The sequence below is a fragment of the Aptenodytes patagonicus genome, chromosome 4, assembly GCF_965638725.1.
Source record: "Aptenodytes patagonicus chromosome 4, bAptPat1.pri.cur, whole genome shotgun sequence".
In the NCBI taxonomy this organism is placed as follows: Eukaryota; Metazoa; Chordata; class Aves; order Sphenisciformes; family Spheniscidae; genus Aptenodytes; species Aptenodytes patagonicus.
In genome coordinates, this window is record NC_134952.1 from 66,911,114 (window position 1) to 66,973,291 (window position 62,178).

The 62,178-nt window shown below is 39.7% G+C and overlaps 4 protein-coding genes across 10 annotated transcripts; 2 read left to right on the plus strand and 2 right to left on the minus strand.

Moving 5' to 3' along the window:
- Nucleotides 1-4,134: 4,134 nt before the first annotated feature.
- Nucleotides 4,135-26,224, minus strand: HELQ (helicase, POLQ like). 3 transcript variants are annotated; one of them, XM_076337058.1, is made up of 18 exons: nucleotides 21,998-22,483; nucleotides 20,863-21,601; nucleotides 20,341-20,519; nucleotides 19,587-19,787; nucleotides 18,459-18,531; nucleotides 17,290-17,387; nucleotides 16,606-16,704; nucleotides 15,767-15,912; nucleotides 14,634-14,873; nucleotides 13,599-13,740; nucleotides 13,160-13,264; nucleotides 12,409-12,568; nucleotides 11,454-11,611; nucleotides 10,455-10,553; nucleotides 10,005-10,178; nucleotides 9,237-9,350; nucleotides 6,927-7,061; nucleotides 4,135-4,333 (listed from the first exon to the last, which is right to left on the minus strand). In XM_076337058.1, the coding sequence occupies exons 1-18, from the start codon at nucleotides 22,148-22,150 to the stop codon at nucleotides 4,247-4,249; spliced, it is 3,102 nt and encodes a 1,033-aa protein (XP_076193173.1). In that variant the 5' UTR covers nucleotides 22,151-22,483; the 3' UTR covers nucleotides 4,135-4,246. The 3 variants fall into 3 exon arrangements, with proteins under 3 accessions (XP_076193173.1, XP_076193172.1, XP_076193174.1); XM_076337057.1 differs by having other exon boundaries at nucleotides 12,409-12,628; XM_076337059.1 differs by lacking the exons at nucleotides 20,863-21,601; nucleotides 21,998-22,483 and adding an exon at nucleotides 26,200-26,224 and having other exon boundaries at nucleotides 12,409-12,628.
- MRPS18C (mitochondrial ribosomal protein S18C) lies at nucleotides 22,510-24,921 on the plus strand. Its single transcript, XM_076337065.1, has 6 exons — nucleotides 22,510-22,602; nucleotides 22,724-22,785; nucleotides 23,751-23,834; nucleotides 24,272-24,329; nucleotides 24,659-24,718; nucleotides 24,802-24,921. Exons 1-6 carry the CDS (start codon nucleotides 22,542-22,544, stop codon nucleotides 24,876-24,878), a joined length of 402 nt encoding a protein of 133 aa, XP_076193180.1. The 5' UTR covers nucleotides 22,510-22,541; the 3' UTR covers nucleotides 24,879-24,921.
- Nucleotides 25,014-32,173, minus strand: ABRAXAS1 (abraxas 1, BRCA1 A complex subunit). Of its 4 annotated transcripts, none has more exons than XM_076337060.1 (9): nucleotides 31,999-32,173; nucleotides 31,242-31,328; nucleotides 29,824-29,860; nucleotides 28,864-28,930; nucleotides 27,993-28,186; nucleotides 27,216-27,335; nucleotides 26,812-26,896; nucleotides 26,200-26,308; nucleotides 25,014-26,048 (listed from the first exon to the last, which is right to left on the minus strand). In XM_076337060.1, the coding sequence occupies exons 1-9, from the start codon at nucleotides 32,171-32,173 to the stop codon at nucleotides 25,621-25,623; spliced, it is 1,302 nt and encodes a 433-aa protein (XP_076193175.1). In that variant the 3' UTR covers nucleotides 25,014-25,620. The 4 variants fall into 4 exon arrangements, with proteins under 4 accessions (XP_076193175.1, XP_076193176.1, XP_076193178.1 ...); XM_076337061.1 differs by having other exon boundaries at nucleotides 31,242-31,332; nucleotides 31,999-32,106; XM_076337063.1 differs by lacking the exons at nucleotides 28,864-28,930; nucleotides 31,999-32,173 and having other exon boundaries at nucleotides 31,242-31,327.
- A 408-nt stretch (nucleotides 32,174-32,581) lies between these two features.
- LOC143159750 (glycerol-3-phosphate acyltransferase 3-like) lies at nucleotides 32,582-58,254 on the plus strand. Of its 2 annotated transcripts, none has more exons than XM_076337066.1 (12): nucleotides 32,582-32,646; nucleotides 33,142-33,321; nucleotides 49,198-49,468; nucleotides 50,623-50,697; nucleotides 51,379-51,468; nucleotides 52,396-52,489; nucleotides 52,778-52,893; nucleotides 54,302-54,357; nucleotides 54,707-54,792; nucleotides 55,584-55,712; nucleotides 56,833-56,912; nucleotides 57,371-58,254. In XM_076337066.1, exons 3-12 carry the CDS (start codon nucleotides 49,224-49,226, stop codon nucleotides 57,483-57,485), a joined length of 1,086 nt encoding a protein of 361 aa, XP_076193181.1. In that variant the 5' UTR covers nucleotides 32,582-32,646; nucleotides 33,142-33,321; nucleotides 49,198-49,223; the 3' UTR covers nucleotides 57,486-58,254. The 2 variants fall into 2 exon arrangements, with proteins under 2 accessions (XP_076193181.1, XP_076193182.1); XM_076337067.1 differs by lacking the exons at nucleotides 32,582-32,646; nucleotides 33,142-33,321 and adding exons at nucleotides 40,076-40,351; nucleotides 47,508-47,580 and having other exon boundaries at nucleotides 49,180-49,468.
- Nucleotides 58,255-62,178: the final 3,924 nt, after the last annotated feature.

A 62,178-nucleotide genomic window follows, 5' to 3' on the forward strand; every position in this document is an offset into this window, starting at 1 on the left:
GTATTCAAATGCTTTGGTCAGTTAGCTCCTATCAGGCAGTTCTGCTTCCCCCACGCCAACGATGCCTTTAGCAGACACAGTGTGCTGACTAGGTTTTTACAACTAGGAGGAGTTAAAAATAAAACTTTCCAGGAATTTCAACTGTCCAAAAGCAGCAGCACCATGCTATTGCTAGCAGTGACCCTACTGCTGTTCCTAGGCAAGAACCAAGAACTGATATCTCTCTCTCTCTCTCTCAGTGCTTTAACTGTGCATATTAAGGGAATTCAGAAGGGAAGAGCTGTCCATACAAAAGGCAAACAATTCTTGTGACATAGCTGACCCATGTCAGAGTAGCACTTAATCTATGTTTCTATATAAGAAGCCTCAGGAAGATGAAGCCAGGACTAAGTTGATGCCAAGAAAGCCTGGAAACTGTAAAAACACAGGGAGATACCTATCAAGGTGTTTTTGTAAGCTACTCCCTGTCCCCAAACCCCCGGCCAGACCTTGTCCTGACACAGCACACAGTTCTCAGCACTCCCAGCTGGTTTTATTTCTGAACCCAGCTGGTTATGAGACTCTCAGATGGCACACACTCTGTTTATTCAGAGATGGAAATGACACTTTGGATCTAGTTTTTAGCAGTTCTCTTTGAAATGCGCACACGGCTTTACAGATATTGCCAGAAGACTTTGTTTCCACTGAGAGTGCAGCTGACAAATTCAGGTACCACAGGAGGTGCTGAGCTCCAGCACACCAGACAGCACTGTGAAATCACTCAGCCTCCCTTCTAATCAAAACAAAGCTTTTAAGTGATAGTATTTGGCTTTCATTACAATCGATACTCAGTGCTGGACCACCATGCTGAAAGAGATGAAATGAAGCTTTAAAAGGAAGGACAAAGCGAGAGCTGCCTAGGCAGGACTAGTTCACATGGAAGCAGCTTTCCAGAACACAGGAACACAATAGGTCTCGTTCACACAATGAAAATTAACAGCTAAACGTTAACCTAAGCCCGAACCTCTTACCAGTCCTTCCAGAGAGACAGTTTTCATTAAGTTGTGTAGGCGGATTCCCGAAAGTACAGAATTATGGACTCAGGGGAAGGAAGGAAAGGGAATCGCACAAACACAAGAACTGGTCTATGCGGGCAAGTTGGAAAGTGGAGTGAATAGGCACAAAGACTAAGAAATAATGCTCCGAGGTTTTTAGTCAGAACACTTACTCTGCATTAGTTGCAACCTGAAGACACTTACACACACCCTAGCGCTGATCCAATTTACTGTGGGTTATGAAGAAATTGGCAGGAACATCCTATAGAGCATATTTTTACGACCTACCTTAGCTTTGAAGCGGCTATCATTATTTCACATAGATAAGCTAACCATTGTTGCTTCTTTCCTTTTAACACAGGCTTTAGGGTATAAACATCCCATTGAAGCAAGTGACAAATCTTTGCCTTCCAAAACATCCTGAACGCATTCTTAGCACAAGCTTTCCCATTGCACAACCACCTGTAACATTCACCAAACCAATGTATACTCATTCTGACACCTGCACATTATACTGCGTTTTATGGGCCCAGTACTGTACTTGAAACTGAAGCACCTCAGCATCATCCAGCAACGCAAAAATACTGTGACCAGCATCTGTTGTATACTTTTTTCCCCTCTCCCATCTCCACCCAGGGGAAAAGCCCAGGTAAGAAAGCTTTCTGTGAAAAGCATTTAATCATACATTAATACATACTGTAGAAAGAAAAAGCAATGTGAAAGATGTGTACTGCCTTGCTTGATAAGTTTGATTTCTGAAAAATAAGACAAGCTACACATAGCAAAGTTTTAGTGCAAATCACTGTAGTTTCATTAATTTCACTTCTGCTATCAAAGGTCACAGAGAAAGCCTTGGGGGAGTTGCACTCATCCATCTGGCAAAGCACAGCCTGCATAAACAGGGCAGCAGAGACAACAAATATCAACCTCATTTTCTTTCCAGACCAGCTTAACGCAGACCTGAAACCACCCGCTTGTTTCAAACCAGCTTTTGCTACCATTTTCAAAGGGGCTCCAGCGTTTGTAGGGAATACTTGACTTCACTCCTAAACATGCATCTCATCAAAACCAGATCTTGCAACAGTGCTGCTTGTTAGTGATGTACAAGTGTGAGGATGGGCAGTTAGCGACCCAACAACTGATAGCTGCCAGAAATATTTTTTCCTGCAGTTCCCCTCCACAATATAAAAATAAAAATATACACTTTCTAAAATTAGCATACAAGTACAAATATAATGGAAAGTATTGTGACAGAGGTTAATGGCTCATTAACAACTCCTCTAGTTAATGTAGCAATTAATGGATTATTTCCACAACATCAGTTATTGCAAAAACTCAGTACTCAGAGTGAATAATTTTACAGTAATCTGCTCTGGTTTTTTCCCCCCAAATCCATGCAAGACTGTTTCAGACTTTGGAGGAACACCGTCAAGCACCAATAAACCTTTAGAGCAACCAGTTAGGCCTTACAGGCATTGCTAAAATTTTCCTACATGCATGCTACGTCAACTGCTTAGATACGTACTGACATTTATATGCTGGAGTGAGCATCATCTGTCTTTTGAAGATAATGCAAATAAACCAATAGAGAATTTCATATTATCATTTGGTCAAATATATCTCAATTAAAAGGGCAAGGCATTAAAAGAAAGACTTAGATAACCTCAGGTCATGACAAATATTGCTTCTGCACTTGAGGGCCAATTATACCTTATTGTTAGAGCCAGCTTAGCATGTTCTCATGTTTTCAAAGCCATTTGTGCCTCAGGCACTTAAGTATCAGTAACAGGACTCCCCTGCAGGGACTGAATCTAGCAGTGGAAATGAATCACGCTGCCTCTGGAAAGTGCCGTTTTTAAATTCTTGACCTGGTTTAATACTGAATGCACTCAAATATTTCACTTAACCAAATTTTGTAAGCCACCATGAAGTATCATAATAATAGTCTTAGAGGTACGTTTCTGCTAAATGAAGGCTTATAATTTACTCAGTTGCTACCTATGATTTCTCTAATGCAACAACAAAATGAGCAGTGAACTACTAGCCTTTTCATCAGTTTTTCACTATAACCCCTTTCAGTCAAGTGTTAAACCTCTAATGACCCCACTGGATTTAAAAACATTCCTGTTTATCTCTAGAATCCCAACACAATTAATCTAAGTTGAATAAAAAAGACAGTTTAACTAAGGTTTATCTTACTTTTCCTTTACTGAGAAGGGACACCTGCTTTTACATATAAATGCCGTATTTAAGTGTATCAGTATACTGGCTACCATGATTTAACCTGGCAGTCTGTCACAGCTTTCAAGTCTTTCTTAATGTGCAGTGCTCTGACATTGTCATGTACTACATACCAGCTTTGAAAAGGAGTTTACTGTATCACAACTGAAGAAGTTTCAGACATCTTCAAAACGACTTTCATGAAGCCTAACTTTTTGCTGGAGCAAATCTGGTTCAGATATCTTTAAAAATCATAACTAGTGTGACTGACACATGCCCATGGAGTCTCAGAACTTGATATGGCTTCTCAAAAATCAGTTCTTCAGGCCTTCATCTTTATTAGTCTTCACATTTAAGCAAGAAATTTAAAACCATGAAAAAAAAGTAAACTTTGTTTGGAAGACTACTACACAAACATCCTGAAAGAATTCTCTTGGGGAATTGCCAGAGGCTGAATATGGATATTCACATCTTATAACAAGGCATCATTTACAATTTCTTACGCAACTCTGGGACAACTTCTTTGTTATGAATTGCAACCCTTTCTCTCCTTCCATTAGCTACACCTAGAGTACAGAGATTCCTGCAAGTAGGAATTTTGGAGTAGCTCAACTCAAGCACATGTGTCCTAAAGGGAATATCCAATGTAAAGGCATTATTTAAGTCAGCTATAAACCTAAGCTCTAGGCAGAAGTACACACACCAGGCAGTTAGTCCAGTCCCCAAAGCACTGCCAGGGCTATGTCTAAAACCAGGAATGAATTAAGATCACATCTTTTGATTCGAGCCTATTGCTCAAGAGGTTCATAATCAAAACCTTCAAATGAAGTCAGCTTTCCAAGAAACATTCTGAACTCAGAACTCACACAAAATTGAGGTATACAAAAGACATTTAATATTTATCATAGTTACAGCAGCTTTACACAGGAAAGTTAAAAAATTTAAAAAATATCCCAATTTTCAGATTCATGATTTTTCTTCATGACAATTGGTCAGTAGGTCCCTGGGATATCTGTAGGCACCTTTAAGAGTTCTTCAACTTCTTCTTGTAAAGCCTCAGCTTTTTCACTCAGCAGCATCTATAATGGAAAAAAAAAAATCAGAAAACAAACACAAGCATTACCTATAACTGTTAGGTTAAAACACCAATGCTTCTTTCCAAACTTGCATTTGGTCTGTAAAAAACTTCTGCTGCTGCTGCTCACAGGACTGCAGTATCTTTGCCTCAAAGGACTAACATTTTTCACAAGTACTACTACCAACATTTTTTTATTGTTTAGTGTATACCCATATGAAGAACACTTACACAAATTCATACAGTACACAGCTAGTTTTCTCAGTTCTGCCATCACGTAATACACAAAATTTAACAGAACATAAACAGTTTTGTCTAGAACTGTTAACGAGCATTTTTAACCTTAAACATTTATTCTCCATGTTGGAATAAACATTTATTTCGCAGATGACACCAAGTTGGGCGGGAGTGTTGATCTGCTCGAGGGTAGGAAGGCTCTGCAGAGGGACCTGGACAGGCTGGATCGATGGGCCCAGGCCAACTGTATGAGGTTCAACAAGGCCAAGTGCCAGGTCCTGCACTTCGGCCACAACAACCCCATGCAGCACTACAGGCTTGGGGAAGAGTGGCTGGAAAGCTGCCTGGCGGAAAAGGACCTGGGGGTGTTGGTTGACAGCCGGCTGAACAGGAGCCAGCAGTGTGCCCAGGTGGCCAAGAGGGCCAATGGCATCCTGGCCTGTATCAGAAATAGTGTGGCCAGCAGGAGTAGGGAAGTGATCGTGCCCCTGTACTTGGCACTGGTGAGGCCGCACCTCGAATACTGTGTTCAGTTTTGGGCCCCTCACTACAAGAAGGACGTTGAGGTGTTAGAGCGTGTCCAGAGAAGAGCAACGAGGCTGGTGAGGGGTCTGGAGAACAAGTCTTATGAGGAGCAGCTGAGGGAACTGGGACTGTTTAGCCTGGAGAAAAGGAGGCTGAGGGGAGACCTCATCGCTCTCTACAACTACCTGAAAGGAGGTTGTAGCGAGGTGGGTGTCGGTCTCTTCTCCCAAGTAACAAGCGATAGGACAAGAGGAAATGGCCTCAAGTTGCACCAGGGGAGGTTTAGATGGGACGTGAGGAGAAATTTCTTTACTGAAAGAGTGGTTAAACATTGGAACAGGCTGCCCAGGCAAGTGGTTGAGTCACCATCCCTGGAGGTATTTAAAAGACGTGTAGATGAGGTGCTTAGGGACATGGTTTAGTGGGCATGGTGGTGTTGGGTTGACGGTTGGACTCGATGATCTTAGAGGTCTTTTCCAACCTTAATGATTCTATGATTTGTAAGTTGTGCCTGCCAAGTTGCCAATTTCTTGCTTTATAAAAAAATTTCTTACTTCAGCATTTTACATCAGACATATAGGACCCCCGATATTAGCAACTGTTTAATCTACTGCCCTGAACTGTTTGTTGCTGGCAGTTGGAGTCTAACAGTCCCCCAGTAGCGTGTGTAGCGTAACACGTGCAAGCACTCTTCTAACTTCGCAGTTAGAGAAAACTCCAACAGTTTAATATCTGAGCATGAGAGTAAGCTAGATTGCTGGATTTGGCACTGATGTAGATGAGGAATCTGCATATATCCCTTTCTTTTGGCTCACACAGCAGCAAAAAAAGCAGTAAGGAGCCTAAAACAACATTAAATGGCCATGACCTTTTTTTAAGTGCATAAACCCCAAAGTTAGTACTTTTACTCTGTGAGAATATAGAAACCAAGACTTTGTTATTGACTGCATCATTTTCACACCAACTACCCATTCATTTATTCTAGGCATTCCCTTACTTTACTGAAAGCTTGCTATTTTAGCAGAATCAAACATGAAGCCGATGCCATTACAACAGCAGATGATTAATGGAGATTGAGGAGAGAAAATACTACCACTTGATAAATAAAATACTTCCTGTATTTTTTGTTTAGGTACAACTCAATGTTTGTTACAGATCTTTTCCCTTGGATTATTTATGTGTGCCTAACGCACTAAGTGTGCCTTAGAGGTAGATATTAAGTGAAGCCCCTTCTCATGATGCATATTCAGAATGGAAAACAATTAGAAAGGAAAGAATAACAGGGCATGACAAAAGCAACCTAAATAGGTGAGGTTAACCCTATACCTTGTTGGTTTCCATTTCTACAGTCCTGAAAATCCTCTTCTTTTATCACAACCACCACTAGAATTTCTGTAAGTCCTGAAGTATTGGCAGAATTGAGCATTTTCAGTTATGATGACTCAGCACAGAGACTGAGGTAGTAATTTAATTCCCACATTTCATCAGACAAGCTGTCAAACATTTTTGTCCTTTGCTTCCCCTCTGAAAAAGAGCACAACTTTCCACTATCCTGTATATAACAAATTGTTTTAAGAAAAGTTTAAGTTTGCCCATCATTCAGGAGCATGAAGGTCAGCAATTGCTCAATTCATTACGCTTAACCATCTTAGATAAATGATATTGTCAAGAAAATATTTCAATATATTCTTAATACAGATCAGTATTTGGGTCACAAATATCCACTAATGCCTTTACTAGTAAACTGAATCCTTCACTTTTAATGTCATTCAAACATCCACTTTTGACATACTGAAGTTCTGAAGGAGGTTTTTATAACTTTGTTTCTAACTTACCTTTGCAGATGAAACAATTTGTTTGGCTTGACGTCGTGACAAGTGCTCAATCATCTTGACCAGAGTTTCTGGATTTGCATTAGCCAAGTGTGCTAAAGTTTTGTATCCTGCATTATAAAGTTGTTTTGCTCGTGCCTGCAAGTCCAAAATTGTGTTAGATTATTAGAACAGGCAACAAGAATTACCATTAAGTGCCAATCGCTGCACCAACCTCAAACATTTCATCTTCGCATATCAATCCAATTCTCTTTCATTTATCTTTCTAAGAACATGAATACTCACTGAGAATCTTTACTCCCCCAAAATACAGCTTTACTGCTAAGATTTACCTCCCCATACAATCTCACCCAGTTCTTAGGAACCCATTCATCATTATTTTCTCTGAGCCTAGATGGTGCTGACTTTGCCATCCTCTTTTGTTATTGTGTTTTCTGCATTCACTGTCACTGACAGGAATGACTGTCTCACATTCTTTGGAGGTGTCTAAGTGATAGGAGGGCTGATTTTATCTGAATTTTTTTTTTTAACAGAATTTTCACAGAACAGAGCTTTCACAGAATTCCAGAAAAGACTACACTTCCCTGTTTCAAGCTTATAGATAATTTTTCCTTTAGTATCACAGTATCTTTCTTATTTCTCTAGTTTTGTGCAAAGTCATGGCTGTGAGCTCACATATACAGGAGAGATTCTCTGGAATCTGATTATCACCAGTGTAAGGGGGTGTGCATTACCTGCTTCTCAGCTTGGTTTGATCCTGTTGCTATGTAAGGTAGGTCAAGCAGTATTTGCTTAACAGAGGGTCTCCGGGCAAACATTTCTTTTGCAAAACAAATGCTGCTAGAACTTTACAAAATTTAAATTAAAATGCATTTCTACACTAGTAATGCAGTAATTTAGTATACCCAAGGCTTTAGTATCCCAAGGTATGAAATAATACCCATTTGATGAAGAAGTGTTACACCTCCAAACATTTGGTCAATTACCTTTTGTTTTTTTCCCCTTGCCTCTTTTAAAGACAACAAGGAATAGAAAGACATTTATTTCATGGCATATGTGGGGGTTTTTTAGCATCCAACAGGTAACAACTTAGAATATATTATCTTCTTCCATGATAACTATGCATGTTCGTTGATGTGAAGTAGGTATCATTAATTTCACCAAAAATAACCACTAATTGCCAGCAAATATTTTCTGTGCTCTGTTTGGCTGTTATATGCACAGTATGACTGATGACGCAGAATCTTTCCCCACTAATGACTTAAATCTCATGAAAAGGTTTTAGATTGCTCTTTGAAAACTGTGCAAGTAAATGTGCAGAAAATAATTTTCTCTTTCACTACAGTAACCTTAAGATTGATTTTATTATTTCCTCCACAGATATCTAAACAAATCATGTCTGTTCAAGATGACAGTCTACCTGCTACAAATATCAGCTGTCGGTAGAGTTTTAACTCCAGTGCAGAAGTACCTTGGTTATAGCAATAATTTTGAAGAGTCATCTTTAAAATACAACTTCAGCAGAATCATGCTGTCTAGGCTGCTTTTGCCCTTACAAAGAAATGCTCCCATATGGAGTGAGCCATGAAAAAAAAAAAGACTACTTACCTTTTGCATCCAATTCAGAAAATTTGACATATAAAAAAACCCATTAGGCTCTAAGTCTTCCATCATTGTTTAGCTTCTCAGAATAAAACCTTACTGCCACTAAATTCAATGGTTTGCTGACGAACTGATTCTACAATAGGCTGAACAGGCAAGTTAGATCATTTTGCAAAGAGGTCCAGTGATTACTTAGAACCTTGCACTGAAGCCCAAAAAGATTTTCTACTTTAATAGGAGTCTTTGATTCAGAGACCGGTTAAGTTTCTTATTTAAAATACAGGCAGCACTGCAAGTGATTGTAAAAGCCTAAGTTCCCAATAGGACTTCACATATTTCTGTGAGGATCTTCTAACTTAACTAAATATGTAAATTCTTATTGCTGTTTACTCCCATGAACTGAAGAATCTTTACCACAAAAGAAACCTGGACTCTGTTTTCCAACTGAGTATACAGCTAAATTATTGTCCAAATACAGCATTTTCACTGTTGCTGTGGTAGCAGCCAGAAGAAAAACATTATTGGCTCCAGCTCACATTTCCTCAACAGACCACTTTTCCCCCAACCTCCGGGACTGTTGTGGGATATCTGCGCTATGCCAAATTCTCAATGAAAAACTAGCTTGATCTTCCAGATACACTTGAAAGGCACAGTAACACTTAGCATACAAGTTTACATTGAAAAAAATCTCACAAAGCCAGGTTTACTAACCTCTAGAACCCCTGCTACCTCCATCAGAGGAATGAGTTCTGTCTTAACACAGTATGTCAACTGCTTGGTAAGTTCTGTCAGCAAGGCTTTATAAACCCAGAATTCTTCCAATTCCTGCAGAGACAAAGATCACTAAAAATCAGATCTTAAGTTCTGTATTTGGGGGGTATGACTCATAAGAGCTCTGCTATGGCAACAAGCATGTATTTGGCTTTTAGACAGGGGAAGCACCATTATTTCTAGTTATTCTTTCAGCTAGTTGCAGAGTTGTATTCAGCACTCTTGAGCTGAACATCTCAAAGTTGGGGCAGTTCTGAAGGATAAGCAATGCATTATTTCAGTAGCGGAAAAAAACAAGATAACAAACCGAGTCAGCTGTTTTCCTGAGATGACATTCCACAACCAGATGGCCTTACTTCCAAGAGAAAGGTAAAACTGTCAATTATTTCACCAACAGTGCTAACACTGATCAATGCCCTGTACAGTTTGTATATTTTCACATTCTCAGTGCATAAAGCTTGCTTTTAATATAAGACATATCACTGTACGAGCATGCTTTTCTGAACAGGTGTCGTAGTTTAATTAACTCTATCCCAGCCAAAGCCAGGATAACAGGAAAAATAATTTTGAACAGGAAAGGTGAAAAAAACAGTTTTGCAGAGGAAAGGTGAAATACAACACCTATGTTCAGTTCTAACGTAAAAGAACAAAACTCCAGATTTTGCAAAACCAACCCCAAAGAATTTATTGGAATTCATTTAACACTACCTCACAGAAATGTAGAACACAGGAGGCAAATGAGGCAGCAGAATTAAGGAGATTTTGCACATATCCTCGGGACATATTAAATTTCTCTGAAACGCTCCATATATTGGTCTCTTTCAGTAGGGTATAAAGGACAAATGACAGGTACAGCCTGTTCACCACAACACTGTCCACATTCTAGGAAGAAAGCAAGTTAGAATTCAGAGCCAATAGCACATTCAAGATATTCTGTTAGTGCTACAAGGAAATTCTTTTCATCCCTAACATCTAAAACATGTCTATTATACCCAAAGACATTAAACAACATTAAGAAAAACCAACCAATGAAGTTAAAAGAACCTTAATAAGTAGAACAGTAATAAAGAACACTAGCAGAAAAATAATCTAGAATTTGTAAAGAATCAAATGAAATGACTAAATTGTCATCTTAGGTATGAAAAATCTCCAGCCTACCTTTCTGATGGCTTGACCAGAAGCCTTTTTTGTAATAAAGCTTTCAGGTACTCCCACAGCATCTGCTACTTTTTGCTCTGCTGCACTTAGCTGGTTGAACTAAAATAAGATTTTATGAAGAATTTTCAGATATTTAGTTCTCTTAATATTATAGAAAACACAAGTCTATTACTCAAAGTGAAACAATGTTTTTCAATATCTCTATATAGTACTTAGTCACTAGACTAGTACTATAGTCACTAGACAGTCAGATCTGCAGCTTCTTTGCCTACTTGTTTGAATTATCTGTACCTGTCCATCTCTGAATGCCACATTTTAACAAAATGAAATAGATTTTAGTGCTACCCCTAGTATACAGCACTTTACAGAAAAGGGAGTAGCTGAATTATGGGTGGATCTTACAGAGTGTGCAAGACTAGGATAAGGGCTGTGCTGCTAAGGCTGACATAAGCATAGTAGCCTGTAGGAAGGTATTGGTCACAGTGTAATAGTGGCAATCATCGCTGGAGTTAAGCATTAGACTCAGACAAAGACTAAGACTTAACATTCTCTAGTGGATTTTGCTCCCTAAACTACAGATTAAATCAGAAGGTAAATATGGCTCTTGATTAATTTAATAGTGGTTTTCTTGCAAGACTACAATGATGTGGTTACATATAACTAGTTTATAGGAAAGTCTTGTTTAAGATTAACCAGACTCTGGTGATGGCAAGGCTAGCACCAACATTAGAGTCAGGACTTGGAATACTGGCAACTCAAGAGATGTGTTTCATGCCACCGTTTCCCCCAAACAGGGTCAAATATTATAGATGCAAAAGAGAACTTAGGTTTTTATGCAATACAGGAAAGCACTTCTGCCATGTGACTGAAAATAAAATAGCATATCAACTTTTCATCAAATTGCTACCCCACTTTCTACATTTCCTACGTGTATAAACTTAAAATTTAATAAGCAGGATTATTATATGCCCCAATGCATGTTTGCTAGTAAATTCTCACCAGTCTCAAGTATATCATCCAATCTGGGCTACAGTTAGAAGTCATATCATATGGAGTTGCCAGATATAGAAGATGAAGATTGCTTTCAAGAATCAGCCCTTCCAAACCTTTCTTCAATTCTCTGTAAAGAAGACTGCAGTATGCCAAGTCTATAGACCCTATAATAAGCACACACAATGTATTGCAATTTTAAACAGGCATACAGAGTTAAGTGTAATTGATTTTAACATAGTCAGTATTTCCTTCATCTTCCACAAAAGCTTGTTACATCATCTGAATTGAAGAGAAATAACAGTAACCTGAATAACTGCTCTAACCTAACATGAGCAGTGAAACAGAACCGAGGAAAGGCAGTCACCTATTTCCATGTATGTCCGTTCTGTGTGTGGTTTTGGGAGTGTTTGTGAATTGCCTTGGCTTTAGTGAAATCCTGGAACAATCTTGTAGACTGAAGGAATCTTTCAGAGATTCATCCTATTCCAATTGCGTTCCATACCCTGTATCTTTATGCTATGACAGGAAAACAGAACTTCCTGATATACTCTCTGCTTTATTACAATTGGTCTACACGTCACATGCTTCCTTTCCCTCCTTAAGCTTCCCTCTATGTCAAGAAATCCCCCTGTTCACCATACCTGTTCATAACAATGAATTATAAAATCAGGTCGTGAGCCATTTTGATTACAATCACTAAATCAAATCTTTAAATCATTTTTTGGGGATACAGTTCTGGTTTTACTCCCATCGTGACCAATGTTATTACACGTCATTCCCATCATGTTCAGTCATGCACTACTTGTTCATTCCCATTTTCAGTCCAGCACATCATATAGTAATCAAAACTGACTCTCAACTTATTTTTCATTGCAGATGGGAAAACATATCAAATTGAGATAAGGCTCAGATGAAAGGGTTTGTTGAAATAAAGGTTATAATAAAAATAAAAAAGTCTTACCTTTATATGTAGCTTTACCCAACAGCGTGATTGTTAGTGTACATTTGGAATTGTGGTCCTTCTCAGATATTCTTCCTTTTAGGAGTCCTTTTTCTATTAGATTTTCTAGCCCATCTTTAATTATCTCTGAGAGGCTCTTCTCTTTAGACAGCAGCTGCTGCTGAACACCCAGCAAAGTACTGCACATAAAATTGTCGACTTCCTCATGGGTAACTGCTATCTGCATCAGTTTTGCAAGTGATTAGCATGCTTAAAGGTGTCATAACACATTTCATAAGCTATATGAAAAAATTTACTGACTAGAGAAGCAATTTGATATCCTGTTAATGTGTTTCTACAGAAATACATGACAACAGATAGAATGATAGACAGTCTATGATGGAACTGACAGGACTGCTCGCCATCTGTTCTATTATTCTAGCTACTGCATCATGTTAATTTGTTTCCACTGTTTCTATTTTTATTTTGAATCAAGTATCAAAATTGAAATATTATTAATACTGTAATGTATCATAAGGTGGATATAATTGACTTTTACAGATAAGGAAATTGTCATGTTACATGATTACTTGATAACTGAGTTAAATAAAAAGACTAATCAAATCTTTGTCCTTCTTATCTGATTAGAAGCTGTTCTGAACTTGTGAGCCAATCTGTTTAAAAAGTCTGTTTTTTCTATAGAATCAACGGATAAGGTTTTCTTTGCATTCCCAAGCACTTAAGTTACTCACAGAGAAGAGTTAACTGATACCTTAAGTCCGACCAAAGATAACAACAGGCTCTGCATTCCCTTGGTCAACTCTAGCAGAAGATTGCTGTAACAATTCTCCAAAGGACTGTTAATTAAATCCTGAACCTAAAAAGAGTGAGAAATGTGTTAGTTCAGCGAAAATATTTATACATTAGTTTTACACTTTTAAAAATACTGATACACATGATTCAGCTTATAAAGAAAATAAGTGTAGACATTTGAAGTTTACAGTTCACGTCTGAAAACAAACCACAAAGGTTTTAGGTATTATAATTATAGGTATTTTATATATATATATAATTATAGGTATTACTACGTAAGTCAAATACTTGCAATGTTAAGTAGTGAACAAAAATTAAGCTAGGCAGCTCAGCTCCTCCTGTTTACCCCACCAACTTAATCCAACAATTTAAATTACCAACAGCTTTGTAAAAATTACCAAGTGTTTGTCTTTTTCTTGCACTATGAGAATACTTTCTCCAGCACTGTCAATACCAGCTCGACCAGCTCTGCCAATCATTTGTTTATACTGGTTCTTCTTCAGGAATTCATTAGCAACATAAGGAGCTCTGAGAATAACCCTGTAAAGAAGTCTTTAGTAAGTTATGCTTTATATTAAAATTACTAAAGCAGCAATAAAATTTTACAAATGCACTCTTTATATATGCCCCGGCTTAGTAACTAATAAAAATCAAATGCTGATTGAACAGATGTGTAAATCAACCAGGAAAACATTTAACAATTTAAGGTTTATTGAATGATAAGCCATGTTTATTATGTTTGCAGAACCTTTGGAACTAGTCTTTACATTTACCCAAAGGCCTGAGTTTAAGAGTGAAAAGTCACTGAGATATAAAACAAACCCTACTAAAAAACATAAGCAACACTGACCATACATCAGTTATGCTAGAAAGACAACAATTGTCTGTATGAATTTTTTTTTCTCCCCTCAGATGCGGTATTCCAACATATATGCACACAAAACTGGATTCTTAGCAAACAGGTTTTGGTCATACAGAGTACAGCAGCCATATCATCAGCACTTGTATAAGAAGAGAACACATTTTTGTGTTAAAACATATTCAAACTGTATGTCCTTAGAAAAGATTTATTTTACAATTTAAACACTGTTCTTAGGACAATATCTAAGGAAACCACCATGAATTCCTTATTCTTCTGGATAACATTACTAAAATATTGAAGCATTTCCTCAATTTATTAAAATTTCTTTAATCCATTTAGGTAAGTGCTCTTCAGCTATGCATTCTGAGGGACTTGCTACTGATTCACATTTCCTACATAAAAACTTTGCAGTCTTGTGTCCTGAGTTGAACACAAAATCCCTTACGCTTCCAATTTGCTAGTAAAAGCAGAAACATACTTTAAATAGCACCGATACTTCCAACTTATTAAAGCAATTTTTTTTTACAAAGCAAAAATCAATGCAACAATAAAATATGTTTCAGTTACTAACCTTCTAGCTGGCAGGTTGACTCCAGCAGCTAAAGTAGCTGTGCAAGCAAGTAGACACAGGACACCTGCAGAATATGCTTCCTCTATACTTTTTCTTTCATCATTTGTAAGGCCGCTATGGTGATAGGCAATACCAAAAGGGATTGTTTGCTTCAGAACAGGACAGACACTTCCATTTCCAATATTCTTTAGATTCTTGATGAGATCTTGTTTCTCTTTCTCTCTGTGAGCTCTAAATTCTCTTGGAGGAGGAAAAGCATTTCTTTAGACTTTGATCAATCATTAACTACTTAAAAAAATCAAGAGACATGCTTACTGTCTATTTCTGTTTATTATCCATTCCTCTAACATCTAGGTTGAAGAAATAGTTATTTCCAGTAACTTTAAAATAGCAATACACAGGAGACTGATTAAGTTGCAATAGAGCTCTTTTCTTGTTTCTAAGCACAGGTACAGAAGGGACCAAACACTGACTGGGTGTGAGTATCGAGTGCACTGAAGAAAGGAAATAGGGACAGTATTAGCTCGTAGTGAAGATTATAGGTACATCAAAAATGGTTTCAATTTTGATAGCAAGGGAGAGGTTTTGTTTTTTTAATATAATTTCTTCCTACATAAAATTTAACTTTGCTAGACCATTATGAGTTGATCAAATCACATTTAAATGAAACCAAACATAAGTCTTTCTTTTCTATATTAACAAAGCCTGTTTAGATTTTACAACTTACATTCACAAAGTAGGTACAGAACACAGATACTCAATCAACTAGTAACATACATGACCAAATACCGGGCTATAGAGAGAATGTTTGTTTTCTAAGCTTGCAGAGACCAGTGCCAAAGGGACACAGCATTATATTAATTTAGTATGCTTTTCCTTTTTTATTATTTGTCCTCTAATAACCATTTTTTCAAATAGTTTGTTTAAAAAATAAGATTTTTTTTTTTTGGTAAAACATTTGTTTCATGAGCCTTGAACAGTTTGCTATCATTTATGCAGTTAACTTTACATGATTCTGTATTCAAAATATTTACTTCTGATCACCAGGAAAAGTCACTTGCAAACTAGAAGATAAATCCTAAATTCTGACCAATTATTCCATATATAATTAAAAAATCACGACAGAAACTTACTTCTTGAGGTACTTGCACACCATTGAAGCCACATTTTCACAGTTCCTTTTAGTAGGACAAAAGATTAGGCAGGAATATTTAGGAATAACTTCAGTAACCAGTGCAATGATGTGGTCAGGATCTGCTTTCTCCAGATTACTAGAATACTATCATAAACACAGATTGACAAACATTTAAACTTAGAAATTAAGTCATAAACTAAGTATTCAATGCTTGTTCTCAATCTTCGCTAGAATACTCCCATTTGCTTTAACATGACAAAATTGAAAAAAATTGTAGGATAAGCTTTTCTCGCAATCCTCACTTGAAAAAGTTTATTAACACATCTAGCTTGAACTGAGGGATACATGGATGTAAGAATCAATTTCTTTCAGTGACACCATAGTGATGTTACTTGTGCTACTGGCAGTCTACCATAACACACATTTTTCTTTTTAAAGATTGAAATGAATCCCTACAAGGCAGTAATAAGCCGACAAAAACTAAAAAAAAAAGTCTTCTTTCAGTATCATCTAAGAATGATCAACTGTTGAGAAAATCTACCCAAACACGTAAAGCACTGGGCATCTGGAAAACTCAAACCCATTGCTCTTCACATGTCAAAATACTGAAGAAACCTCTACCTTAAAGAGCAGTAAAGAAGTGAAAATCAAGTTAAACGTTCAGTATTTTAAAGGCCCTTTTCCTCCCCAAAGCCTACCATTTTCTTTCTTATAGGTATTACAAATGAACTATAATGTTTAAGTAATTTATTTGGTAAAAGCTCTGTAAGCAAATCAGTGTAAAATAATAAATTTCATAACTGTAGTTCAAAGAAACTATAAACACTTTGGTTTTACCTTGAAATTAAGACAACGTGAAAAAGTAAAGCCATTTTCTGTTTTGCTGTCAACTGCGTAAATGGTGTCTCGTATCTTTATGTATTCCTTTAATTCTACCTAGGGAGATATAAGCCATAAACAGAAACTTTAGTTAAACTACCAAGTCTTCTCTGAAGATTAAGCTATTATTGATGTACAGCTAATGTTTTTTCTAAGCATCATATACATACATACTTGCATGCACACAAGCACACACTCCACACCGTGAAGGATTTTTTCATAAGTTAATTGTTTTTATTATCTGCCTTGAGAAAGTGTCTAATAACGAAGAGTATGACAAATGTTGTATCCCCTGAACTATTCATAAACCATTGTCATGACAGCATGCAAGCACCAGTAGTACAGATTCTAGTTATATCAAATGAACTGTACTGATTTATCACAGTAAGTGTAACTTAGAAATTGGTTTAGTTAAAAAGACATAAATGGCTTAACACAACAATATAAAGGTACTTGCATTTGTGCATTTACAAGTGCATAGTGCTATTTATTGTATTGGTACAACCACAAGCAGTAGCAGGCATTATATTACATTACACCGTGAAATTAAGCACAAAAGCTGTGATACGATCCTAAACAGATTTGCTATAATTTTAAAACCAAATATCTTCTTTAATAGTTTATGGTATCTTGTATACAGACCGGTCTAAAATTATTAGTATAGTACTCCGCTTGCAGGAACTTCTGCAGGTCTGCAACATTATTTAAAGTTGCACTCATGCCAATGATTTGCGTGTTTTCTGTAAAACAGAAGTTGAGATTAATTTATTGCCAAGTTCACAATTTTTAACACTTCTGCTCAGTATTTAATTCATAAGCCTGCTTCTTCATCATTAGTCTTTTCAAATGCTAAAGTAGCAGGTTTGAAGGGTGTGCTGGTTTTGGCTGGGGTAGAGTTAATTTTCTTCACAGTAGCTAGTATGGGGCTATATTTTGGATTCGTGCTGGAAACTGTTGATAATACAGGGATGTTTCAGTTATTGCTGAGCAGTGCTTAGACAAAGTCAGGGCCTTTTCTGCCTCTCACCCCACCAGCGAGTAGGCAGGGGGTACACAAGAAGTTGGGAGGGGACACAGCCAGGACAGCTGGCCCCAACTGACCAAAGGGATATTCCACACCATATGACGTCATGCTCAGCAATAAAAGCTGGGGGAAGAAGGAAAAGGGGGACTTTCGGAGTGATGGCATTTGTCTTTCCAAGTAGCCATTACACGTGATGGAGCCCTGCTTTCCTGGAGATGGCTGAACACCTGCCTGCTGATGGGAAGGAGTGAATGAATTCCTTGTTTTGCTTTGCTTGTGTGTGCGGACTTTGCTTTCCCTATTAAACTGCCTTTATCTCAACCCACGAGTTTTCTCACTTTTACTCTTCCAATTCTCTCCCCCATCCCACTGTGAGGGGAGTGAGTAAGCAGCTGTGTGGTGCTTAGTTGCCAGCTGTGGTTAAACCACAACAAAGGGGAATATAGCTAAGAAATATTACCTGAGACGTAAACATAAAAAAGGAATCCTTCTCTATAGAAGCAGTTAATTGGAATGGCTAAGGGGCTCCTATGAAGAAATGGAAGACATTTGACAATACTCAGGATTTCTCAGAGAAATATCAAAAAAGCTTCAAAACCACCGAGCCCATCATTACAGGGTCAACTGACTAACACTTAAATGAGTAAAATCTGTTACTGCATGGAGTCATGTCATGTTTTTCAAAAGTGGCCAGAACACCACAAATCCAGAAAGCAAAAGTATGACTTTTCTCTAGAGATGCCATCGCTACAATATTTTAACACCATTAACTGCAGCCATGACTTACTACTAGTGTAAAGAATTTTCGCAAGAGTAATTTCCAGTGTTGCTCCACGACTTCCCTCACCAAGCATATGCAACTGTGCACAGAAGGGGAAAAAAAAAAAGCAAGAATATTACTGAGTTAAGAGTATTTCTACAAAAAAACAAGTTATGTAGTCCTAAACAAATATTACAGGAATGTCTTTGTTGGACTTCCTCATGATATCCCTCTGGTAAATTTTGATTGCTAAGCTCCTTCCAGAAGTATAGCTTCACTGAAACATTTAAGAATCACGGAAAAACAGACCCAAGAGCAAAAGTAGATAACAAGATCTACCTTCCATTTAACTAGACCATAACCAACACAGTTAACTCCTGACAGTAAACAGTCAGTGTGGCGATCTTTATATTCACCAGCCTAAAGCAATTGTAAACAAATCATATTTTAAGCAACACTTACAGTGGAAGTTAATATAAAAAAAAATTTCTAGCGGCCAGCTACTTCCAGAAAAAGTAGAAGTTAATTCTTAAGCTGCCTTCTGTTTAGAAGCTACTGTGTTAAAGTAAGGTCAGTCAGCCTGAAGCGTTCCATGAATTAAACATCCCTGCTAGATGTTATACATGTGATTCAACCCCACAATAACCCTTAGTAGCACAACCCAGCCACACCATTAAAAAGCAGAATGAGGGGCAATTGTCACAGTCAAATGTTACTTGGTATTTTTCTTTTTTTAATGTTTCATTTAGTCATTAACACCAAAGTCTCATGGTTTCACATTTAGGAGTTCAGTTCCAGGATTCATAAAATACATTCAATATGATTAAAATTATTTATGTTTTTTCTAATCCATTAGAGATGTCTAATTGACAAGTAGTTATTAAGTAATTCACCATCAACCACTAAACACAGTAGATCTCTCAATATAGAATCTATTGTCCTGATACGGCAACAAATGCTTCAGTTAAAGAAAAATAACTTTCAATATTACAGAATTATGTACCAATGCAGAAAAAACTTAGTTAAGTAGTAATAATTTCATGATAAACACTCAAAGCAAAACCAAGTAATCAAAAACCTGCTCTTTGCTAATAATTGTGTATTATAAATATAAAAAATTGCATATTATAAATCTGAGTAAATCTTGTAGCATACCTCATCTACTACAATCAGACCGAGGTCATCAATTCTTTCTGTTTCAATTAAGGAATTCACTAGAGCATGTCCTTTTTCTATAGTAGCAATATAAAGGGACTTTTTTATTCTCCTCTTGATTGGTGGAAATCTTCCTTTACTTCCTGCGTATTCTTCAACCAGGAAACCCAATTCTATCCCAAAACTCGATAAACCCCTAACCTGTAAAAATGATCAATTAGAGAACAAACTCATGCTTATTTTGGATTTCAGAGCTGCCTCAAGAAGTCAGCATGCACATAACCAACCCACACCACAATCAACTGTTTGAATTAGTGAAAACATATTAGCTATGACTACCTTTTCCAATTGCAAAGCTGAAGTGTTTACAAATATTTTCAAGCTTGGGTTACATCTGTTCTCTAAAATTAACTTTTCCTTTATATAAAAAAAGTTAGTTTTTATTTCAAGACCATTCCTTTAGCAAATTGGACAGTACAGCTCTAAGACTGCAGAACTATACATAACATTGCAAAAAGCTATTATTTCAAAATTCAGCACACTTCACTTTGTAACTCAGCATCTTCATCTCATAATTTAAGTCTGTTTTATTACGAAATTACTGACCATCAGAGCAGCATTTAGGAGAGAAGTCACTCACCTCCCACTGTATATTTATGAAAAGCATGGAGTTTGCTAACATTAGTGTTAAAACCAGCCAAGTAACAAGGCATATCAGAAAAGATAAGCAGTATCAGAAACACTGTATCCAGACCTTTTCTTGGACAATGGCAACATATGGCAGGATCATCAGAACATCTTTCTGCCTGCAGAGTAATTCTCGGAGAATTATTATTTCAGCTACTAGTGTTTTTCCACCACTGGTTGGCAATGAGTATATTAAATTCTTTCTTTGCTGTAGAGATTCTAACATTAAGCAATCATGCTGCCATTCTGTGAAATGAAAAAAGAATTATTAGCAACTCACAGGGGCATGTTAATCAATATCAAAATGCCTATGTGTCATATAGAACACTTTAGGCCTGGTGTTTGAGAGTTTTTCTTCAATAAACCACTAAAAGCTTTCAGTGATCGAGCCTTCCTAAGTATTCTATAAGCTATATCAACTTTTCCTACCCATCTAAAAAACAAAATAACCACTTAATAAAACAAAACAACCACTTTCCAACATGGTTTACATTAAATATTACCTTAAATATTTTCGCAGTGTAATGGGTACAACAGGCAACAGTTCACTAGCATTTTTTTTTTTTCAACAAACCATTAGTTACATTACCATAAAGCGTTTCAATCCCTCGAAATTGTCTGAAGAGATCTTTAACTTTGCTAGGTAATCCATAAAAAGGGCCTATATCAACAGAAGAAGATTCAATAGTTTTCCTAGCAACACAAATCTCTTCAGATAAAACGGCTTCTTTAAGCTGCTTGGTCTTAGAGACCTGCAGAGTCTGGACTTTGGCATTTCCAGTCATAGCACTTTTCAGATGATCTTTAAGACTCTCAGTTTTAAATAAATCACACTTAGAGTCTGAGGAGAAGTCAGTAGGTCTGTTCCCATGTTCATCATCTTCACAAAAAGATGATGGACTCCTGATTTTGTCCGAGGAAGAATTCACACATTTATTCGTCCTTTCTGAGACTGGAGATATTCTAGAACCAGCAGAAAGTTCATCCATTTTCTCAAAATACAAAAGTTGTGATGATGGCAAGTCATCTAAAATAGAGTCAGTTGGTTCTTGATTGCTATCCACCGGGTCATTTTCATTCATTTGGAAAGCATCCTCTTTGTCAGCTTTAAGGACAAGCATATTTTCTGAAGTAGAAAAATTATCTTGTTTTTTCTGGTGAATTCCTGACTGAAGATTCCCAAGTATGATTTCTCCAGCTGCTTTAATGTCGATATTTTTATCCTGCAGGTATTTGTGCTCTATATCATCAATTTGAGCTAGCAAAGAATCATTTCCATAAAAGCTGTCATAGTCGCCAAACATATCTTCTTCACTATCATTACTGCACTGTAAAAACATGAGTATTAATACTCCAAAGTAACACCAAAGAAGGCAGCATAACTTGTACAGCACACACATCAGACGCAAGTCATTTAAGTCTTCCCTAACTTAACAAGTAAGTTAAGTGTTGTTCTGATGTTGCTGGTGAGGAAAGCCTAGCTTGACTTCTAAAGGAATGCATGCTTTAACCTACAAGTAGACACGATGTCTGCGTAGCTACTTGGTAGCGATGGATTTTTTTTTTTAACTTAAAGCCAAAACGCGTCCCCTCTCATACAAAGCAAGGACCTCCCCGACCAACGTCACGACGGCTGGGTCTGGGCCAAGCCACCCTCCCAGACGGAGTCCCCCCGCCTCGACACCTAGCCCTAGGAGCCCGCCCGCATCCCGCCATCCCCGTACCGGGGTCTCCGCCGGGGGCCCCTCGCCACCGGAGCTCGGTCTCTTGCGAGCCACCGGCGAGCAGACGGCGCTAGGCTGCACCGGGGCCCGGCTCCGCTTGCGGGCAGAGCCGGGGCGGCTCTTCCTCCGCACCGCGAGACTGGGCTCGGCCATCACCGCCGCCCGTGGAGCCCGGGGGTGGTATCAGCCTCCACTGTGAGACCGGGGCTGCGAGGAAGCGATGCGGAGACCGTCACGGTCGCGGCCGGGCACGGCCGAACCGCCGGAGAAAGACGGGACCGCCACACGGAGAGCGGAGACGCGCCGGCGGCTTCCCCCGACCCAACCGCCACGAACATCGCTTCCGTCAACAGGCTATTGAAATAAAGGGACCGCGACTAGGCAGCGGCTAATCGCCTGCCTCAAGTAGAGCAGGCCGCGACCCCATTGGCCAGCGGATCGCATTTGTGCAGGCGGCAGGGTCAGGCAGCCAGCTATGGTCGGAAGGCAATAGCGCACAGACGGAAATGGCGTTGCTTGTGGGCGGTGCGCTGTAGAGGGCGGTATGGCGGCAGCGATGGCGGCAGCGGCGGCTGTGAGGCGGGCCTGGTGGAGGCTGGTGCCCGGTGCGTTGCTTCTGCCTTGTCTTTTTCCCCCCTCTCGACCGGCGTGGCCGTGTCCGGGCTGTTCGCGTGGCCGGTCTCTCCCGCCGTGCCGCCGCTAATCCTGTCGCTTTTTCCCTTGCAGTGGTGCCGTGGGAGCGGCCGCGCCGCCTGCAGCACGAGCGGCAGCCCGGCCGGTCCGACCAGGTGAGGCTGCCCCCGAGCGCAGCCCGTGGCGGGCTCCGCGTTTCCGGCCTGCTCTCGGGCCACTGTCACCCTCACCGGGAGGGGCTCCGCTCCGGCAGCAGAGGTGTCTGAAAACGCTTTGCTTCGGTCTCCGTGTAGCTCGGGTTCTAAGAAAAACCGACGTCAGTTACTCGGTGTGTTACAGAGCAGGAACCCAGCGCTGAGGGAGGTTACCAGGTGTTGAAGTTCAGGTGCCGCTGACTTGTAGTCCAGTATCTTAACTGTGGTCACTTAAACCAGCTGTCTCAGTCACTCGAAAGTGGAGCAAAACCTTTGGCAGCACTAACTGATTTCCTGTATATAGCTGAGGAAGACTTATGAGAATGCACTAGGTGTGGTTGTTATGTCATAAAAATGTGTTGTCTGGTACCAGCAAAAACTTCTGAAAATACTCTTTCCCTGCCCAAATTCTACCTATGTCTGCAAACATGAAATTTCTCCTTTCACTCGTACCTTGTAAGGATTTGGTGCTGGGTGTGTTCTGAAGCCTAAGGAGCCTTTCAGGGCTTGGGAGATAGTTGGGAATCTCTCTTGTTAAAGTGTGTGAGCAGACAGGAGCTCCCTCAGGCCATTTGCTTTGACATTATTTTCAAAAAAGTCTCTTGAGCTTTACCGGACAGAACTACCTTACTACTGGCTTCTGTAGATACTGCCTTTGCCCAAGTAGAGGGTGTAAGCAGCATCTTACTGATTGCTTTAATTGACTTGTTACATTGTCATTGTTACTAAAAGGCAGCGTAGCTGTGAGAAGTCTTTAGATTGTTAGGTACCAATCAGTGTGTTAGAGAAAGAGAGAAGTTATTGAAAAATTTCAATGATGCACTAAACCTCTTTTGGTTTCAAGGCATGTTTTGCCCAAAGGATAAAAATAACAAACATTCCATATTTTCTTGTGAAGCTTACAGATGTTAGTTCTCTAATTTCAGCCCATACAAATGGAGAACCCCTATAAAGAGCCTCCTAAAAAATGTGTCTTATGTGGAATAAATGTGGACTACAAGAATGTGCAGGTGAGTTTGAAATGTCCTTAGATGAAGGTAACCGGTTTACTATTTTTAAATGTGTGTGTGTAGGAAGTCCACAAGGATAAAAAATGAGATTCATTCGTATGTGTAGGGGTTTAAAACTTAAGAGTCAGAATGTGTGCAGATAAGGGTCAAATAATGTAGTTGTGATAAGCTGTTCAATCTACTAGTCCTATGTGCAGGTGTTACAACTTGGTTGTTTACCAAATGGAGTCCTCAATTCTAATTCTGCTGTCATATAGCTTAAATATTATGGCATATAAAATACTGTCTAACTCCAAGCTATACTTTTTCTTGTCTCCAGGTAGAACTGAGTTTTGTAGAAACAGATAAAAAAATGAAAAACAGAATGCAAGTAGTAAAAGAAACTAAAGCTCTGTAAAAATTCTTAAACTGACTTTGGATTTCTTAATTTTAAATAGCTTCTTTCCCAGTTTGTTTCTCCGCATACTGGCTGCATTTATGGCAGGCATATAACAGGTATGTGAAATATTAAATTAAATCATTTACTGGTTAATGTTAATCTTCTTGTGAGTCCAAGTAATGGTGTATCAGCTATCTTTCCAAATGTAACTGCTGCCAACTCCATACATTTTGTAATAGTATTCCTCTGACTTAGTAGCCTTCATCAAGGAATGAAAATATCTCTTAATTATATGCTTTTTTGTATTTAACAGTATAAGCACACATGCATTTTTCTAGGAAGACTTAGACAAAGCTAAAGGGAATTGTCAGTAATATCACTTTCACCCTTTAAACTAATGATTTGGTTATTGTTGATTTGAGACTGAAAATGATTCTCTCTTTAGGCTTGTGCAACAAGAAGCAGAAGGAAATTACAAAAGCCATTAAAAGAGCTCATGTATTTGGTAAGTATGATTATGCTTTTGAGTTTTGTAAGTCAAGCCTACTTTCCTATTAAAAAAACCCCCTCCATCTTATCTTTTTACAGGATTTATGCCAGTTATGTTTAAGAACCCATCATTTCTCACAGACCCCAAGATATGTAATGTCAAGTATCCAGAGTAATATACTATAAAGAAATAAACAATAAAACTACTTTTCATGTTTATATATTTGTTTACTGGAAGTGCGGTTGGCTAGCATAATGCATCACTGACTGAAGGGTGGATGTCAGTTGCTTTTCTTATGAAGTGTCAAGACTCTAAAATTGTCTGAAGGAAGTATGAAAGATGAAAGCAGTAATAGAAATCGGCAACTATATGGACCACTTCCTCTGCTCACAGGCCTTGGTAGAGTTCAGGTGGCTGTTCTTCCCTTGCTGGATTGGAAGGGGGTGTGTGTGAAAAAAAACAAGTAGTGGATGGCTAAGGATAAATGAAAGTATTAAAATTGTGGCAATTTATGTAGACTGCTAATTCTTTTAAGCATGTTACATGCGTTCATTTGATGTTCCCTGCCTCAGCTTCTGCTGAGGGAAGGGTAGTACTGCTTCAACAGCAGCTTGAAGTTGTATTACTCTGAAGCAGTATGACATGGTTATATGACCACTAACATCCTGCTAGCATAGTCTTTAAACCCTGAGAGAGTGAATACAGATTTAACTCCGGAAGGCAAAATGAGGGAATATCATCCGGACTTGTCTATGCTGAACAGGATTCATGCATTGGGGGGGGGGGGGAACCAAACCTGTATGTCGTGCAAAAATGCACTTGTTTTTTTTGTCCCTGCAGTGCTATAAATTGGTATATCACTTGAATATGCTGGCAGCAGCTTTTGGTGCAAAGTCATCTGGAAAATCATTGACAGATCAGAAAGTAGGAGAGTGTGGGTATTCATTTGTGTCTCTAACTTTTTCCAACATGTCCTCATCTGTTTCAGTGCTACTCAGCATAAGCTTCCTTTCCTGGTCGCTGTCCTCTTGGTCTTGAAGTAATTTTTGGTGAAGCTGCAGTGATCTGGATTTCTTGAATGACTTTGACCCTGTTGTGGTCCCTCTAACTTTTCGCTTGGTTAAGTGTCTTGTTTCAGCTTCAGTGAAGTCTCTTTCCTCTACCATGAGAGTCAGTTTGTCCATGACATTAATATTATGGTCAATGTTACAGCAGTTCTTGGGTATCTGCCGGCCTTTAAAGGAAACAACACATGTCTGAAGTCCAGAATTGGGGAAAAATGTTTGCAGTGCCTGACAAAGGAGAACATTCTCCTTTGGCTCTCCTGGGTAGTGTCTGTCTTCTCCTGGAAAAAAAAAGCTAGAGTTGCAGTCCCTCTTGCACACTTCTACCACTACTGTTTTGGCTGCCTCAAGTTCAGAAGTGTTTTGTGCTTCTGCCAATTGAATCAACTTTGGAAGTGTTACTAAGACTGGCATTGCATTTATTTAACTTACCAGAACAACTTTGTTGCTTTTTCCTCTTTATTTCTTCTTTTAATTGGCTCACCTCTGCTAAGAGTTTCTCTACAGATCGTTCACTGGCTTCTACTGTAGAGCATATTTTCTGCAAGGAAAAGAGTATTTGATGGAATTAACAGTATTCACAGAAGCTGACTTTAACCTTGTTGCAAAATCCTTAAAGGTACTAATGATTTTAAAAGTTGGACACAAAGTATTAAAAAGCTTAAGTAATGAGCTTGAGGTCGATTTTAGAGATGATAACTTAAACCTTGTGTTGAATGAGGTGCAAGATGTTTTACTTGTTCCCATCTAAGCAAAGGAGTTCTGACAAGCTAAAGATAGTGCTCCTTCAAAACAATCCTCTTGTGAGAATTTACCAGTCAACTTGAGGATTTATCAGTGTACTTTTGATCAAATGGAAACTTAAGTCTTCAACTTTGAGAACTTAGTCTACAGCTACTAACTGTAGAAACTCCCTGATCTTTCAATATGTGCTTCCAAGATGCAGGTTTGTTTCTCATTTAGTGCAAAATGGTGTACCCTTTGCTTGACTTAGTTTTGTAGTACTGCCGAAAGTAACAGCATCAGCAGGTATGCCTGACTTACCTTCAGTTCCTCCTGCAAGGTGGCATACATCTCATTTATCTTATGAACCTCTTGTAAGGATCCATCTTCGTAAAAGAATTCTGACCTGTGGACCAAGAATAAATTGTATAATTGCAAATTAATGATCCCAGTGCTTACTTAGTAGGAGCTATAATGAATAAAGAAGCATTTTGAGCTTCAACACTAGGTGCTTATGTTGAGACAGCCAGCTGCTCTCATGGCAAAGTATGGGACCTAACTTATTTCTAAGTACCTTGGAAGGGTAAATTGCAGGAAACAGGTCAACAAGTTAGCAGGGTACAGCTGGAGCATTTGCAAAAAGCACTTAAAATAATACTTTTATAGAAAGATAATTATACTTAACTGAAAGCTACAGCTGTTGGTAAATATGGCATATATTGTACCTGTGTTGTATTACTGATCTCACAAAACCAGAAGATACACAGGAACCAGACACTGTTCTGTAACCTTGCTGTTCTGCCATACCCAAGTTGGTAACCACCAAAGGAACTTTCTGGAAAAGACTTAAAAAGCAGAAGTATGAGAACATGATTTATTAACATCCAAAGGCCTCTCTCTGATAGTTAAAGGTTCTTGACCATTAAGCATCCCAGATGGAGGTTTACAGTATAGTTAGTTCTTGCTAAATGTATCCCATCACACATAGATGGCTACTTATGGCTAAAGGCAAACTGCAAGAGCAACAAGACTCTGAGCAATGCACTAGTTTTTTTCCCCCATTTCTGGGTACAAGTCACACAATGCAATACTTGCATGTTAAGCCTAGCCTATGGGCAGTGTGTCTCTGAAGATAACAGAAAATTACTACCAATTTAAATATTTCAATGATACATGGAGATGAACACCATGCATAGTTGAAGTCCTATACACAAAAACAAATTGCTCAAGAACAGCTTATGTGCATAAATGAATGGACAGTGTCTGCCTGTTGACACTGGCACTACAGATAGTTATAAAGGCAAATCCCTGAACAGAATTGCAGGGTAAGATTTCAACTGGGCTCTATCTAGCAATGTAAGGAATAATCTTATTTAATGTGTAAGTTTCAAGGGTAAAACAGTGTTAACAATCCAGTTGCAACAAAGGAAAAAACCAAACTATTCCAAGTTATAGCACATGCTGTGCTACTGCTTTATTAAACTAGAGAACAAACCAGTTACCCTTCTTGTGGCCGATGTAAGGCATGTTCCAGTCTGTAAGTAGAACAAGTTTCTGTCATCACGCTAGAGGTTAATAAAAGGAATACAAGGCCCTGATTTGATAGGTGTGACTGTAAATTCTTATGAAGAAGTCTTTCCCGGAATGTCATGGTCTGGTCTGTGTTACGTCTGAATTTGTACCATCCTATTACACTCTGCAGGCAGAAGGAAATTCATTATTACTGTTGAATCATGCTGTCCCTGTGTGTCATACTGAAGCAAGTTAGAGGATTCAGTACAAAGTCATGAATCTGAATTATTTGGTGATGTGTACATATTCAAGCAGTTAGTTAGCTTGAAACCCTTAAACATCTAGGCCTAATTCCAGTATGACAACTTCTCTCTTTCCTTCAAAACCATGTGTTGAACTGGCCTGTTTCTGAGCTTGTGCTCAAGCTGAAACTCTGCAAACTTGATTCTGCTATTTTGCTGTTTGTCTCTTTCCAGCTTCTACTTTCTCTTTGTGAAACTTCCTTCTGTGAAGAAGACTCTAAATTTTTTTGGTCAAATGACACTTAACCACTTGAGTGAGCTTACATCAACTGATCTTAAGCTAGAAATCGGTAGCATTCCTTTGGGATATTTGAACTGTTTGCTTAAGAAATGAGTAAGAAAAAAACAAAGTTGACATATGTAGGCAAACTCTAGTCAAAAATAACCTAAACTCATCTTTCGGGGGAAAAGATGATGCAGCTGCCTTGATCAGCAGTGTGAGGGCCTAGATACAAGATTTAAAAAAAAAAAAAAAAGGGGGGGGGGAAGCTTGATACAAGAACAGCCCCCAAAATCTGAGCGAGCTCCTTGGTATGGTTTAGGTTTAAAAATAAAATACCTTCTTACAGCCTGATAGTATTTTCTTCAGGGCAAGTTCATTCAGTTCTCCTGCAGAATTATAAAAGCTAGAAGAAAATTAGGACAATTAGAGGGGGGAGGGGGGGGGGTGCGGAAAGCTACTGTAGAAATAATTATTCCCTGGCAGTCCGGCAGTCATCTCACTTTAATAGGGGTTCCCCCCCTGGCCCCCGGTAAGCATAAAGATAGGCTGACACAGCTTCTCTGCTAGGACAGTGCAGTTAATTTCATTACTCAAATAGCTATGTAGGTGATTTTGTACAGCCCAGATGCTGTTCTGGTATCAGTGTTACTGGGACACAAGTTAAAGGTAGCATCTATGTTCTCTCAACTATGAAATAGTAAGATGCCTTCAATTTGATATGAAATGCCTTTCTAATAACATCTGAGTTTATTAATTTTCAGAAAGATTTGAGAAGGAAATTGTGTTGTGATTCTCCCCTTATAGGGGTGCAAACCTGCACAGCTGTGTTCCCATCTATGATGGAACTCTCAATACTAGTCCTTGAAACTCTCCTGCCATGGGGCTAAGAAATGTTTCTTTTTCTGACCCACTTAGAAGCCTATGGCTGATGCTACCTTTTTCTTTTTTCTGAGGGTGAGGGGTTGGGATGCATGCTTTTAGAAAAGCAATGGGGTTGGGTTTTTTTTTCAGTATGTTGACATTATTCTGTAGTAAATATGGTATCATAGCTCACCAGAAGGTGCAGTATGCCATCTCTCTATTTCTATACGCATAGACAAACACCAAAAAAGGCTATGAAGAACTAAAATAGGAATAACGCAAGGCATTTTGCATCTGTAATTCCAAGGGGTTGATATGGCTACTGTAGTTACAGCTGGGTGATTTTCTCAGTAATGTAATATAAGTTTAACTCTTGAAGAGTTCAAGTTAGGGTTAATTTTAACTTTTTCATATCTGTTTAGTTAAGATTCTTACCTGAACAACTGGTAGCATGGAATATGCTTCTGTATATCTGGAAAGAGAAGGTAATATTACTCTGGGTTCATCAGTTCAAGATGTATATTCTTCTGTATGCTATGATCAGAATTAAACTGGTAGAACCAAGAAAGAATTCTATATAATTTCTTAAAATCAAATGCATTAACATCTAATTAAATAAGGTTAAGAAAGGAAATATTTTTAAAAAAGATTCTAATTTTTCAAATGTAAAGGGAACCACTTATATAAACTGTATTTCTTATATATTTTTCTGTTTTGTCAAGTGAAAAATCAAATTGGGCACTTTATTTTTTTTTTTCCCTCCCTTGTACTGAGTACAGGAGTAGTATGTAATATGAAAGATTTCACTTGAGTTACTCTGCAGCAAGGCATGGATGCTGTTAGTAAGAAAGATGAGGCTGGAGAACAGAAACCCATAGGGTAGATGATGCGAACTGGAAGACTGACTACCAGGAAAAAAAAGTAGGTTATCTAATGGCATTCTAAATCCTTTTCTTTTCCTAAATTCTCACAAGTTAACTAAAAAAAAACCAAAACCCCCAAACTTTGGAGCAACTAACTCTGCCTATGAGAATGTGATGATGAGATTCTGGGTAACTTGATCAATGCCACCACAAAAAATTCCCCACACTTTTGGTTCAGCTGTGAGACTCAGTGGAGGAAAGTGTTACACCTTAATTGTATCCTAGAGTAAACCTAGAAAATGAGATGCAATTTCTCCCTACCATGTTTTCAGGAAGACTGGAAAGGCTATATATAAAATACTATATTACCTTGTTCTCTTTCTTTTTGTGTAACTGCATTTTAAAGGAACAGACTTATGTGTGTGCATGTGCATGTATACATATGTTTTTGTTAGGGGTGAATATAAAATGCACATCCACTCTAATCCCATGAAGACTATAAAGAAAAATACATCTAGCATCTGCTCAATGAAATACATAAATAGTTTGCAGCCTTCACACACAGTATTTTATAAGCTCCAAATTAGGTAACAGATGCTAACACATTACAGTTCACATCTCTGAAATAGGCCAAGTTTTTTCCAGGGCAACTGTAGTCCAGGAGAGTTTGTGATGTGGCCAAGACAAAGGAGGAGTCTAAGCCCTAAATTACCTTTAATGTGACAAGATATTTGGCAAGAAGGAGCTATTCAAAGAGCTAAGAACTAGTATTTCTGTTAAATTATATTTTCTACAGTAAAATTGTAAATTTTTTTTTAGCAATTAATGTTACAAAATAACCCTTCCATGTGTGGTGTTTTTATGTCAATATGGACCCCAGGATCTAGCAGCTTTGATCTTGCTGTAAGGTGTTGACTGCCCTCATTCAAAACTAAGCAGTTGTACATTGCCTGGAATCAAATGCGGTATTAAAAATGTGGACACACTAACCGATTGTATAGACAACTTCAACATCATCCATTTGTGAGTCAGTAATGCTGTTCTTGGCTTCACCTTTCACATCTCCAAGAAGAAAACCTTCCTTTATAGGGGGAGAGAAAAAAAAAAGTTCACATAACAGTAGCATTGAACAGGACTTTCTAATATTAACAGTGTAAACACTGTCTTCAGGAGAGGAAAAAAAAGCTGTCAAAATGAACTGGTTTTTTTTTTTTTTAAAACAGAGTAGTTTCTCTCTCATTTTTCAATACCTGCCTGTATTTAAGAAAAAAAAAAAAAGTTGGAATGGGTACTCAGCTGTTTTCTATTCCTCATGTTTTCATTCACAAGTGAACAGTTTGTGGCTGTACTGGTGATGCCTACCTCCAAGGCTTAGGCCAGATGGCCTGACCAGCACTGCGGTCAGTCCTTGGCAGACACAGTGCTGCTGCTGCTGCCACACTAGGTGTTCGGTGGCCCACACCTCCTCGTTTTAAAAGAAAAAAACCGCAATTTCCCGGCATTAGTCAGCACAGAAAGCAACCTCCATCGCAGCGGGGAGGGAATGCACTGCAAAACCGTGTTCCAGCACAGCACGCGGTGAGGCCCTGGATGTCCGTGGGGCCCTCCCGGCAGCGGGGTCCCGGCGGGCCTGCGGCGGGAGGTAGCGCGCCCTCCTGACGGGGACGGGAGAGGCCTGGCGGCCCGCGATGTCCCCCCCGTCCCGTCCCCTCCCGCCCCTCCCAGCGGCGGGGCCCGCGGCACCCACCGTGTCCGAGTCGGTGCTGAGGTGCTGGAAGGCGAGGGCGCCGAAGACGAAGCCCGAGAGCAGGGCCGACGTGCTTTCGCCCTCCATGCCCCCGACAATGGCGGGCCGCGCCGCGGCGGCGGGAGCCCCCAGCGGCCGCCGGCGGCAGGGCAGGGCAGGGCCCGCTCGGCCACATCCCGTCTCGTGAGGGAGCAGCGGTTGAGAGAGGAGGAGGCGTGCGGGGCCCGGGCAGCGGCCTGTCCCGGGCCGCTCCGGCGGCGGGGCGCGGTCTCTCCTCAGCCAGCTGCCCTCCCCGCGCGGCGTCAGCCCTCACCTCCACCGCGCTCGCTTCAACCCTCCCTCGCTCTCCCGGCCTCTTCCCGCCTCCTGCCCGGAGGCACAGCAAAAGCAACCCTTTCGGTTTGCCTTAAATGGTGCAACTCTTAAGTCTAAATTCCTGCCTTGTTTTTACCCTTAAGGTGAAACAGTGCTCCGATTTAGGAAGGCTGTTGAGACCCCTGTGTCTCAGGGATGGCTTCTGGAGCGAAGGACTGCAGGTGCAGCAGCAAGGGCTTGTTCCTGAGGGCAAGGTGAGGTGTCCTGGCCTCAGTGATGCCTGCCAGTCACCTGCCTGCAAGCTCTGGGACCTGATGTAGCTCCAGGCTGAAAGTGAGGATCTGTGCTTATAGACGCGCCTCATTGATCTGTACTAAGAGCTTTAGTAAAGCATCAAAACAGCATTTAAACTGAGCTGCCTGGCTCACATCATCCAGCTGGGAGTGTGGGTGGAGTGAGCTGTATTCATGTCCTCGGAGTGGGAGGATTGTGTCATGCCAGCCTGCAATGTCGAAGAGGCATGGCACTGGCTGAGCTGATATCTATAACAAGGTTGTACCTTTTGAAACAGGACGTGCAGCTGTGAGTATGTCTGGAGGTGTGCTATACTGTTTAGGATCGTAGTGAGAATCTTCTGAGTTAATAAGCTAATAAATTGTGATAAGGAAGTAATAAAATGATAATGCTAAACAAAGATCTGACGGCAGTAAATTGTATGACTTCTTCCTAAGATACAGACTGAGTTTGCAGAATGTATGTTTTGTCTTTTTTCAGTAGTCACATTTTACTTCTTTTTAATATTTGTAGTAACATTTTTTCACATTCTAGCAGGTGTTCCTGACCATATCAGCCAGAAGAAAGCTCTAGAAAAAAATTTCAGGAAGGGAGAGTTAAAAGTGACAGCGTTCTTTGAAATGTGATCAGAGATCTGGTCTAAAGGCCGCAGGAGTTTTTCCCCTTCACTTCAGGAGAGCAAATGTTTGATTTCATCCCTCACCAGGACTATAGGTAAGCATATTCTTAGCCTTAGACATTCATTTCCTGACTCCTGAAATAGGATGTATGCTCCTGTGGTCTTTCAAGAGGTATTTCCACGATTTTGGGGTCTCACGCATGTATTTTTAGGTTGCATATAAAATTAACCTTTTTAGTGCAATTTCTTTTCCCTTAAAATTTGTTGGCAAGATTTAGAAGGAGAATGGTTAGTTCTGGCATATTTACATTTAAATAACATTCCTTAACTATTATTTAAAATATGCGAATGGTGCCAATATTTAGAAGAGGAAAATTGTTGTGATTCTTACCTGTTGTCACAGTGGAGAAAGGGACCAGCTAAGACTTTTACTTCTCAACATGCTCATAAATGATCTATATCTCTGAATAAGGGGGTGATGAGTCTCCAGATGATACAGAATGATTGATAAGATTAATGGGAAAGAGCTAGCATGCATTTCTTGCAATGCAGGCCACGTGGTATTAAACAAATGGGTAATAAGTACAACACAACTGAAGTGATACATTGCAACAAATGACTCCATTATGGACCACGTTGCCATGGTGGAGGCAAAAAGAACAGATGGATATGACCAGCTTTCATAGCTGTTTGTGGAGAAAATGATGAAAGCGGACATGAATGCTGACATCTTTCAGAAATAGCCCCAAAGGACCCTGTGCTGTGATTGCAGTCACTCCTAAGCCAGAGCTGTGAGAAAATTTTATGCATGTAATCAATGCAATAAATGTTGGGCATTGACAAATTATTCTATTACATTCAGCATCGATGATACACAAACCATATACAAGATTTATATTGACAATATATGAGATATATATTGACTGTCATGTAATGCCTACACATCTGATGGGCATCTATACATTGCTGAGGCAAACAAATGTAGTCAGAACATATAGTGGACTTCCTGCTTTTGTGATACAAAGACGCAAGCCTGTTGTAAGCTACAGGATATGATAAGCGAGGTTCTGTAATTGTTGCATTTATCTTGTGTGGAAACAATAATGCTTGTGTGGTCAGAGCTAAATGTGTTACAGTCATCTTAATGAGTGATACAATACTTAAACATGCTTCTTCAGTGTTTTCATAATTCAGCTGTTGATGGCCAAAGATAAACCATAAATAGCACAGTCTTACTGCGGTCAGATATAAACACAGATCTGTTTAGTGGTGTAGATGGGATCTGTGCAGACCTAAAGAGCAGCAGACATAGATCACTCAGAGTATGAATGCAGAGTGGATATTTGCACTTTAGTGCATGAAGACAGTGTGGTTTCCATAAATAAATATTGCACCTGACATTGCTTACCATGCAATAGGTGATCTTTAAGGTTATTCTGGCCTTTTGGAGGATTTTTCACAAGTGAAGCATGAACCTCAGTCTTGATAAAAATCGAAACAAAACTACCAGAGATTATTTCACCCTTGAGTAGCAATCAGGTGAGGAGTTTGCTGAATGTGAGGTTGAAACATTGAGAAGATATAAGCAAAAACCAAAAGGACCTTTTTTTTGTTATAGCTGGTAAAAGTTTAATCGAAAAAGAGGTATTCTTAGTAGTTTTCATGTGTGAGTACACACACTAGAATTAATGGAGTGCAGAATGCTCTGGTCAGTCCTGTTTGAAAGACTTTCTTATCCTGCAAAACACAATCCTGGTACCCCTGGATGTTAAGAGATGCTGGGAAATCAGCCCAGGTTTGTTCTCTTTGACTTTGTGTCATTGACTTACAGGACTTTTCTAAGTAGTTCAGTCTGCTTTGCTGTCTTTGTAGCATGGCAAAACTTGCATAGAAATACCAGGGAGCCCTACAACTGGAGTCAGAGGAACAATTTGAGCAATAGTAATACCTTCATGTGCATAATGACAATGCTAGGGTGTACTTCTAGATGTAAGCAGCTTTTGATCATGTTGCAGTTCAAAACAGGTAAACAATATACCCTGTATATTTACTGTAAAAAAGAAGATCAACTGATAGAAGATTGACCATGATTGATAGTCATGGAGCCTATTGTAATTTGCCTCAGGTAGAAATATCTCTTTGTTAACATGTAGGGAATGTATTACTTCAACATCTGAAGCACCACCTGGCTGAAGTTGATGGTTCAGTGCTCTTTTGGAACAGTATCTGCTAGGGACATACGATTTTCTGGTAGTCTGATAAGAAAGGCGTTACAAGAAAGGCAGGCTGGTATCAGCTGCAAACTCTCCTCTGTGACATCCCTCCAGGGATCTTTTGGAGTCACTGGAATAGTTAGTATTGGACAGGAAGGAGGCATACCTGGAAAGAGCGGTTCCCAAAATTTCTGTGACTGTGTGGTTCCTTCTCTTTAGAGGCCATGCTGAGTGTTCTTTCCAGTCCGTGTCCGCAGTAGGTAACATATCAGAGGGAAGGCAAAACCATAGTGGCGCTCCTTGAAAGCTGTTACGTCCTATTGCAATTTTTATCTGTTTACAGTGTATATGCACCTGCTTGAAAGATGACTGCTGTATAGCCACTCCTGTGCAGGAAAAGGCTGTTTATACCCAATTTAACCCTTCCATATAAGGTGCTACAGATAGGCAGAGGTCAGTGCTGTGTTTGCTTTTCCTTGCAGTGAAAAATAAATGGGTCGTAATTCTGGTTCCCTCAGACAATTGCAAAACATTGCCTAATAATAAGAAATTAGTAGAATGACCTCAAGGATCGAGAGCCAAGAGTAGGCAGCTGACAACTACTCCATCTCCTTCTCATTTCTGTAGGAGACCAGGAATATCTTCATTGTTTCAAGTGAATTTCTTATGCTTGCAGGTGTCAATTTGAGATTCATTGAATTAAAGGAGCTTTGCTCTTGAATTCATCCTGTGTCACCAGCATTGCTTTCTTCTAAGTTGGATTTCATTCTTCCAAATGAACAGAGAATTTTGCACATTAAGTGTCTTGCGACTTTTCATGACATAGAGGGTACTTCATTATAAAGAAGTGCTTGTAGTTATTTGGTATAAATTCATCAGCTGTTATTTACTGGACCTCGCAAATGAGTGAAACTACATTCTGTTGCTGCATGTTTATTTGAATTATTTGCAATACCTTCACACTTCTGGATAAAGTATCTCTTCCAGCTTCAAAACGGACATGATTGCAGCAGGCTGGCTATTGGTAAGAGAGATAAACACGAGAAGGGCAGAGTAATGACATGCAGAAGCTCTGTTTAGTCAGTGGATGGCAGAGCTAATTCTTAAAGAAATTACTGTGCCAAGGAGTTTTGTATAGCCCCTTCACAAACTGTAGTTATTCAGCTCATAGTGTTGGATGCATAGCTATTCATACTGGAATTTGACAAACATGTACATTTCAGTGGTTCTTTTGAAATAATTAAAAAAATCAATGACTGTGATGGGGGTGTAATAAGCTATGCCAACTTTCTGACTGGAAAATAGGAAGCTGTGTTATGAATTGCCTGGAGAAATAAAGAATTTCCTTTCTTCTTCACATCACAAGCAAGTGCATCACCTTCGTACAGGGCAGAGATACAATTCAAGTCTGGATTTACCTCTATAACAATCCCGAGTGCTTTGGAGTTAAGAAGTAGACCTGCTTTGACCACCATGTCTCAGTTGTTTCCATGCTCATGATCCCAAGAGCAGAAAGATGTTTTAGAAGCTTTGCCAGCCACTTCTGGCAGAAAATTAACCAAGCCTGAACTCCTTGGTTGTGACTGGACCAATTCCAGTACTCAAGCTCATGCTTTAGTGCTTTTTGGGACAATTTTCCATTGCATTAGAATTTTTATTCCATACTGTTAAAAGGTAGACGTAGAGGCTCTTCTTGATTTCGGCGTCGTTCCCAGTTTGGGTGGTTTTGGTGTTTGTGGTTTTTTTTTTTTTTTTTTTATCCTCCAAACCATGTGACATTAAAGGTTTGCAATAGAATAGTAAGAACACTGAAATGTTTTGCATGATTTCAGGAGGTACAAGGTGGATAAAGCAAAGAATAAAGATAAGAAGAGACCTGGCCACATGGATCTTGTAGCGCCTTTGGGCTAGATAGTTTGGCCACCTCAGTAGAGAGGCTACTAGCAACTCTTCATCTTCTTTCACTTCATGTGGGAATGCCATCCCTATGGCTTCCTCTTTCACAGCCCTGTAAGGGGCTGGGGCTCCCAGGCTGGCCCATGAATTCAAAGTGATGCTTTCACTGCAGTGGGTTGTTGCAGTGCTGCGTGTCCAGGAGCAAACTGAGTGGAATGGGTGTAGTAATTGTCTTTTGCTGTGTGGCAAATGTGACATGTTGGGTGAAAAGCAATAGACTGCCAAAGCCTCTCTGTTTTATTTGTTCCCCCTCCAAACCTGTTCTGCTTTTTTTTGGATATGCCTGTGATAGCTGTCTCGACAGCCCTCAGAAAACCTCACATGTTTTGGACTGAGTGGTTTGCCAGGGAAAATTATAGCTGACAAACAGCTGCAGTCCCATCATTCAGCATGATGGAGGGGTGAGCATGGGAGGGGTTTGCTTGCTCTCTGTTTTTTTAGAAGGTGGCAGGGAAGAATTACAGTGTCTGTCTGTGCTCCTGGTGCGGCAGGGAATATGACTTTTTAAGGGTTGGACAGGCAGTGCAAATGATAAGGTCTTGCAGGATGGAAAACAATTCTCCCTCCTTCAGGAGAAGGAAACCTCTTCTTCTTCCCCCCAGGGTAGGGGAGTCTGTCTTTCCCTCTCTGCTTTTAAGAAATGATCCCTCTTTTGTGAGCCTAGGCTTATTGCTGAGGCATCCCATTAAGAGAGTCACCACACCTTCCTGTTACTTCCTGGTGTGCTCTCAATACTTCATTTCGCCCACCTTTCCTGCCTCAAATCAGGTCCCAGAAACTACCTCCACCCTCCCGCCCACAAAGTTTTTAGCACCCAGACGACATGCATAGCGATCCCCTGTGCTGAGGCTGAAGGTAGCTATTCAGAGATGTGCTGCGTTGTGCCAGAGGATCAATGCCCACTCATCCATCTCTCTACCATATACCACCCTAGGGGATGTGAGTTAGCAGGGCAAGCCACTCGACGAAGAGACCAGAAATGAGAACGTAAGGAATGGTAGCTAAACAGAAGTGGGTGAGCAAAGCTGTTTAACAAACAATGAAACGTGGTTCCTAGAGAAGCCTAGAACTAGAGCCTTTTGGTGAGGCAGGTGAGAAATAGTGGGTACTGGTGTGCCTGGCAGCAGCAGTGTAATGGGAGAGAGGGGCTTGAGGTTGCCATTGAGAGAAAGAGCAATGGGAAGGCAGAAACAATTAAAAAACAAACCAGCAAGGTTTTGTAGAAGATATAGAAGGCTCAGAAAGAGGTCAGCAAGGGGAGAGAAGGTAAAGCAGGTAAATAATGAAAAGAAGATGCAAAAGAAAAGTTACATTGCTAAAGAAGATGCCACATAGTTACAAAGACCTGAGGGATGGCTTTCAGCAGCAAATCTGAAGATACCAAAGCTACTTGACTCATTATATGGCACAAGAAGCACATCATGGTATCATGTGAGCTTGTAACATGTCAGGAGCCTGCTTGTTGGTGCCTGGGTGCATGGTATAAACTAGAAGACTTAGTGGTGGTGCAACCCACTCTGATATCTGTGCTTCTGTTACTGACTGGAGAGTATTGGGTGCACTTGCTATGGAGGATCTTGGGTCTGCTTTCATTTCTAAGGAATCCAGTTTGCATGTACTGATGCCGCTCCACAACACAAACCGAACAACGGTCCATGGGGATGGGGATATTTTAAAAGGACAGCCCCAGCTTTAGACAAACATGCTAATGTAAGCATGTGTCAAGGAAATATCTTTTGTGGACCAGCGTATTACTATCTTGGAAGTTATGCCCTAAATGCTCATTCCACCAAGGTTAGTTAATTTATGCTGTGATAAGGTTGTAAATGAGCAGCTGATGGGCTCCTCTTAGGTTCTAGAGATACAGTTATTCACCTTTGTTTCTTCTGTGATGCATAAAAAAAGGCAGGAAAGGGGTCGGTGTAAGGGGCTGAACTGGGTCTTTCCTAAAAAATACTGAATTAAATTATTGGCATTTGATAGGATAGAAGGAGAAACCTGTTTATCTCTTGTATTTGAATTCTGTAGTTGAATAGATGCAAAGGTAGGTGACTTGCTACTTCACCACAGTGCATTTTATAACCCTGTAATACAGTTTGGCTAATTTCTTGTAGAGCAGTGGAGGGAGCAGGTTTTATTATTTTATACTGCCTGCTGAAATTTGCATCTCCATTTCACAGGTGTTATTAAAAAATAAAATAAAATAAAAAAGCCTGACCTGCACCTCAAGCCTCAGTTTGGTTCCTTTCGTCAAATACCAAAATGAGGCAGTCATTTCACCATGAAGTAGAAAGTCTGACTAAATAAGTCACTAATTTGAGCAAATGTCAGTTTAAGTGCTTAATGTGTATTAAATGAATTTTAGAAGAGAAGATTTTAGGCAGTCTGAAAACCATACCTACTTGGTTCTATATTGTAATTTTTTTGGTGGGATGCTTTGTGAAAACTAGTTAACACATTGACAGGTTTCCTTATTAGTAGCATCTTCTTACCTAACATATATTATTACTTACCATGTTTTTTCTTTCTTCCCCCCTGTATTATATCTGGTAAGTAAATGCTTATCAATTAAAAGGAAGTGGGTGGAGTTAGGGCGGGACAAGGGGTAGAAATTACATTATCATTGAGAGCATCTGTGGTGTCAGGCTTCAGAGGGCAGTAGCCTTCTCCTAGAGATAGCTTTGGCTCTTAGAATGTGTAATTTTTATTTGCCTCTGTCTCTTGAAGTTGCTGGATTCTCCATTACAGATGAGCATATATTCTCAGGAAGGCAGCAGGTTGGCGTTTTGAAGGAGCAAGCATGGAAGAAAATAGAGAGGGCCATGGCCTTGCAGGGGGCAAGATTTTGTCTATCTGGATGATTTTGTTTGTGGTGTTAGTCTTGTTGCCTTCGATGTTTAGAGTGTCATTGGGGATTTCTCATTTCTATGTGAAAATTGTAATAAAAATATTAGAGGTAAGTTGAGAATTGAGTTAAATTGGGTTACTATAGGATGTGTTTAATAAAAAAATAAAAATCTGTACATTTGATGTAGATGCCATAAAAGTCAGCAGAAAGAACTCCATTAACTTGGATGTGTTGTTTGCAGCTTTAACTTACGCGATAGTTCTTTTAAATGGTGTCTTTAATGATATCTAGTTATGTGCTGGGTTATAATCTGGTACTGGTTTGAGGTTTTCTTGGGTTAAAGTAGAGATTCCATGATATATTGTTTCTAGTTCAAGCTGGTTAGAATACTTCATGCTATACTTGTGACAAGTCAAATATAAATAAAAAGATGTATTAGTTTATGGGAGTTGGTAAGTAACAAGAACATGTATTTTAGATGTACATAAGTTTCAGTGGTTTTATTTGGATTATTTTAATGCTATTAATGAGTACTGTTCTAGGTAAGAATACTGACTGTGTGTGTTTGCTTCTTCCAGTTATAAATCTGGGGGATCCAGCAGTCACAAGTTCTGCTGTACGAGACTTGAGGAATCCATGCAACCTTATAAAAGTGTAATTTTCCTAGAGATGAACAGGTCATGGCTAAGATCCTCTTACTGCTGATATCAGTAAAAGTTTTCTGGGGCTTTTAATAAGCCAGAATTGCATTTAATTTATCAAGTCTGACTTTTCATATTTATCAGTGGCCAAAAGTAGGTGCTGTGAATTCATCATATTGTAACAGCGAAGCGTTTCTGTTTTCCAATAGATTAACTTTGTCTTTCTGGCATAAACCTGCTTTTCATGAATATACTTTCTATTTGTGGCAGAAAACTTATTACTAGTATTGTTACTATTATTAAGCTGTTAGAGCCATCTATTTGTGCAGTAGAACGTCTGTAACAATGTGATATAGTTAATATCATGACCATCTTACCTTGCTAATTTTGTCTTCTGTCTTATAATTTTTCTGTCTCTCTTTTTTTTCAATACTGATTAAGAGCTCTTGGGCAGGGACTGTCTTCAGCTGTATGAATGTCATTTAGCATAGTGTGCATGACTGCAAACTTTAGGGGTTACTTGTTTTTTTCAGATACTGATGTCAATGGGAAATGACTGCCTGCAGTGGCTATATGTAATATTGGCTTTTATATGTGATAATTTTTTTTTTTTAATCAGCCAGTGGTATGCTAATTAAATTCTTATTGGTACCCTGAGTGAGAGGCTTGTGGCACTTGGAATTGATTTCATCAGGCTCTCTCATATCAGACACAAACCTGAGGGGTCTTTGGACAGCTTTGCTACTGCAGTTGGCAGATATTAAAATAATTTCTGTATTTTTTTGTCCCCTGTGCATTTCCCAACTTTGAAGGACATTTGATCCACTCAGTGGGTGCTTTATATAGAAAGGCACTTCTCTTTGGAAAAGCACCTTAAATGTTTTTCTTTCCACAGTTTTCGTAACATGTTACGAGCATGATAATTTTGTGTTCATAATGTGGAGGATTAATTTATCAAAAAAGAAGTAATTAAGTTAATTGTTATGTGATCAGATATAGCTTTCTATGTCTAGTTCCCCATTGCCACAGCAGCTAACAACAGGAGGAGCGCAGCTTCAGGTACTGCAGTTCAGACTGGCTTGTTTTGTGCTTTAGTTGAAAGTTGTTCCCTAACTGTCCTGTGGGCAAAAAAGGATTTTCCTCTGTTTTCATTGTACGATTAATTTCAGCTGTTTTCTTTGAAGTATTGTTCAAATGCTTCTCATTGTGCCAAAAGAGTAACTAAGAGCTGTCTTGGTGGGAAATGGGAGGGAGAGAGGATGGAGGTAATGTTAGGTCTGTGCTTGTGCTGTGGTCCGCTTGGCTCTTCAGAAGTAAGGGTAGGGCTGGGAAATGTTGGGTTAAAGCTTGTGCATACAATTGCTGGGCCTATTCTTGGAGTCCTGGGTCTCATTCACCAGAATATGGCTGAAATTGCTGCTTGGGATACAGTTAGCTTTAAAGCAGGCTTATATGCGCCCTTTGTTCAAGAAATGAACGACTCGACATTGATAGCCTAGTGAAGCGTCGACTTGTTTCTAGCTGTGACATTATCTACCTGAGATCTTGCTAACAGGGTAACGCACAAAGACCATCCTTGGTTCCTGTTGTTAGCCCGAATGGTGAAATAGGATGCCTTACTGGATAGCTATGCTGAAAATGCTGAGAGCAGATGTTTAGTCATGTATTAGCACACTACTGACTGTATTGCAGGAATATCAGTGCTCTAGGAAGTACCAAACAACTGGTTGATGTTTCACCAAAAATCCAACCTTGAGCCCTACAACTGGATTCTCCATTGTGTTGCATTTGATTTGGTCTGTTATGTAGACTAGCAAAATTAATAGAAAACTTCTCACCTGAGAACACTTTATATTTGCTTCTTACAGCTGTAAATGACTACACAAATTGGAGGCAGAGGGAAAACATGTTTTATTTTCCTTCATGTTTTGTCAATTTGAGAAAAATAAGAGTAGAGACTCAAATCAAGGACTTTAAAGTCAAAAGATATATTTTCAAAGTTGTGTTTTCAAAGAAAGCATATCTGTAGCCCTTACTGAATTTGCTGGGAGCTCTAGGTGTTTTAGGATAAAGCCCAAGTTTGCAGATCTATTACTAAGCAATGAGTAATGGTGGCATATGATGAGATAAGTCATTTTAATTTCCTGACTTCACTGAGGTGTTTTAGCAGTGTGAACAGTGACTAGAACAAATGGGCAAGATGTAATCTATGTATGGAAAGAATTCGTACCCTTTGCTGCTTTTCCATCAAGGAATCTAGATACTTGATTTTTAGAAACAAAACAAACCTTTTTACAAAAGCAAGATTCAAGGTTTGAAAATTTGGGGGGTGATTGTTTTTGTTTGTGGGTTTTTTGGTTTTGTGTGGTTTTTTGTTTTGGTGGGGTTTTTTGTGGGTTTGTTTTTTGTTTTTTTTTTTTGAGTACATATGGATAGTATAATAGTAAAAGATCTCCAAGACATAACGTCTCAATTGCATAACTGTTAGCCCATAATTACTATTATTACCATTCATTTATCCTTAAAATATTTCTGGAAATTATAAAGATTAATTTGGTTTGGTTACTGATCGGGTTATTCTTTCCCATATGCTTGTAAGCTTTTATTTGTGAAATAACATGTTTTCTCTAAGCTTTGTATTTGCTTGTCTGTAATGGGGTTTGGTGGAAATGACAATACTAGCAAAGCTGTGCTAGGGATATTATTCCAGCTCTTTAGTGTTGCAGCTGCAAAAGAAAATGCATTTGCTAGAATGAAATCTACATCGTGCTCTCGCAGTCCTGTGGAGAGTCAAATAAACATGTTAAACAGCTGTAGCTCCATTTGCCAAGAATCTTCTGGAATTTTATGAGATCTGAGCTTCTGTTTGAAATTGCAGTATTGTTGTTTCTTGAGAAATACTCGCATGTAGGAAAAACATCAGCCAGCTAGTAATTGTGGGTATTCTTTGAATTGATAGCTCACTTGTACATTGAGGTAGCTAATATGCCGTAAACACCCACAGCTCACTGCTGTGCTTTCAAATACATGGTTATCCCGAGCTAACCACTATATCAAAAACCAAAGAAATGATACTTGTGCTTTTTATCCCAAACATTTGTTTGGGACCCTTCTCAACCTATTTCATCTGCCCTCACTAGAGCAGCCAGGAGATTTGTGAGTGCTTTTCACCGTCCAATTATGGAGAGTCACTGCTTGCACATCCTCTCAGACCTGCTATGTAATATGCAGATCATTTAATCTGGGTTCTTGTTTGGGATGTGAAAGGGGAAATGAGGCCAGACAGAAAGGACTGTTGGATGAAAAGGTCATAAGTGCTTGATCTTAGATGGTGATTTTAGCTTGCGCTAAAAACCTACTGACCTTCTCTTGTAATTATATTGGAAGACTTTACATGGAATAATTACCCTAAGGCCTTTGTTGCACATGAGAACAAAGCCAAGAAGAGGATTGAAAAAAAAACAGTGTAATGAGTGATTAGAAAAAGCTTTTGTGAGAACGTGGGAGAAGAGGTAGTAAAATATGGGAACATAGAGGAAGAGAGGCAAAACCGAATTATTACACAGTACGGAAAAATGGAGTACTGAACAACACACCGAACTGTACTTAAAAGGAAAAAGGGAGGAAAAACCATGAGGAGTGAGACTTTAAAAAATGAACATCCATATTGTATAGCTTTTCATACCATGTACTATGAAGAAAGTAATTAATATAATGAAGTATTAGGCACTCTTACTTTGTTCAGAATGTAATTATAGGAAGCCTCAAACAAACGGGCTGTTGGAGTTAAGCTGTCAAGTTTTTCAGTATTCCAGATGGGATCACCTGCTGGATGTTTGGACTTCTTGTGTCCTCATCACTTCAGAAATGGGAGGCAGGAAAGCACAGCACCTGAGTTCTCATTTGGTCAGCAAACTTAGGAATGAAGTTGCTCCATTTAATGCTTAAATTCTGTGTTAGTTGCAACATCTGTGTTTTTGTAAGGTATTTAAAACATCCTTTCATTACTGTTTTGCAACAAAGACCAGCATGACAGCTCTGTCTCAATACTGTGCAAAACAAAGGCGATCACAAAGCCTTATTTCATATTTTAAAAACAAATTAAACTTACAGATGCTACCGAATGCAGAACAACATAGAAACTACTCTGCTGGGTCAGTCCAGAGTTTGACCCAGACAGACAGCCTGGCTTTGACAGGCGACAACTCAATTGCTTGGTGAAAAGCTTAAGAGCTGCATGATTGAACAGCCATATTGCCAGGAATACCCTCGCAGCTGCTTGTTGCTTCAGCCTCCTGTGCCGATTCATGAATTAGGAGAGTTCTGTGTCCCATGATGATTTTCATCCATGTTTCTGTGTAATTGCTCCCATTTCAGATGATCTCTGGCAATATGTCCTGGACAATGAACTCCACAACTTAACTGTGTTTTGTGGAAGTATATTACCTTTTTCTTGCTCACACACTCTGCCTAACACTTTCATATGATGCTCCCCAGTTTTTGTACTAGAAGAGAAAACGGACAACTGTTCCTTGTGCACCTGCTCTGTGCCAGTCCAGACTTTGTAGACATCTGTCATACGCCATCTCAGCCAGCTCTTTTCCAAGCTAACAAGCCCTGTGTAACCGTTCACCTATTGAAAGCTCTTCCTCATCTGCCTTGTCCTCTGCCTTTGTAGCCTTGACTGACTATTTAATTACAGGCTGCCACTTTTGTCCCACTGTTTTCTGTGCTATGAGGAAGCTACTAGTATACTTTACTAGTAAACTTTATAAACTGTTGTTGGTTTTGACTTGTCTTGCTCATTTGAATTAGTTAACATATTTTTGTGAGTCAGCTTGGTCAGTGATTGTCATCCTTTTTCTACCTGGGATTCAAAAGCCAGCCTCCTTGAGGTATTCCAAATCCTTCAGGACAGTATGAGCAAGCTCATTTCTGGCAGTGCTTGCCAACTGGCAGGTGCCTGTTCATGTAGGAGGACCATGATGGGGAAGATAAAGGTGGTAGACAGGAGACAGCAAAGCACAGAGTAAGGCAAAGGGCTTTATTTGCCAAGCTAGGTGACTTTTATTTTTTTTCTTCCTCATGCCATATAACTATCCTAAAGGATATTGGGGAAGGGGTGAGGACCAGCAGTACATTATAAAGAGGTTAAGTTTGCCACATGTCTGCTTTTACTCTCTTTTGCAACATTCTTGTTCCTGTGCCGTATATTCTTTCATTTCTCAGTGTGTGGGCTGCTGTTTTCGTGACATCCTCTGGCTCCCCAGTTCTGAATGACTCTTCGTGTGTTGCAAAAGATTGAGACAGATGATGTACCAGTTTACCTTTCCTAGGGAATAATTGGAAAGTATAGACAAGATGAAGGTCTGCTTTTTTTTTTTATGGTGTTATAACAGATGGTTTACATGGAGTTTATATCGCATCACTGCCTATTCTGCTTTCTCTTTTTTCTTTTAAGACGGCTGGTTAAAAAAAAAGTCAACTAAGGGTAACTAAAATATCCTAATTATGCTGTGATAAAGTGTCCCTTTTTTGTTATTGACTTAAACTTCAATAGCTACAGAAGGAGCTGGTAGAGAGCATGCAAAACTTAAGGATGGCAAAAAGCTAGTCGATGTTGTTGGCATATGCAACACGATGAAATGTGGTGAAGACTTGAGATAAGCTTCGTGGTGATTTAAATGGCTGCGCATGTCAGTAAGAGGGAATTAAACTGTTTAGCAAGAGTTTATCCTGAAGCAGAAGGATGTATCCTTATCTGTTGTAGGTGGGAAGCCTTAATAGCAGGTGAGAACGTAAGTTGAGTGGGTCACTGATTCCTTAATAATGAGCAAAGCCTACAACGCAAGCATCCTGTGTCCTTTGTTAGGGCAGATATCTTGGCATAAATACGGGAAGGTACAGTACTCACGAGAGCTAGTATTTATATGTCTATATATGTATGATGAAAACATTCAAAACTATGAAAACTTCAAAAAATAGGCATATTGGTATACTTGATTTCACTAACAGAGGAGTTTTATGCTGCTCTGCACAGGGAGGAGAAACTTGGTTTAGCTCAAAAAGGTAAAGACAGGGAAGGGCGAAGGCTCATTACCAAAACTACTACTTCAGAAATACTATGGATGCGAAATGGTCCCTCGTCTGTTTTCTGTTAACAGAAACTGCATGAATGCCCTAAAACTGAGGTAATCTCTTTTATTCTTTAAAATCCATTTTTAGATCTATTTTTCTAGCATGTGTGTAATGTCAGTGTTAGTATTTTGCATCATTCTATTGCCTGAAGCTAACTGGTGAAGGGAGAGTTTTGGACCCATGGACCTCATAGAGTCTCTTAGGTAGCTCAGTAATTTGTGGGGCCCAAGGAAAAAAACAACTGCCTGTGTCCTGAAAAGAAGTTTGAGCCAAACAATTTTTCCTGAAAATGACAAAAGGTAATCTATGTAACAAATGAAACGGGAGGCGTGCAGGACAGCCTTCAGGCTGAATTTGAAAAATTGAAAATCTAAGACCTGGCTTCAATAAAAGAGGCTCAGACAATTCACCTAAGGTAATTACAGAATGCCTGGAAATGATGAAATGAAAACCATCAACATCTACTTTTCTTGTTTTGGGAACAGTGGGCCACCCTGCAGATTGAGGAGGGAGTAAAAAAGCAGAAGGCGCTGGCACTTGAAAATTTAATCTCCACGGGTAAGATCTCTGAATGAAGGTGACACAGCACTATTCATCTTGTAAAAAGGCAACTATTTTAATATCTTACCTAGAAAAGAGCAAACAGAAACATAAATGGCATCTGATATTAAGTAAGAAAACTGGAATGGCCAAAATGGAGTTTAATGGGCAAATAATTGCTGAAGTTACAAACCTACAAAAGAGACCTTAAGTATGTTATAAGCAAGGTAATCTGTGAATGATTGAGTCTTCTGAAAAAAAGGTGTTAGAGACTAGCGTGGGTATCGAAAGACATTGCTGATAAGCATTTGGGAAGCTGTCCCTGTTTTCATGAGTGTTTTGTACTTTCTGACTGCATCAGCTCTCTCTTTTTACAAGATTAGGAGGAATGAGTATTCTTTGCCCTTGACACTGCTCTGTATGGATTCTCTCTTGCTTCTTGTAACTCCTAGCATGCAAAAAGCCAGGGTCTCTCAAGTAAAGGAGCTACACCTTCCCATGGATCACAGTTACAATTTGCACTCTTCTCTAGGCATGGGGATAAAATCTGAAAGTAATTTTTTTTTTTCCTCTTCCCAACTATTTTTCCTTTCTTCTTTGACCAAAGGGGATTGGGTTAAGTTCTCATAGTAATCCTTTTACTTGTAGTGCCGTTTTTAGTCATTAGTCACGTAGGCTGCTTGGTTTGTTAGCTAATGAATTTCAGGTCTGATGATTTCCTGGACGTTGAAGGTTTGACTGAAGTGCAGCTGGAGGAAAGTTTTGTGATTCTGATCAGGGGGTAGTATGTTGATTAAGATAAATTAAATGTATTTTGAATAATGCATATTTAATGTCATCCAATACCCTCCCCCCCCCAAAAAAAAAAAAAAAAAGGCCAAACAAAAAAGCCAAGTGTTAGCTGGTATGAATCAACACAATTTTAGTCACTGTAACCAGCCAGATAAGAATCTGGTCTCAGAGTGACCTCAGCAAACATCACTGAGAGTTGCTGTGTGACTGTCCTATGAAGTGTAATTTTACAGATGTGGAGCATGAATGTGTTGTCATTCTTCCTGCACAATGCTTCTGTGTTACACTATGTATATCTCGGCGGGGGGGGGGCGAAATCTAGACATTTTGAAGTTTTGTGGTAGTGAGGTGACTCTTAAAGGAGAAGGGATGGGGGAAGAGAGAAAGCTCTGAGAAAATACCAGAGGAAGGTGTTTGTTACAGCTGGGAGAAAGTAAAACTAATCAACAGCAGCAAGAACAACTACACAAACACTGCCTGAATTTGAGTCAAGGCTCTAGGAGGGGTCTGCAATCTTGGCAGTGCACTGTTGATGTTTCTAGGTGTCTGTACATATGTGGTTTGGTAAATAACAATCAAGTAGGTGGTGTCCTCAAGGTTTTATTTGCAGCTTGCTCTGGATGCTGTTCTCTTTTCTTCAACAATTTAGTGGTGTTATATGGCATAGGATTAGAGAAGTAACTTGTGGAACTAAATGCCAGTATGTAAATGGGGCATAACAATGTAATTATGGTGCTTGGAGTAGGAGGAGAGCTATTTCTAAAAAGTATGTGTATTTTACTCTTTTTGGAATCCGTATTGTCCATTCCACTGTGTGGACAGAAGACTCATTTCCTCATGCAGGAATCATCCAGAGAGAGGAAACCTCCATGGAAGAGGAGATTGCTGGCCAGTGCCAAGGATGCTTCAACCTTGCTCATGTTATGTACTTCTCCAAGAAGGGGTGTGAGGCAGTTGCAGAAGACGAAGTCACCCGACGGTTCTCCTCTGAGGAGCTGGCATCCTGGAATCTCCTCAGCAGAACCAATGCCAACTTGCACCATGTCAGCTGGCAACTGACCGCTGTGTGGGTCATTGGGATCCTAATTCGGTATTGTCTCCTGATGCCTTTTCGGTGAGCCAGATGTAATTTGCTGGGATCTGTTTTTCATGTTACTTTTTACAAAAGACCTGAACTAACATGCCCTTGACTAGTGCAGAAAGGAGAACCTGGCATGACTTTGTTTTCCAAGATGCCATCGAAACTCAAATATCCCTAAAAGAAGAAGAAGGTTCTGAAGATGTACACTTTTCATGTTCTGTATGTTTTATTAGTAATTAATTTGTTTTTAAAATCCAGCAAAACTTTATAGAAATGATCTGGAGATCTTTTTGTTATGTTTCAACTCTTTCAACTGGAAGGATCAGGCTCTACCTGTCTAAGAGACAGGAAGACTGTATGCTGAACACTTGGGATTTGAAGCAAAGCCAGTGTTCAGGGAGCACAGGTCTGGATGGAAAAAAGGGACATCCACTTGGAATGTATTAAATCTTCAGACTTTTAAAGTTTTCTTTTAAGCAAAACCAGCCTTTATCATATTGACCAAACAGTTGCAAATAGTCATGCGTTCTTGTAAAGAGCAGGAGCTTTTAAAATTTCTTATTCCTTCGATGGGAGGACAGTATATTTAAAACATAGCTGCAGTGCATAGAGGGATTTCATACCAGTCAATCACATAGCAGAGCACATATGCCTGCGTGTAAACTTAGTTATGCAGCTTGAGAAGACAACATTTATGTAGAAATGGCTTCAATATTGGTTTTGCTCAGCCATTAGTAACCAATGATGTTTCACTTTCATGATTATATAGTAGCTTACTGCTTGGGTGGAAATAGGTACTGAAATTTCTGGATAGGTTTTTGAAAATGAAACGATGAGTCCCTTTTGGCACTGAGAAATCTCATCTGCATTAAAGAACACCAGCCACTACTCGCCGTCCTCTTTGAACGCAATGGTTTCTTTACCATGTGATAGCTTCAGATCAGGGTGTGGTGCTTTTTGGAACATAGGCTCCAGGCAGCACAAGGTTTTGTACTCAGTGCAGGATTGAGTGAAAACACATGCTCATATTATCCTGTTGGCCTTAACTGGTTTGTATTGCTAGTTAGATGCTGCTAATGGTGGAGGGAAGCATTGTGAAATGGATCAAAGGGTTAAGTGAAATATTTTCTTGCTTGCTCTTCCAGTTTTGCTTCTTAGCATTTAATTAGGATTATTTTACTTTGTAGCGTCTGCTTGGCTGTTTTCAGCATCCTCTTGCTGGTCTCGGCCACTACTGTAGTAGGACAGTTTCCAAATGGCAGGTAGGTGTTTGCTGAGGGCTCTTTCCATTTCTTTTTTATTTCTTTAAGGATTTGAATTAGTGTGTTGGAATATACTGCTTGAGTCCGGAGGATTAATGTGGATTATCATGGGGTGACTTTTTCTCTACTGCAAACTCATAGAGCACTATGAGAGAGGGTATGGCAATGGCATCTGAAAGTGGACATACAATGTAAGCCAGATAGGTACTGCTGGAAGCGTGTCTTAGAGTGGAAAATGGAGTATGCTCTACTTGAGTCAGAATAGGGCAAGTAAATCATCTGTCCTGAGCAATTCCATATTAATACTGTGAGATTGTTATGTCCTGTCAGTGCAAAAAACTCAAATGTGATTCACCAGCTAAATATTTTTACATTAAATTAATGTTAATGAATGAGTGAATAGCAGTTGCTTCCAGAGAAAATCTATAAAACAAAACCCTGACTATTATTTTCTCTGCTTTGAATCTGGTGGGTTTATAATAGATTACAGTAGAAGAATAGAACAAGAATATCTTTGATACCCGATAAGGTCCTCCTGCATGGCATTGTTAGTGCAATGAATCCTCATAATACGGTCTTTGTAATAACAGCTATTGGGAATAATTTGGAGAGTTTACATTACATTGTTCTGTGAGTGACTACATAGAACTGGAAATGTATGCGTGGCTTCATTTCTTTCAGAGTTAAATGCTGGCTGAGCAATCAGGTTCAGATGATATGTGCCACATTAGGTGTCCGATGTCTGAGTGGTCTTGTTCATTTCCACAACAGGTGAGTGACGCCACCCTGCTCCCGTTGGTTTGGTATTGATTTCTTACAGTACTCAATGTCTCAAGTTTCAGAGTGGGGTTCTTATTCCATTACTGCACAGATACTATGATGATGCGACTAGATCCAAGAAGCTGTTTGGATCATCTAGACTCTGTGAAGATGTTAGCATGCCCTGCTATGTTTTCTGTTGTGTATTGGCAGGGTATGCGAAGGTGAAGTGGTGCTGTGTTCTTGGTTGAGTATGCACTTAGATATTTTTCTCAGTGTTTTCCATGAACGTGTTGTAATCACACGCAAGAACGTCACCATAAAATGTTCAGCTGTTCTATTAGCCGATTTGTTTGGTAACTAATTCTTCATGCTCTCTCCTAAAGTAAGTTATGGATGGTATTTCAGTAAGTTTTTGTAATATCTTGCTTGCTTAGTGGTGGAGCTTTATGTAATGGAGGCTTCTGAAATATTTTTTTGTTTGTGGTTTAGAAAACAAGCAAAATCATGCTCTAGTGTCTTTGCTTTTAGAGTTTTAGTGTCCAAATGCTCTTTGATATATGCCTCTATGAATGGTAATGTATGCAGCTAAAATGCCTACTCCAATGAAGTCTCGTATTCTCAGCTAAAAGGAAACTGGTTTTGGTGAAATGCCAAAACTACTGAAATGTGAAGGGACTCTTGAAAGTATGAGGAAAGGTGACTTATCTGCTGTAATGTACTGCTAGAAGTTTTAACATTTATCATAGTAATATTAGTATTTTAAAATGTTTTGTGTTCTTCCACTTCCTATGGATCTGCAGATAAGCTGTGTGCCTGAAATGCATTTGTCACTGAGAGTCTCTATTGTGGATGTATGCTCACCGGATGGGCCACCTGATGTGGCCTGTAGTCTGGAGAATAAACACTAAGTAATTACTTTTATGGTTGTCATTGCAGGGAAAACAGACCACGGGAAGGAGGCATCTGTGTAGCCAACCACACGTCTCCATTAGATGTTCTAATCCTCGCCAGTGATGGATGCTATTCCTTGGTATGAACAAGAGAGTCAGTAAATATTGGTAATGTTGAGATGCCCGTAGATGTAGTGTTGGGTAAGAGGATAAACTTACTGGTAGAAAGAGTGGGATTTGATAGCATTCAAACTTGCATTCAGGACTGCAAAATAATAGACACAGGCAGGTATGTGCACACTTTTGATGCTTTTTGAGGATTCCTATCATTTGTGAACGAGCTTAGAAACTGATGCATCTGTGTTCAGAATTTTATCATTTAAGTGTGTGTGTGTTTGCATAGTAACCAGTTTCTTTCGGGCTTGCAGGTTGGCCAGGCACATGGAGGGCTTCTGGGACTTATTCAAAAATCTTGCATGCAAACCACTCAGCATGTTTTGTTTGAACGCTCAGAAATGAAAGACCGTCATCTGGTGAGGAAAAAGTAAGGTAGTGAGATGTTTGCTTAATTGTCCCGTCAGGTCTAGTAATTGTGAGGTCCAAGCATGAGTTGAGACTGTTCTCACCTTGCATCTCTCTTTGGTGGGCAGCTGTAGGTTGTCATCAGTGTAAGGTTTGGAACTGCTCCATCAATGAAGGTGCAGGGTGTAGCAATAATCTACTGAACTTTTGATCATTTGCCCTGTAACCTCTGGGAATTTTCACATTGCCACAATTGCCCTGCCTGCCACAGGTGGGAGTCTATTCATTCACTTCCGAGGCTGATGATTTGGGATGTCAGGACAGAAGTCGGAGTTCTGTCAGCACATCTGCTTTCCAGATCATGCCTTGCCCTGGTATGTTTTTCAACAGCTCTGAGCATCGAAGCTGATTATATCTGCTGTGAGTACAGGATAAAGGGAGGCTGACTGTAGCGCAAAAAACCAAAAACCAACCAAACAAAAAAAGACCAAGGTACCACCTAACTGCTAGAAGCTGGAAGAGCATCCTGGAGAAGTGTCTTAATATGTTTGCTTAATGCCTATGCTGCTCTCCAGGCCTGCTGTATTGATTCCTGGCAGAGACAGCATGTTGGACTTCAAGGACATGAACAGGATTGACTCAGTATGCCAGTTCTTATATTCTCAGGTGTTTACAGAGACTGTTCTTAGTCATCCTAAATCTTCATGAAATAGGGTGCAACGCACCTAACTTTAAGTAAGTATCTATGACAGTTTGTCCTTAGAAAAATGGAGAAGGTCCCCCCATGCCGGATCATTCTCTCCGGTTTTTTGATATCTGATGTTTTGGTTTTGTTCTTTAATGCAGACTGGAGAGGAACTGCATGCCTTTGAGTCATAGGAAAGACAGGTGTCTCAGAAAACAACAGATTTTGTGTGTCAGTAATCTGCTTAGTGGTAATACATTTGTTTTTAAGTGATGCAGCAAATGTAGTAAAATAGTGGCCTATCTCTTAACTAGATGTGGAGAATCGTTAGATACATATAAAGTTGATGTTATGAACTTAGAAGGCATGAAAACTTGGAATATGGAATATACTTCAGTCAAAAGAAAAGTTTGACTGTGTTCATAGCTGGAACCTGTCAAAGATAAATGGGAAGTGATTTTTACGTGCTTCAAGTACCACTGTTCTCTGGCTTTGTGTTAATTGGGTTAAAATGGTGAAATAAAACTGCATAGTTTTGTAGAAAACCTACTTTTGCAATTAGCAAGAGAGAACCTTGGAGATAAAGGCCTGAAACTAGCATACATCCTGGCTGAGGCTACTGACTGGCAAAGGGCAATTGGGCGAGGCAATTGTTTCTTGTCCTATGTAAGAGGTAATGGATGTTTAGATTCTTGGCCAAATACAAATACGAAGTATACACTGAAATTTTATTTTCTCTCCACAGAATTAGAGAACACATTGCAGAGAAGGCCAAACTACCCATTTTAATTTTCCCGGAAGGTAGGAAACAACTATATTGATTTTATTGCTCTTCTCACTTCTTGCCACTGAGTACAGTTTATTATACCCAGTCTTTACAAGTGAGGTGTTTGTTTTTAGTCTGTAGAATTAATTAGCTCTTGTGAGATATTAAAAGTCAGATTCTAGTATTTTACCACACTTTTATGACAGTCTATTTGCTTTAGCGTATAGCATAATGGAAGAGAGAACAGGCTCTGGGATTATGTTTCAGAACTGAAGCTTGCTTTCTCCTCTAGCAATTTAAGTCTCCTTAAGACAGTTTAGGAGTCATTTGCTGATACTTTTCTTAGAGTGGGTTAAACTCTTCATCTGTATTAATTCTGGCCAGGTACCTGCATAAACAACACATCAGTAATGATGTTTAAGAAGGGAAGCTTTGAGGTCGGAGGGACCATCCATCCAGTAGCAATCAAGGTAACCTATCTGCAGTTTCCCAAAAGTGGAAGGGTTATTTGCAGAAGCTTCTCATGTCAGAGAAGCTGTTCATGTGTAAACCTTAAAAAGGGGTTTGTTCTGTATGAATAAGGTACTGAATAAGCCCTGAAAAAACGGAATCTTTTTATGGTGCACAATGTCTTGCGGTTCAGTGCAGTATGGGAAATGTTTCACTGAGTATCTTTACAACTGGTTAGGAGCAACCTGAAAAGCACAGTTGCAATTACTATGCTGTGTGTTCAGTTCTGCCTGCTCTTTCTGTCCTAGCGCTCCTGGCTCTTGTGTGCTCTGGGATAAAGGCACTTCTTGGCACTTCCAAGGCTTTCTGAGTAGCTTTAGCCAAGTCACCCTAACTCTAGATATGTTAGTTACTTTTTCTGGAACTATGATGTTGCCTAATTTTATGGAAATTGTTAAAACTGGTGTGGGCGTTTTCAAGGAAACCTTTGTAGTCAGCATGCTGTAGATGACAAATCTTTACATTTTGAGTAGCTCTATCTTGTTATACTTGAGATGTGTTTCAATGTGACCCCCAACTGTCACGGTTTGGGGTCCTGCATTGCTTGTCAAGGTTAACTGTTATAAACTTGTCATAAATGTTGAAATGTGGAGCTTTAGTCTGAATTTACTGCTGCTTTTAGGAGGTGTGATTAGATTTGCCCCTGATTTAACAAGTTGAACTGTAACTTTGTGGCCAAAAAGGAGCAGCTTACGTGATTTAAACTAAGGTAGCAGATCATGCTCTTTTGCTTATTCTTCTTGTCTTCCAGTATGACCCCCGCTTTGGAGATGCGTTCTGGAACAGCACAAAGTATTCCATGATGACCTACATTTTTAATGTGATGACCAGCTGGGCTATTGTCTGTAATGTGTGGTACCTGCCACCAATGGTCAAAGAGGTACTTACGCTTTCGTATGTTTTGAAAATGCTCATAAAATGTTGTCTGGGAGGAAGTCTGCATTACTGTGCACCGTGTGTTGGCATTATGTTTGTGAATCTTTATTGACAACTTAATGGACAAAGGCCAGAAAGCAACACAGCACGGATATACATGGGTTAGTTATCTTCAAGTAAAAACTACTCTTGCAGATATTCAGACATTTCTGTACCATGCTCCCTATTGCTCCCAAACAGCTTCTTTACTTGGGTGTAGCTGCCTTGCTTTCCTCTGCTCCCAGAGACTAGAAGAGATGTTGAAATATGGTTTTATGCTGCAGGAGTCCTGCCCCTCAGCCTGGCACATACCTCCTTTTATGTATCGCTTCTGGAGTAAAAGATTCAGGCCTTCACTCTATACTGGGGTGCTTCTGCCTTCTGCGTCCCCCCTCTACCTCCATCTGCACAGCTTCCTCCCACCTCCTTGTTTCTCAGCCCTGCAGAATATCCAGCTAATCCTTTGCCCAGCAGCTTTACCCCATAACTTGGCACAACCTCTCAGCCCATTGCCCCTGGATACCTGACGTTGACAAGTGGTCAAGGCCTTCGCTCCAGCAATGCCCCAGTTTGGTACTGCCTGCCCTGGTCTTTGCTCAGCCCTAGTCTTGGCAGGGAAGCTGCTGTAATGCATCTATCTTCAGTCCTCTGCAGTTTGGGCAGACAGACTCCTGTGAACTCACAATAATTCACTGATCCTGAATGCACCAGGCCCCAACCCTGTTCAAGGCACCCCATCTCCTCCAAGGGTGATCCTGTCGGTGTGTTCCCAGCTTCAGACTGATACTGAAGTACTGGGAACAGATGCATCCCCTGCTCTGGCCAGACCTGTGACCTCACGCTGTGTGTTGTTTGAGATTGCCCCAGAAACCACAGAGCCTCTCACTTAGTTCTTTTTGGCACCAAATGGTGGCAAGCCAGGCAGCGTTCCCCAGGACCAGCTGGAACTGCCCTGCAGGTCATGTTTGGCTTGTGGGCCTGGCATAAACCCAAGTGCCTGCTGTCCAACAAAAAGCATCTCTTTAAGTGAGACATGGAGGAAATGTTTAAGTTGCAAAGCAAATTATTCATATATTTTTTTTCAGGAAGAAGAAGACGCTGTTCACTTTGCCAACAGAGTCAAGGCTGTCATTGCTGCTCGGGGAGGAATGTCTGTGCTTCCTTGGTAAGAAGCAACACCCTTGAGGTTGGGTTTAAAGCATATTTAGGTGTTCTGTATTCTGAAACATTAGCCTGGAATCTTCTAAAACTTCTTCCAGATTTGCTTTGCTTGGGCTGTACTCCATCACCCTTACTGACTCAGAAAATATTACTTTATTCCTTGAACAATTCCACTAGAATAAATAGACTGATATAATATAAAAAGAGAAACGGAGCTGACAGGTGGATCTAGCGAGCAGGTAGTATTTGGTGAAAATAACTTGCCTGTTAAATGCTGGATTAAAGGAAGGGCAATGCTTGTGTTGTGTGGTAAGTCTTGGCAGTACAGATAATTTATTATTGTATTGCAAAAGCCAACATTTAGGGTGAAAACTCCTTTGACTCCATAGTCTAAATATTGTAACGTTTTTCTGCCTTGACCCTGAAGTGAGCTCAAGGCTGTTTCTTTTCTGTATCTTTCAGGGATGGGGGACTGAAAAGGAAAAAGGTCAAAGAGTCTTTCAAGGAAGAGCAACAGAAAAAATATTGCCAGATAGTAATAGAAAATGGATCTGTGGGAGACGGAAATGTTTGTTAAATGGTATTTATTTTATCTCATTTTTCCATGACTTCTCTCAACCAGAAAATGGGCTATTTTTTATATTAAAACCGACATATTTTCCTTCTGTCCCTCTAAGATATTTTGCATATGACACAGCAGGGAAATCATAAAGAGATAGTATTTTGTATTAAACAAGGATATAATTTTATAAATAGGAAGATTTACAATATACTAGTAAAATTCTCTCCAATGTTGAGTGAGAAGAATCTGCAATAAAATTACCTAGGTTCATTAAAACACCATTTTTTAAATCTTTGTGCTACCCTAAAGACTTAAATGGTAGCTTCTTAACTCGTAATAAAACACCTCTGTACTCCTAGCCTCTATCAATGACTTGGACTAGCAGTTTTCCTGTGAGCCACAATCACTGTGTTGCTGTAGAGATAGGTCTCCTGATGTCGGAAGACATTAAGCAGTTCACCAAAATACGTTTTCTGAATTGCAAGTTGGAGAGGAAGTGTTGGATGTCAGAGGGAAAGAGGCAGTTGCTGCCTTTCCACTCCATGTCACAAGACCAGGGATGGCAACGTAGGAAGTTTTTCAGGGTCCCACTGACAAACAGCAGAACAGTGTCCAGAGCAGCGTGTCCCTGATGCCTGGGTGTGTGATGCTGGGATAAATTAGTCACAGCCAAGGACAACGTTGTAGAAAAATATATCGTATTTTTAAATTATATTGTGTCTTCTGATTTTTGCTATATCCCTTTCTCTGTATGCATTGCACAAATTAAAGAAAACATATGATGTGACCTCCATTATCCTCTGTTGTAATTATTTCTGGATAGCTACCTGCTTGTGTTACCGCTTGATGTGAACGCTACTGATTTGCTCTCTGACAAGCCCACCCTCCAGAAATAAATAGAGCAAGTGCACTTAAGGAATCTGAGATGGAAATATTTCTGTCACCTATAGTATTTCTTTGTATAAAATATTTACTCTCCTGTTAAGTAGCTCCCACGTGGAAGAATCTGGCTTCTTTAATGATCTGAACATCACTAATGAAGCACACACGAATAGGTGTTATTTTGCCCAAGGTGCTTTAAGACAGGTGAGTTGGTAAGGACAGTTAATCAGGTTTACATGACAGCAGCCCATTGACTGGGGTCTCAGCAGAGAGAGAGCGCTCCTGCCATGGTGAGCACAAATACACCCTGCAGAAAGACGGGTGCACAGATACAACGCTGCCCAGCCCTGGAGAGTCTAGAAAACTAATATTCAGGGGAGAGGCTAACAGAGGTGATAACTGCCCTGAGGCTGCATGGCACAGAAGTAGCACAGAACTGAGCACTCATCTTCTGTGGCCAGGCCTGGCCTATCATCCCTGGGTTTAGTTGCTACAGGTATGTGAATTCTCTTGGTGGATCAGTCAGTCCAGTGTCATAGGTAAGCAGTAGGAGAAACTGCCCTTTTTAAAAGGTATTAGCCACCCGGGTAGGGAGAGTGCTAGCAGTATGTCTACAGAGGAAAACTGCTTTAGGCTCTCTTATTGCAAAAGAGGTCTGCTTGCTCCTGACTAGTAAGCTGTGCTTCCATGTCTGCTGAAGCTGTTGATTTAGTTTCTAAGTATAAAAATCTGAAGAAATGTGACAGACTATCCTGGTAACTGTTAAATCTCTTCAGTGTGCCAGAGTTTAAATTTGGGAGTTTTTCCTTCTGTGTGACTGATGTCTGAAAGTCGCTAACGGAGACCGCAGTTGTATGCAAGCGGTTAAGACCAGTGTTGGGAGCATCCTTCCCACACTACTGTGTGCTTCCTGCTCAGAGGTAAAAAGGGAGACAGAACAGGCAAAAAGAAGGGCCAGAGACAGGAAAAGATGGGGAGATGAACTGTTGGAACAGAAACTGTCTCATTTGGGCTCTGCTTCTGTAGGACATTAGGAGATGATGTGCCTTTTTTCCTGTCCTACGATACTTCCCCAGCTCACCAAGAGGCGAAGAGCCCTTGAATGTGTGACCCTCATTACGGTTATGACTCCAAGTCTTGTAAAAGTATAGCTCAGACCTCTGAATGTACAAGTTTTACATGTCACCTGTGATGGAGCTGTGGGAGGAGCGGTGGGGTTGTCTATATTTTCTCTGCCACTTTTTGGCTGTCTTGACAAAAGAAGCTACAAACTCTGTGAAGTAGGTATTTACATATAGAGTAGGGAAATTTAAAGCAAATTGAACCCAAGAACTTGTCAATGACAAGAGCAAGGTGTGCTTTGTTAGCTGCTGGTAAAAATGCCAACCTGACTTGAAATAGAGACTACTTTGTCTTGCCCTGCTTTAAAGAAATGTTTCTGGTTTTTTGGTGGTGCTTTCTTTACCTACCTTCCATCTCCCCTTTTCCTTTCTCTTGATATTCTGCATTTCATTTGCATTTATCAGCAGTGGCCTTGGCAATTGCTTTTAACTGAAATTGTATACTGCCCTTGGAGTGCTGAGGTTGTGGAGGAATTGATTGTTTTCCAAAAGGACACCACAGATAAGCGTGTCTTCCTCCTTCAGCAGGAGGGCATGGTAACAGTAAAAAGAACACGTTCTCATGATAACACGTGAATGGGAAGCTGGTAAACTGCAGCTTATTTTTCACAATCAAAGAACTTGCAGTTGTGTTACTCCTCCTCTTTGCTTATCTTCCATTGGTCTTGCAGGAACCAGGCTTCTAAACCGTTTGAGCTCCCTTTTTTTTTTTTTTTTTTTTAACTCCATACCTTTGCAGGATCAAATGTAGCATGGTCTCGTGCTAATTTGTGCCAAGTGATAGGCTTAGATGGAAGGGAAAAAAACCCCAACAACCCACTCCCAAAAAACCCCCAAACAAACTTAAAAAAAAAAATCTGTCAGTGTAAGTAATTTTGTGTGGGTTTTTTTTTTTTTAATTTGCTAGCTGTGCAAGCTACATAGACAAGATGTATCATCATCTTGGCAAAGCCTGTGGCTCTGTCTTTGTCAAGAGCACAAACTTCCTCTATTGTTTATCATTTAATGTATTTGCCCTTTAGCTCCTTACCCAATGAGCCTTGCACTTTTAATTGACTAAGTGGCCTCCTCAAATAAAATATGAGGGCCTTCTGATACAGCTAATCAGTGTAGGGAAGACCTACATTGTAAAACATAGCCTTGCTTTGTAATTTGGTGCTGCTGGCTAATACTGACGTACGACGCATCTAAGTGATGCTAACTGTTGCTGTGGCGCTAATGTGTCATGTTGATGAAACTGAAACAAACCAAAGCAATCCTAGGTGCGTTCATCCCGAACTTCTGAGATGCTTGAAACGGTGGGCCATGAGTTGAAAATAAATGTATGTTGGAATGAGTGAATAAAATCAGGCCCTCTTGCTACGTAGATGAGTCAGAGAGTCAAAATAATTGTTTATGCTAACTTTGGAAGACATCACTGTTTGATCAGCTGCGTGGATGGAAAACCAGATATATTTAATAAACTCCACCTTTAGGTCCTTAATAAAACTCATGCAGCATGCCCAAGGTGCAGTGCAGAATCTTTGTACACAGCGTGGGTCCTGGGGCAGTCCGGGACCTTAAGTCACTTGGGCACTATCCTGCTTCTGCACGGGGTTGAAGGCTGGAGCTGTGTCCCCTGTAGAGTCCTGAAGCCTTGAATAAGAAAGGGCAACTCTCAGAATCCCATAAAGGCTGGGTCACTGTGTCTAACATGCCTTTCCTTCCTCGGGCAGGCTTCCAAAACTGGAGCTTGAGAAGGAGTTCTCTGAAAGCATCTTTTTGGATGTTTGCATTACTATTACCTAAGTTTTCCTTGGTTGGGAGTAGAACTTGTAAAGGTGATTTATGCTTTGACCCCTTTAAACTAAATGTGCAAACTGAAATAGCTTCAACACCTGGCTCATATTTCTGGGTTTTCATCTCTGGACTAAGAAGAGGTTATCTGGACATTACCACTATTCATGTTTAAAGTATATTGTGCTGCTCTGCTACAAGGGTAAAGTAACCTGAAACAGGTTGTAACTATGCAGCGTTAAAGCATCGTAAAGTGAGTTTCTGTGTAAATGACCATCATTGCCTTAATGCATTTGAGCCAGTTTTTTAGGCAGATTCTCTAAATTTCCTGGGCCTCCAAGAATGTATGTGACTCAAATACAAGACGGGACCAGAAGCTTTGAGGTCTCTCTTCATAAATATACATATTTTTTGGTCTCTGTGTGTATGTGTATATATATATACACACACACACTTTGTACATATATAAAGGGATGCCCAAATGCCTAGTATCTATTAGGAGCATAGCGCGGACATGAGAAACATGAGTTAATTATAACAATAGAAACGTTATGGATTATTAGAAGACGTGGTGATAAGCAACTTAGTGACCTCTTGTACTCGGTGAGAACTGAATCAGAGTTTGCTAGAATGCCTAATAATCTTTCAGTGTAACGTACCTGCATGTTAAGACTAATTGATGTAGCTAGAGTCCTTTATTCTCTTGACTCCAAATATCTTTTTCTACAGCTGTGTCTTATCTTTGGGAACGTCTGAAATGCTCTTCTCTCTCCGACTTCTGCTGACCTGCTCTACGTTATTGGGAGACACTTCTTTTGCCTGACTCGCTGTTGTTTTAAGATGTGTTTCAGTAATTGTACAGCCATTTATTATAAGAAATGTGCAAAGGATGCCATCTAGTGGCCCCTATCAGTGGTAGCAAACTCTCC

Excerpts from the sequence above, each read along its gene's own strand:
- HELQ (XM_076337057.1), bottom strand. The coding sequence starts at position 22,150 with ATGGCCGAGCCCAGTCTCGCGGTGCGGAGGAAGAGCCGCCCCGGCTCT. Across the intron at positions 21,602-21,997 it reads GGCCCCCGGCGGAGACCCCG|TGCAGTAATGATAGTGAAGA; the intron begins GTACGGGGATGG and ends ATGTTTTTACAG. Across the intron at positions 17,388-18,458 it reads GAAAATTCTTTACACTAGTA|AAAACACGCAAATCATTGGC; the intron begins GTAAGTCATGGC and ends TCTGTTTTACAG.
- MRPS18C (XM_076337065.1), top strand. The coding sequence starts at position 22,542 with ATGGCGGCAGCGATGGCGGCAGCGGCGGCTGTGAGGCGGGCCTGGTGG. Across the intron at positions 22,786-23,750 it reads AGCCCGGCCGGTCCGACCAG|CCCATACAAATGGAGAACCC; the intron begins GTGAGGCTGCCC and ends CTCTAATTTCAG. Across the intron at positions 24,719-24,801 it reads TAAAAGAGCTCATGTATTTG|GATTTATGCCAGTTATGTTT; the intron begins GTAAGTATGATT and ends ATCTTTTTACAG.
- ABRAXAS1 (XM_076337060.1), bottom strand. The coding sequence starts at position 32,173 with ATGTGGCCGAGCGGGCCCTGCCCTGCCCTGCCGCCGGCGGCCGCTGGG. Across the intron at positions 28,931-29,823 it reads CCATGCTACCAGTTGTTCAG|CTTTTATAATTCTGCAGGAG; the intron begins GTAAGAATCTTA and ends ATTTTCTTCTAG. Across the intron at positions 28,187-28,863 it reads TACTATCAGGCTGTAAGAAG|AGTGTAATAGGATGGTACAA; the intron begins GTATTTTATTTT and ends TTCTGCCTGCAG.
- LOC143159750 (XM_076337067.1), top strand. The coding sequence starts at position 40,196 with ATGGAAGAAAATAGAGAGGGCCATGGCCTTGCAGGGGGCAAGATTTTG. Across the intron at positions 50,698-51,378 it reads GGACAGTTTCCAAATGGCAG|AGTTAAATGCTGGCTGAGCA; the intron begins GTAGGTGTTTGC and ends CATTTCTTTCAG. Across the intron at positions 55,713-56,832 it reads TGCCACCAATGGTCAAAGAG|GAAGAAGAAGACGCTGTTCA; the intron begins GTACTTACGCTT and ends ATTTTTTTTCAG.